Source organism: Chlorocebus sabaeus, chromosome 14, assembly GCF_047675955.1.
Source record: "Chlorocebus sabaeus isolate Y175 chromosome 14, mChlSab1.0.hap1, whole genome shotgun sequence".
NCBI lineage: Eukaryota > Metazoa > Chordata > Mammalia > Primates > Cercopithecidae > Chlorocebus > Chlorocebus sabaeus.
Window position 1 is genome coordinate 26,363,756 of NC_132917.1, and position 71,037 is coordinate 26,434,792.

Consider the following 71,037-nt stretch of genomic DNA (forward strand, 5'->3'; position numbering starts at 1 on the left):
CACTCCCCTTGCCAGACCTCAGTTTCCTCATGGGCACTGGGCATTCTATGCTTTTCTCCAGCTTTAATTACTCTGTGATCCTTGGCCAAATACAGAGAAGACTGGGCGTGGAGGGGAAAATGCAAAGGGCCAGGAGACAGAAGGGAGAAGAGACAAGGACTGAAGCTGAAATTCGCAGACTCACAGCCACACACCACACACAGCCACACACAGCCACATACACAAACACACACACACACACACACACACACACATGCCAGGCTGGAGAACAAAGACTGGTTTCCTCCCAGGACTGGCTCTATATCACCTGCTGGCGCTCCTGAAACCTCAGTGAGGGCTGGGTCTGTCCCAGCCCCTGCCCCAAGTGTGGGGAGGGGAAGGCATTGAAAAGGAAAAGAAAAGGGGGAAGACAGGGAGATAAGTAGAAAATGGGGAGGGAGGCACACAAATGGTAAAGTCAGAAAAGTGAATCATCCCAGTGCCGGTGAGGACAGAGTGGGCAATCTTGTGCACTGCTGGGGAGAATGAAAACCAAGACAGCCATGCCAAGGACAGCCCAGCAGTATTTCGTGACACGCCTGCACCTGCCCAGTGTCAACCTGTCTCTGCCATATGTTTGCTGTGGCACTGGGGGCCAGTTCAGTGGGCATAAGCACTGTGGCCGCTGAACAACTCCCTGCAGATCCATAAGCACGCACACACAAGGATGCTCATCACAGGCTCAGGGAAACGGAGGCCACTTAGGAGGCCGCTCTAGGGGCAGGGGTTCGTCACACATGGGGGATGCGGACAGTGGAATAAGGGCTACGACTTCATGCTGTGGATGTCTGCTGTGAGCAGGAGCAAGCCTGACCCCACAGCAACTCCACAGAGTCCTGCTGTTCCTCATTCTCACTAGTAGGAGAGCCAAGCCAGTCCCAGCCTGGGGCTGACATCACAGATCTTTGAATTTGACTCCTCATTCCCAGGTGAGAACCCTTTCTCCCCATCCCATGGCATGACTGGGCAGGGCTAAGAACAGAGCCAGGTGTCCAGCCTCCCAGCCCTGTGTGCTCTCCGCCACAGCCCACAGAGCCTCTCTTTGTTAACAGTTGCCTTTTGTGTTTGATTTGGGCTTGAGATGTTAAACAAATAGTGTATCTTGACAAACGGAAGCCGGCTGCACTGGGACCAGTTATGCTCTGTAAAGCCAGGCTAATCCCCTGACTTCTCTCCCTACAGAGATACACCAAGAAACACCCCAATCATACCCAAAGCACCCTAAATCTGATCCACCTGCAGTCAGAGGCCATGATCCCTGGTGCAGCGCTCCTTGTCAGCAATGTCTTCCCTGGCTTTCTGCAGCAGCTTCTGGGCTTCTCTCCCCCTTCCCAGGCCTGTCCCTGGCTTGATATCAAGATGGTTCCAGACCCTGCCTCCTACACCAACCATGGGCCCCAGGCCCTACCAACCCCCCTGAGCCCACTAGGCCAACTGGAAAAAATAGAGGGGTGTTTACAAACACCTTCTCTGTGTCAGCTGTTGTGCTAGGAACTATGGGTTACAGACATGAGTAAGGCCCTACCCCTGCCCTACAGGAGCTTATGGTCTGCTCTAAACAGAACAAACTTGAATTTCACGTGAGGATCTGGTCTAGAAACTGATGGAGTCAGGATCTGAACTTCAGCTTGTCTGACTCAGGGTCCTACCTCATTGATCCTGCCCCCATCCTCCAGCCAAACTGCCAATACAGGGGGTGGGAAGGCAATGGACAGGGAGGTCTTTGGGCCTCTCATCCTTCAGGCCACATTATTGGTCATTGTACATTGTACAATGACCACTGCTGGTCAAATGGCCAGGGCTCTCGTCAACATCTCAGAATGTCAGAGCAGGAAGGGACCTTTGGATACAGCCAACGCTTTTGTCTTGTAGAAAAGGAAACTGAGACACATAGAGGCCACATGAGTTTCCTGAGTCCTCCCAACTAGTTGGTGGTAGTTGATGGCAGCTCTGGGACCAAACTCCAGCCTCTGGACTCCTAGTTCAATGCTGTCTCCCACATGCTTCCTTGGGCCTTGGGACACTCACATCTGTCTTTATCCTCCTCTCCTATGCTAGACAAGGCTTGTTCCAGCTTTAGAACGACCTCTCTTCAGAGAGCCACAGAAGCAGATTGCCAGGGTTTTTCTGCCTGCAGACTCAGCCATCTGTGCCCCTCTCCCTCTGATACTGATGGTCTCTAACTCAGGTATAGAGTTCCTTAAAGCCTTCATTTGAGTGAGTCACTCAAGGAAACATGTGGAGCAGCTCTAAGGTGCAAAGCACTTTGGGGAGAGTAGCATGAGTGAGAAGGGTTTCCTCTACCCTGGAGAAGATAATGAGCCAGCGGGGAAGACGGATATGAAAGAACAGCTAATCTTCTAGGCAGGAGGAATACCTGCTGAGTTGATGCTTAGACAGGGTGCTGCTGAAGCACAAAATGAGCCAGTGGTTCTGATCAGAGGAAACTGGGAAATGCTTCATGGAGGGTGTGGTCTTTAAGCTGGGTCTTGGAGCCTGAATAGGAGTTCAACAGACAGAAGATGGGAAAGGCAAGGAGGCACTAGCATCCCAGGCTATGGGAGCCACATGAGCCATGTGAAGCATGGAAGTACTTGGATGTGTTTAGAACTTACAGAGGAATGGACTGGAAGATAAAGCTGGTGAATAATTGTGTATGATATTAGTATATAATAAAATATAGTAACTAATGACACATTCTGTTCAATTCATCCTACCTAACTCTGTGTCCCTTTCCTCACAAACTAGAATCTCAAAAGTAGTGCTATTTCCTCTTTTTGTCTGATTATTGGGAGAACTAGAGAAACAGAGTCCAGAAAGGTCATGGGATGCTGTAAATGAAGGGAGGGTAGACATTTCCTGGTCCAGACCCCTCCATTGACAGGTGTACAACAAGTGCCAAGAAGAAGGAGCAACTGGTCTCCAATGCCAGAGCAAAGAGATGGCAGAGACAAGTTGACACTGGGCAGGCACAGGCAGGTCTGAGGAGCCCAGGACGGGAGGAAGTGGGATAAGCTGATATGTCTTTGGCATAATCTGACCCAGGTTGCCTACAAGTCCCAGGGGCTACTCAGAAACCTAGACTGGTACCAACATGGTTCCTACCCCAAAACCTTTGCCCCAAGAGAAGGAGAGAGGAGGGGCAGGAAGAAGGAAACCCAGACTGCCCTCTGGGTTTCAGGGCCTCCCCACTGACGGGTGCCCTGGTCCCATACATAATAGGTGCAACAAGAAAGTGCCAGCCTTGGGACATGAGTCCTGGTCTCACCCACAACTCACCGTGTGACCTTGGACAACACTCTTCCTACTCTCTGGGCCTCAGTTTCCTCGTATGTAACACGAGAATGTTGGGCTAGATGATCTCTAAAGGTCCTTTCAATATTGAAGTGCTGTGAGAAAAAGCTTCATCATGATTAATAATACATGCCCTGCCCCTAAAGTCAGCTTTTTCCCTTTTCCAAAGCTCTTTCACTCATAATATCACCTTTCATCGGTACAACTGTCTGGCCTGGCAGTCACAAGCAAGCAGAACCTGGACACAGCCTTTTCACCTTGAAAACCTGGTCTAGCAACCCTCTTACTCATCTAGACAGGCTTTGGAGGAACTGGCTTCTGGGGTGATTGTCGCCAGGAGCCAATACATCAGAAATGCATAGAACCTAACTTGTACCTTCACCTCTGAGAAGCTGGGAACGGCAGTACTTTCTTCCAGGGAGCCAGAAGATGCAAAGGGAAAAAGACTGCAATAGGCTGAGTTCCTGGTCAGAGGGCAAGACCAGAAAGTCTGTGCCTGCAAAGAAACAAAGATCTTCCTTTGAAGGGGGAGGGGGAACACAGTTCTGTAAATGTAGGACCCTCCCATCAGGCTCTGAAGTCATTAGAGAGCCTCATATCATCTGATTTGCACACACGTGTTCTTCTTTGATCTCTCAAAACAAATGGTTCAAGATGTGGGTAGAGCTAATATTATTATCTATTCCACTTTAAAAATTGAAAAAAAAAAAAAGACTCAAGGAGTCATAGCAAAGAGCATGGGCTTAAGAGGCAGACAGACTGAAGCCTCTTCCCCGCTGAGTGAACTTTACTGATTCTCTACATTGCCTTTAGCCTCAGTTTCCCCATCTATAAAATAGGCATGACCACACCTACCTTTCAGGATTGTGGTAAGGGCTAGAAATGATGAATGCCTGACACACAACAGATGCTTAATAAATACTTGTTGAAGGAATGAAGGTGTTGGTGGCACTTCTGGGGTGTCATTGGAGGAGTGTAGTGTCCGGCAGTGACAGGTCAGCCCAGCCTGTGGGTAGATAGTGCTCCGGCTTCTGGCTGACTGCCTCCTGAGTCTGCTCTCAGTCAGGGGCCTTGGTGTCTCTACCCCGTCTCTCTGCATGGCCCATGCCAGGGTCCTGTGAAGGACTTTTTAACCCTCCTTGGCACTGAGATTTGCATTCCAATCATTCTGCTCACTCAGCCCATCCAAGTCTGGAGTTGTTTGGAGCTGGGCAAGGCCTATGGGATCATCTGCTACGACACCTCTTTGAAGTGATAAGGAAACAAGGCTCTGAGAGGCTCAGTAATGCCTGAGTTTCCACTGCCCTTCCCACCTCACCACCATAGCCACCATGTTGACAAATGAAGAAACTGAGACATAGGGACTCCCTCTCCTGCCCCAGTTCCCCCAGTCTGCCAGTGAGCCTCCTGCTCTGGGCCCCATCTGCTCAATTCCAGCTAGATCCCGGTTCTGCTGGGATGCCCTAAGGTGGTGGCAGGTGCTATATCCAGTAGCTCAGCCTAAGCCCAGCCTCGTGCACGAGTGCAGGACAGGAACTGTGGGAGCCGGGACAGCCTGGAAGCCCCTAGGAGCAAAGCAGGAGGCCTAGACTCCCAGCCTGTGCCTCGTCAGCCAGTTCCAAGAACTGTGCTGACCTGGGAAGGCACACATTGCCTGAGAACAGGGCTTTCCCTTGGGTGTCAGCTCATGTGTGCCCAGGTCCACAGCTGGGCCCTGCCTTCTTCCAAGACAGCCAGAGTCCGGCCCAAGGGAGGAAGGAGTGTGGCCTGGGAGGAAGGAACGCTTGGCTGAGTCCCAGTGCTGTCACGAAATGACTGCGTGGCCATGCGTGTCACTTGACCTCTCTGGGCCTCTGTTTCCTCATCCATAGGATAAGGGCAGGACAGCGAGGCCCCAAGTGCCTCCTGGCTGCAATATGCTGTGATGAGGGTGGAGGGTGGGGTGGGGAGGGGCTCGCTCTGCTTTCCTTGCCTTCCTGTCTGTTTCTGTGTCATTAGTTTATCTCCAGCAATCCAGGCCTCTCTGTCTCAGTCTGTTGCTCTCTCTGTTTCCATCTTTTGCTCTGTATTTTTCTGCCCGCCTCTCTTCTTTTTCTGTCTGAGTACACCTCTGATTTTATCTCCTCTTCTGTCACACAGCCCCCTTCCCTCAGTCCTACACTGCCTTTCTCCCATTCTCCGTAGTTATCAGCGTTTCGCTGTCTAGTTTTCTGTCTCCCGGGCTCGCTCTCTCTCTCTCTTTCTCTCTCTCTGTCCTGCCCGGGCTCTCCCGCGGCCGCCCCTCCCGTCCCCTCCGCCAGCCCCCCTCCTCCCTCCTCGGCGCGTCTCCCCAGTCCTTATTTGGCTGGGCGGGAGGGCTGGCGGGAGGAGGCGGCCTGCGGGCGGGGGGCGGGGGGCGGGCGCGGGGCCTGGCGGAGGAGGGCGGTGGGTGGTGCTGAAGGGACAGCTCCGCGGCGGCGGCAGCGGCGGCGGCCCCGGGCGCGGAGCGGGTGCCCGGCGCGGAGAGCGGCGAGCGCAGCCATGCCCCAGGCCGCCTCCTGGGCAGCAGCAGCGGCGGCCGGGGCCAGGGCGCGGGTCGGGGGCGCCGGGGGGCCGGCGGCGGCCCGGGCGGGACGATGAAGCGGCAGAACGTGCGCACGCTGGCGCTCATCGTGTGCACCTTCACCTACCTGCTGGTGGGCGCCGCGGTCTTCGACGCGCTGGAGTCGGAGCCGGAGCTGATCGAGCGGCAGCGGCTGGAGCTGCGGCAGCAGGAGCTGCGGGCGCGCTACAACCTCAGCCAGGGAGGCTACGAGGAGCTGGAGCGAGTCGTGCTGCGCCTCAAGCCGCACAAGGCCGGCGTGCAGTGGCGCTTCGCCGGTTCCTTCTACTTCGCCATCACCGTCATCACCACCATCGGTAACGGCTCGCCGGGCGGGGGGCGGGAATCCAGGGCTGGGCGCTGGGCTCCCGGAGTCGTCCGGGGCCGACTGGGGCTGGGGGCAGGGGCTCCCCCGAGAGGGGCTGGGCGCCGAAACCCGCGCTCGCAGCAATCCGAGTTCAGCCTGGCGTGTGTGCTCCGCGGGGACGGGACTCGGGAAGGCGTCGATTCCTGGACCTGACTCTCCAGCCGGGCCAGCCCTAACTTGGCCCTGCCAGGTTGCAGAGGACCCCAGGGACTCCGAAGTGTGTGAGAGGGGCAGGGACGACCGGCGGAGGCTCGGGCAGGAGGGGTGTGGCCGGGCCAGGCCCTGGAACAGGGCGCTGAGTGTGAGCGGCGGGAGCGCGCCACTGCTCCCTGTCCCTGCGGATCGGCTTCCACAGCCTAGCAGGTCTACACCTGCTGGGCTCCGGGGAGGCATGAGGATGCCGGAATGCGGCACTTCGGGGCACTCGGGGCCACCCTATGACGGCGGCTGTGAGTGTACGTGTGTCTGCGTGTTTCAGCTCAGGAGTTTGGTCGCCACCAGTCAGTGCCTGTGATTTTCTTAGAGCGGCAGAACTGGTGTGGGAAGCCAGATCCGGCCTTGTCAGCCTTCTCTGCTGTCCCAGCAAAACAGTCACCTCACAGGAATGGCCCCAGTTCTCCTTTCCAAGCCAGGGCAGATCACCATGTAGGAGGCCACACGTACACCCAGACTGTCCGACAACACAGGCATAGGCACACAGGCACACAGGTACACACAGGCACTCACAGGGTACACACAGGGCAGTCACACACAGGCACACACACAGGCACACACACACAGAATGCACAAACGTCCAGGAAAGGAATCTCTAGCCAGGCCCTTGGTGGTGCTATTCAAAACTGTCCAGATGGGAGTAACACCTTACCTGTCCCCAGCACCCTATGATTCCAGCCCAGCTCCAACACTGCCGTGCTATATGACCTTGGGCAAGTCCTTTCCCCTGCCTGGGTCTCAGGCTCACCTCCAGACAAGGAGGGGTGGCAGAAATGATCTCAAGAGCTCCTCCCCAGCCCTGACATGCTTGGATTCTGAGATGAAACTCACCTTCCCCCAAAGCCCATTGAGATGCCTCCAGAAACAGTTTCCTCCGTCTTTACTGTTCCCTCTCCTCTCCCTAGTCCCCTTCCCTGCTTTGGACCGGCTCCCAGGGGTTCACTGCCATTTAGCGCAGCCCATGAAGATGGTATTGTTTTCCTGAGAGTCAACAGGAGCTGAGGGAGTAAAAGACAGGACTGGATGCTGTTCCTGCTGTCTGTCCACTGCAGGACGCTGTTCCAAGAATCTACTGCTCCCTGGGGACCATGGGGAGCTATGCTATGTCGTTTCTGGATTCTTCTCTTGGAAGAGGGAGGAAAGGGCCCTGGGAGTGGATGTAGCCCAGCTGGGGCACCTCTGGGTCCTACTGATCCTGTAAGTTTAGGGTGGATGATCAGATTTAGGTCTGACCAAAGAGGAGCCCGCCTCCTGAAAAAGACCAGCCCAGGTTTGGTCTGCAGTCTCCTCCACTCTCACACCCCACTACTACTTTCCAGGATTTCAGTAGCTCTTTAGCTGTCTGGAGAATCAGAAGAATCAGACTGAGCATCCTCAGACCCTCTCTCTCCCTCTTTTCCACACATCAAGCCTTCGCGTGTGTCCCTTTTCCTTCTCAGGCCCATGGTCCCCAGCTTCATAGTAACCTCCCAACTGACCTCCCTGCCTACCCCACAACAAGGCATGCTTCCCTGGACAATGCTGCCAGAAAGAAAAACTCAGCTGTCACCAAACCTATTCCCTTCTTGGAATCACTCAGTGGCTCTCCACTGTCCATGGAATCTGGTCTATGCTCCTTATCTCAAATTTTGAGGATCTCCATACCTGGCTCCAACCTCTATGTCTGACTTCACATTTCACTTCTTACTTACGTGATCCCTCTCAACAGTTGCCAACCTGTCTTCTGAGAATACCTTAAGTATGCATGTCTGCCATGCCTTTTTCTCTACCCTTTTTCTTTTCTTTTCTTTTTTCTTTTTTTGAAAGAAAGAGTCTCACTCTGTCTCACCCAGGCTGGAATGCAGTGGTATAATCATAGTTCAGCACAACCTCAAACCCCTGGGCTCAAGTAGTCCTCTCACCTCGGCCTCCCAATGTGCTGGGATTACAGGTGTGAGCCACTGCGCCTGGCTCTACCTTCTATTTATCTTGTCCATACTAACCTTCCAGGTCCAGCTCAAATCCCAGCTCCTCCTCAAAGCCTCCCAGGCCACTGTTCTGGACAACTGCAGGTCTCACTGGCAGGATGATCTGGGTGACACACTGTTGGCTGTTTCGAATGGTTATTTACATTATAGGAGAAGTGTTCTGTCTCTTTGACCACACTGTACTTAATCTCCATGTGGGCAGGACCCTGCAGTTCCTGTCTCTGTTCTCCAAGTACCAGCATAGTACCCAGAGGCTGTGAGCACACACAGAATGCTATTGATGGGTTTAAGGTGTGCAGAAATGAAAGGGCAGCATCCTTCCCTCCACCCCTGCCATTTCCCAAAGTGCTTGCAATCCTCACCAAGAGAGACACTAAAAGCCATGAGGGGAGAGGCAAACAGAGTGCGGTTCCGGTGATTATTTATTTATAAAGTGCTGGGCAAGAGGAAAGACAACATCAGACCACCACCCTGGTTCTGTGGGGGCCCCAGCCTGGCACTGCTGCCTCCCTCCACCACCTGACCATCCTGGCTTTGTGTTGCCTTCCACTGCAGCTATGCCACCTTGCTGGAAGCTGTCCACAGGGTCTCTACTCTAAGAAAAACCTATCTGGGCTGTGATCAGATGGTTGGAAGGGGCCCTAAGTTAGGCTGATTCTGGCCCCAAACCCAAGGGCAGCAGCCTGTGTTCACCAAATCCCTTTGAAAACATGAATGAATCTCATTCTGATACCAGGTGTCCCATTGGGATGGAATAACGACAGCACCTCCCATCATTTGGTACCTTAGTGATCACAATGCACTTGCATCTCATGTCATGATTCTCAGTCTTCACAACTTGGCGAAGTTGCCGGGCAGGTATTGTTAGCTCTGCTGCTTGGATGAAGGTGTGAAGGCTCAGGGAAGGGAAGCAGCTCCCCGAGTCACCCAGCTGGTGAGCAGCAGAGGCAGAGTGGGAAGCTGGGTCTTCTGACTCCAAGCCCAGTGCTCTTTCCCTGCTGGTCTTTTGGCTGCTTCCTTTGCCTCCATATGCTATGAAGCTCAGACCCAGCCAGACCTGAAACAGCCAAGCCATGCTCAGTGATGCCAGTTCACAAGGTGCTCATGCGCAACCCTGATTGGTTGGAGGTTGGCAGGGTCTGACTTAGTCATTCACCTGGTTAGTCACTGTCTCCACTGGCTGGAAGGATTCCTCCAGCTCCCTATCCCTGGCCTTCCAGCCAGGAAACCCTTCCTTAGCTGGTGCCCTAAGTTCACCCAACACTAATAGAAAGTCATTTCTTAGGAAGTCTTAATCTCTTTAGCTGTTGAGTCATTAAACTCCTCCAGGGCCCAAGCCTCATCTATTCATAGCCCAGAGGCTGTCAGAGCAGGAAGGGGCTTCGGAGATCAGCTGGTACCACCCCCTGCTCTTACAGATAAGGAGCCAGATAGGTGACAGAAATCACACAGTCAGAGGGTAGCAAAAACCTGACCCCCAGTCCCCTACTCCTTCTACTTGTTCAAGATACTTATTCATTAATTTTATTAACAACAGCAGCAGCAACAACAATAACAATGGCAACAACTATTTATTATTTACTCTGTGGCAGGCTCTATGCTAGACTCTTCATTTGTACCTCCTTATTTAATTCTCTCACCAACCTCTCTAGATGGGCACTATTACCCCCATTTTTCAACTGAGGAACCTGAGGCTCTGAGGGTAGATGACTTCCCCATGGTCTGAGGCCTTGGAAGCACGGTGCTTGCCCAGATTCTATTGGACCTCTCTGACTCTCCTGCCCTGGATTTTTCACAAATTCTTTCTTCATTTCAAGAGCCCATTCCACACTGGGTGCGGTGGCTCACACCTGTAATCCCAGCACTTTGGGAGGCAAAGGCGGAGGCAGACAGATCACTTGAGGCCAGGAGGTCGAGACCAGCCTGGACAACATGGCAAAACCCAGTCTCTACTAAAAATACAAAAATTAGCTAGGCATGGTGGTCCATGCCTGTAGTCTCAGCTACTCAGGAGGCAGGGGCATGAGAATCACTTGAACCCAGGAAGTGGAGACTGCAGTGAGCTGAGATCGCACCATTGCACTCCAGCCGAGGACACCTAGAAGCCAAGGCTTGCCTTTTCCCCAACAAAGCCCTCCCCAGAAGCAGGGGGCCTCCTGCTCCAGCACACTCCATTCAGGCCTACTGCTTCCCACACCCTGGCCCCTGACCAAACCAGAGGACTTGTCACAGCTATGCCCAGTACCCGCCATGGGCACCTGCCACAGGCTCACAGGTGCCCATTCTCCCACTGCAGGTCCTCGGAATCTTTCTGGCTCTAAGGCAACAACAAAGAGACCAGGTGATTGATACACTGATGGAGCTGGGGCAGAAAACCTGTTCCGCTCTTTCCCCAGCTTCCAGCCTGTGCTCAGTTGAGCACCACCTCCCATCGCCCACTACATGGCCTGAGAACCCTTAGACTGTGAATTCAAGCAGGTGATTCATGAGGAAACCTATACTTTTTACATCTTTTCAAGAAGGAAAGTACAGATGTGGCCTGCCACCCCCAAAATCCCAGAAGTCCTAAAATAAGAGAAGGAGACATTAGCAATCTTCCAAACACCCAGAGAGGTGAGTGGCTTGTCCACCCTCACACAGAGAGTTGAGAGTATGACCCTGATTAGAAGCCAGGCCTTCCGGTGCCCACACTGGCGTTCTCTGCATCCTCCAGCCTGTCCCCCACACCCCACCATCTCTCTTAGCACTCAGGCCTTTGGCAGCTCATCATTCTACTGTTTGAGGCCTCTTTTGACTTTCCAAGGTGAAGGAAGGCCAGCCCAGCCTAGGAAAGTCCCGGCACCCACCTCAGTTGGCATTTCCTTCCTGCCCACAGGCTAGCCTGTGGGCATGCTTCGACCCCACAATTTCTGCAGGGCAGTGGAGGAACATAGGCACTGACTTGGAAGCCGGAGTGCCTGGGTTCATCTCAATCCACCCTACCCCCACTCCCCTACCGCCGCTAGCTGTATGTCCTTGGACACATTATCTAATCTCTCTGAGCTTGTTTTGTCATTTACAATATGGGGATAATAATATCTGCCTGCCAGGATTAAATGGGATTATGAAAAGAAAGTGCCTGGTACAGAGAAGGTACTTAATAATCTGCCATTATTATTGTTATTAATACTATTGTTTGTGTATTATTACTTGCCTTACCAAGGAACTGCTCTGTCTCCCAAGGGTTACCATGACCACGGCTACCTCTGCTGCTTCCTAATGAGTGGGAACAGTGGGGTTGGGGGCCAGGAGACTGCCACACCCCTTCCCCTTATCTTCCCAATCCCACTCACCACCCCCATCTCCCCACTCCTCAGCCATGCCTGGTGTCTCCCTAACTGTTCAGGCTCCTGCTCCTCCTCAGAGCAGAAAGCTAGCCAGGGGCTGAGTGTGGTGGCTCACACCTGTAATCCCAGCACTTTGGGAGGCTGAGGTGGGCAGACCTTGCAGAAAGCTATCCAGGGGCTGGGTGTGGTGGCTCACACCTGTAATCCCAGCACTTTGGGAAGCCGAGATGGGCAGATCGCCTGAGGTCAAGAGTTTGAGACCAGCCTGGCCAACATGGTGAAACTCTGCCTCTACTAAAAATACAAAAATTAGCTGGGCATGGTAGTGCACACCTGTGATCACGGCTATGCAGGAGGCTGAGGCAGGAGAATCATTTGAACCTGGGAGGCAGAAGTTGCAGCGAGCCAAGACTGTGCCACTGCACCGCAGCCTGGGCAACACAGCAAGACTCTGAGAAGGAAAGAAAGGAAAGGAAAGGAAAGGAAAGGAAAGGAAAGGAAAGGAAAGGAAAGGAAAGGAAAGGAAAGGAAAGGAAAGGAAAGGAAAGAAAGGAAAGGAAAGGAAAGGAGGAAGGAAAGGAGCAAGGAAAGAAAGAAGGAAAGACAGAAGGAAAGAAAGAAGAAAAGCAAGCAAGCTAGCCAGGGAGAGAGGTACATGGTGGTAGGAGAAACTATGGAGTGTGTTTGGCCAGAGATCTTTCTGACTCTGCCATGCCTCCTGTCTGCAGGCCCCATTTCCATACATCACCATTAGGGGCTGGAGGCACAGAGAGAGTGGGGGTGAGAACAGGACAAGAATAGAAGACACACGCCTGGCCACAGTGGGGACAGGACAAACACAATAAGTATTTTCAAAGCAAACATAAACAAGCACAGATGAATGTAGTGCAAATCACCACTATAAACAGCTTTCAGCTGGCTGCACAAACGGTGAATCTGTGAGTTGATTTTGTAATTAAAAAAAAAAATGTAGAAATGATTTCCCTGCAGTCAGCCAGCAGCAAGTGGAGACCAGGCTCTAACTGAGACCACTGTGGGTCTAGGCCAAGCTCAGTGGAGACCCAGGACAGGCACTCCCTCTTTCACTCCCTCTCCACCTTGGACACAGGGAATGGATAACTGTCTGTAACAGGCCAGGCGCTGTCCACAACATTTCCTGTCACCAGAATCCCCACACTGCTCCAGGACCGCAGGTGGCATCATCCTGCACAGTCAAGAAAAGGATGCTCAGAGAGGTTCAGAAATCTGCGCAGGACCCTACAAATATAAAATGACAGCCCCAGGACTTGCACCCAGGTCTGTAGGGAGTATTTCTTCATGGAGTCATGCAACTCCCATTCCCCATGGAGCCTCTGCAATTCCTTCTATGTGAACGCAGCTAGCAGTGGTGGATGGGTACCAGGGTCTATGCAGGGTGCTTAGTTGCGGGCTCAGTTTCAGGGTCTCTTGCCCTCAGAACTATGGATAGAGCATTTAGCCCAAAGACAGAACAGAATTTTAGCTCCAATCCTCTCAGTTCACAGTGTGGAGACTAAAATCCAGGCTGGAGAAGGGGCTTGCTAAAGGTCACGCTTACAGTTATCAACAGAGCTGGGCATAGAGCCCTGTTTCCTGACCCCTCCGCCAGCCTCTGGTCCTCAGAGAGCCACATGATAAATGTCTTTCATGGCAGCACAAAGAGCAGTCAATCGCCCAGCTGGTGCCACTGCCTCCCTGTCTGTCCACATTCTCTCATTGTCCAGAAACTGCCCATGCTACAGCAGCTCCCAGGTGGCTCCCAGAGACCTTCCCCTCAGCTAGAGCCATCATCCCCAAGCTACTGCCATAAGTCACACCTTCACTTTCCCATTTGCTAGAGCCAACCTCAACTGCGGCCTGGAGCCACAGATCCAGTTGTCCTGGGCTGGTGGCCTTTCTGACTGGGCCTGACATCCCATCCTCACCCTTCACAAAAGCAAGTTCCTTACTACCCCCGCTTCCTCCAGTGACACAGCAAAGATCCTGTAGTGAAGGGGCCATGTGGCTGCCAGGAATGTGGGGCAGGAGGCTGCCCTTGGTGCTAGAGAGGTCTTAGACAAATTGTTTGCTGCTGCTGCTTCTGCTTCTCCATCATCATCATCATCATATCATCATCATCATATCATCATCATCACCTCTCTCTCTCTCTCTCTCTCTCTCTCTCTCTCTCTGTCTTTGCTGGCTCTGTGATCATGGAAGGAGCAGATACTTCCCTGGTGTACCTGAGTCATCCCATCTGTATAGAGGAGGCAGTCCACAAGGAACTGAGGCGGCCAGCTCAGCAATGCAGAGTTCTCTAAGTCAATACTTCTCAAACTGTAATCCACAGGGAATAACCTGGTTGATCTGGTGTAAATGCAGATTCTGAATCAGCAGGTCTAGGGCAGAGCCTGAGATTCTACATTTCTAAAAAGCCCCCAGGGGACACTGATACTGTGGATTGGATCCATGGTCCACATTTTGAATAGCAAGGATCTAAAGAACCTGGAGACCTGACATCTGGGAATAGCCATGAAGTGTGTGGACCACGGTTTTAAGAAAAGGAACTTATGGAGCTGGAAAAGCCCTTGGGAATCTGGTGGTAAAATGTCAGAGCTGAGGTCCCAGGAGCTGTGGCCCCTTCCCTGAGGCTGGAGCAATGCTGTGTCTTGCCCCATAGGAGCCAGCTACAGGGCCTGGGTGGAGTCACGTGCTGTGGCTGGTACCATGAGGTAGAAGAAAGGGAAGTGGAGAGAGTGGATGGAAAGGGAGGGGAGAAGTGGAGAAGGGCTTGCCTCATGAGGAAGCTGGGGAGCAGGGGACCACTGGTCCTCATTTGTTGCTATTTCCTCCCCTGTCTGCCAGGAAGGCATCTTAGATCAATGGAGAACAGGTACCCCAGAGATTAAACATTAGGGCGGGAAACTGGCTCCTCCCTCATGGCATCAGCCTGTCTTAGTCTGGGCTGTAATCATAAATTACTGTAGACTGGGGGCTTGAACAATACACATTTTTTAAAAACTTTTATTTTGCTGGGCGTGGTTGCTCACGCCTGTGATCCCAACACTTTGGAGGCCAAGGAGGGCAGATCACTTGAGGTCAAAAGTCTGAGACCAGCCTGGCCAACATGGTGAAACCCTGTCTCTACTAAAAATACAAAAATTAGTGAGGCGTGGTGGCACATGCCTGTAGTCCTAGCTATTCAGGGGGCTGAGACAGGAGAATCACTTGAACCCGGGAGCTGGAGGTTGCAGTGAGCCAAGAAAGCGCCACTGCACTCCAGCCTGGGCAACAGAGAGAGACCCTGTCTCAATCAATCAATCGATCAACAAAAATGTTTATTTTAAGTTCAGGGATACACGTGCAGGTTTGTTATATAGGTAAACCTGTGACATGGGGGTTTGTTGTACAGATTATTTCATCACCGAGGTACTAAGCCTAGTACCCATTAGTTTTTTTTCCCAAACCTCTCCCTCCTCCTACCTTCCACCGTCTAGGAGGCCCCAGGGTGTGGGGATCCAGTGTCTGTGAGAGTTGGCTTCCTGGTTTACAGATAGCCATCTTCTTGCTGTGTCCTCACATCCTCACATGACAGACAGAGAAAGAGAGTGAGAGAGAGTGCTACCAGACACTCACCCTGCTGCAGGCTACAGTGTGGAATGCAGATAGTAGCACAAGACCTGTTTTCTTTGGGCCATGTGTGTATCAAACGGTAAGAGGGACATCAACAACCTGGGGGACTGTCAGAGGAGGGGAGCAGCGGGTCAAATGAGGGACACTTGGTGGGGCGGGCATGGACAGCGTGAATACCAGCTTCAAATATCTGCTGGGCTATTGCGAGGTGAAAGGACCAATCTTGTTCTGAGTGTGTCCAAGGGATTGAACCAGCAGCAGTGGGTAAAGTTCATAGAAAGTCTTGATTTAGTTCACTGTAAAGCAGAACTTGTTAAAATTGAAGCTGACCAAAGATGAATTGAACTGCCTCAAGAGGTAGTGAGCTTCCCATTACAGGAAGTATGCAAGCAGACTCTGGATGGATGTACTGCAAGAGCCACTTGTATCAGCCAGGGTTCCACCAGAGAAGCAGAACTAGTAGGAGACACATATTAAGAGATGTATTGCAAGGAATTGGCGTACAGGCTGGTAGGGGCTGGCTTGGCAAATTTGAGATCCATAGGGCAGGCCATCAAGAAGGAAAGGTTAGGCTGGGCGCGGTGGCTCATGTCTGTAGTCCCAGCACTTTGGGTGTCAAAGGTGGGTGGATCACTTGAGGTTGGGAGTTCGAGACCAGCCTGGCCAACATGGTGAAACCCTGTCTCTACTAAAAATACAAAAATTAGCCGGGCGTAGAGGTGGGTGCCCGTAATCCCAGCTACTCAGGAGGCTGAGGCAGAAGAATTGCTTGAACCTGGGAGGCGGAGGTTGTAGTGAGCCAAGATTGCACCACTACACTCCAGCCTGGGTGACAGAGTGAGACTCTTGTCTCAAAAAAAAGAAGGGCAGGCTGGAGCTCTCTTCAGTGTGTGGTAAAACTGCTGTCCACAGGCAGAATTTCTTCTTCGAGGGAGCTTCAGCTCTGCTCTTAAGGCTTTCAACTGATTATATTAGGCCACCCAGATTATCTAGGATAATCTCCCAAACTTAAAGACAACCGATTATGGACTTTAATCACATCTGCAGAATGTCTTCACAGCAATCCTAGATTGGTGTTGGACTGAACAACTAGGGGCTTTAGCTTAACCAAGATGACACATCAAAAAGACCATCACACCACCCATATATCCCACTAAGGGTCACAATAAATGGCTCTTAAGATTCTTCCCAACCCTGAGATGCTTTGATTTCTTGATCTTCAAAGGGGCAGCATGGAGAGTTAGAGCACCCAGAGTGGGACTCAGGAGCGTCTTGGGGCCCTCAGGCCCCCTAGGTCCCCTTCCAAATCGAATTGGCTTTAGCCTTCCTCTCAGTTCAGTTAACCAAAGATCATTTGACATGTCCCGAGATCTCCTGCGTGCCAGGCACTATGTGAAGCATCAAGAGAACAAAAAACTCCCAGCACTTTGGGAGGCCAAGACGGGCGGATCACAAGGTCAGGAGATCGAGACCATCCTGGCTAACATGGTGAAACCCCGTCTCCACTAAAAAATATGAAAAACTAGCCAGGCGAGGTGGCGGGTGCCTGTAGTCCCAGCTACTCGGGAGGCTGAGGCAGGAGAATGGCGTAAACCCGGGAGGCGGAGCTTGCAGTGAGCCAAGATTGCGCCACTGCACTCCAGGTTGGGTGACAGAGTGAGACTCCGTCTCAAAAAAAAAAAAAAAAAAAGAGAGAACAAAAAACTAAGACCTAGAGCCTTCCCCAAGGAGACTTGGGTCTAGTGGAATCCTGAAAAGCACAAGTTGCATGGTGCACATGCTAAATCCAAGTAGAGTGACCCGAAGAGGGGTCTGAGAAGGTGTCCAGGGACAGGCTTGAACGATGAGTGAGGGCTTCAGGAGGTGAAGATCAGCAGCCAGAGCTTTCTGGGGTGAGCATGACACAAGCCAGGGCATGAGCGTGCCCAAGGAAAGGCACTCGTGAGCAGACCCTGGAGGGCTCTGGACTCTGGTGGGTGGACTTGAGTGGACAAGCACTGGAAGGCAGAGGATGGGCCCGATCTGTGCGCCCCTGCCTGAGTCCTGACCAGTGAATGCCCCCATGACCCCAGTTAAAGCAGTGGATGCCCTGTGATTCCAGTTGAACCCAAGGGTAATGGTGACCTGAATCCTGATTGCCTCACTTCCCGCCCACCCTGCTCACCCAGCAGCCCACAGTCAGCCCCCAGGGAGTTTTTGGCTACCCTACCCCATTTCCTTTTCTGGGCCAGAGGTCCACTCTGAAGCTCACACCAAGCACAGTTTTATTGACGGCTTGCAGGAGCACAGGGACAGCGCTGAGCTGAAGAGGATGCTGTCATCCAACACTGAGTGCATAGCTTCTGCATGGACAACCCCAGGCCCTGCTCTCAGACCCCTTTTCTCTCCCACACACCCCCCCTAACAAGTCCTAATTTCTGGATCCCAAGTGTACCCTCCTTGATTTCTGCTCTGGGCTCCGAAGCTTGGCATGGACTCAGTGTCCCTCATCAGGAATGCACAGGGCCTCTCCTAACCACAACTCCGATTCAGAAATAACCATCTTGGAAACATCCTGAGAGTCACATTCCAGCCCGCCAGCCATAGGACCATCCGGGGCTTTCTCCAGGGAACTGAATTGTCAGGCCCCAGTGGGGCAGCCTGGGGAGATCTACACAGGCACTCAGACAGGGGCAGGCCCGCTCCTCCAGGACGAGGTCTAGGCCCCCTGCCTGTGCAGAGGAGATTCCCTGGGGCTTTAGGGACAGACAAGGTACAGACAGTTTCAGGCAGAGCGAGCCTCCGATCAGCGCAACAGATGGATCTGCCCTGGGCTGTTCCACACAGATCTTACACCCAACGTGGAGCAGCCACTCCTCAGGCAGCCTGCCTCTGTTACCAGCGTCATGAACTAAGGTTGGCATTCATCAGGAGGTTACTCTGGACTGAGCCCTTTACAGGCATTACCTCGTCCAATCCTCATGGCTGCTCTAAGAGGGAGGCATTGTTTTCTTTCTTTCTTTTCTTTTCTTTTCTTTCTTTTCTTTTCTTTTCTTTTCTTTTTTCTTTCTCTTTCTCTCTCTCTCTCTCTCTCTTTCTTTCTTTCTTTCTTTCTTTTTTTGGAGGCAGGGTCTCACTGTGTCTCCCAGGCTGGAGGAGTGCAGCCACCATTATGACTCACTGCAGCCTCGACCTCCCTGGCTCAAATGATCCTCCCACCTCAGCCTCCCAAGTAGCTAGAATCACAGGTATGTGCCACCACGCCCAGCTAATTTTTAAAATTTAAGTAGAGACAGGGTCTTTCTATGTTGCCCCGGCTTGTCTCAAACTCCTGGGCTCAAGTGATCCTCCCATCTCGGCCTCCCAAAGTTCTGGGATTACAGGTGTGAGCCACTGTGTGTGACCTGGAGGCAGTATTATAATCCCCATTTTACAGATGAGAACACTGAGCCTCAGGGGGGTTGGGGGATGTATCCAAAGTCATGCAGCTGGCAAATGGCAGAACAGGGATATGTTAAACACTCGGTCATCGAGTGTCTCTTCTAAGCCTCATATCAACCCCAAGGTGTAGGCATCATTATTCCTACTTTGCCAACAAAGAAATTGGACTTGAGAGATAAAGTCACTTCCTGCGATTGAGGGTCAGTGAATGTAGGAGCCAGAGTCCAGTCCAGACTTCCCAACCTTAACAATGAGCTTCTCCCCCTCCCACCCCAACCATGAGTGCCCTTGCCCCCTTGACAGTGGCAGAAAATAGGTCATTCCCATAGTAAGGATGTTAGAGATGTCACAGAGGGTTGTGTCGGCCTATGAGGGGCAAAAAGGCAGTGTCGGGGGCAGGGGCAGTTGTCACAGAATGGCTTTGGTTCCCAGCCTTTGTCCATACCATCCCCCAGATGGGAATCTGAGACTAGAATGGGGACAGAGTGACAGTTCTTAACAGTGGCCACTGAGTGGAGAGGGGGCCTTGCTGAGGGTGACTTGTGCAACTCACCTGCTCCCTGGTATGGAGGTGGGGGGTGGGGGACAGGTCAGACAGCCCTTGTGTGCTGAGTAGGAAGGTTGTCCCTGTAGCAGCAGTTGCTGGAGCCAGAGTCATGAGTATGAGGACCCTGCCCACGGGATTTAATTCATTAGGGCTGAGGTGAGCCCAGGAGGCTTCAAGTCCAAAGGACCCCCCAGGCGATTGGAATCTGCAGCCTGGATGGGGATGATGGAGAAGAGAGCTTGTTGGGATCTGCATTCCATACTTGGGAGGCTGGGCCACTCACCAGCTGCTAGAATTTTCTTTCTGGCTGTCCTTGGTGTCTCAGAAACATGAAAAGGTGGCTGAGGAAGATCTTTGCTCATTCTCAAGCCAAAGCTCCCAAGGTGAGCCAGGTGACCAAGACATCAGGAGTCAGTGGGTGGCCCCAGGAGAAGGTTGTTTCCCCTGCCCCAAGAGGAGGGGCCAGAGAGGGCCTCAGTAGGGTCCCTGGGGTCCTGGGGACAGGCTGTGTCTTTCACTTCATGGCTTTAGTTCTCACTGCCTGCTCTCAAACAACCCCAGGGAAGGGGGTCAGACCGGGGAGGCCCCCTCCACTGGGAACAAATCTGGGGTTGGGGCCAGGCTGAGCCAGGGTGCACCCCTCTTCAGCGTGAGTCTGAGTCATGGGTTTTCCACCGTGAGGGTCAGGCAATGTAAGACCCTCCAGGGCTTCCCAGGGCTCTGGAGCAGGGGCCCCTCTTGTCCTTGGTCCACCTTCAGGAGGGGCCAGAGAGAGAAAACCTGGAACCAAACTCAGTGGCAGCCCTCCTCGCATGCCGTGCCCAGCTCAGTGCCCTGGAGTCCCAAGCACTCATCTGCCCAGGCTCCAAAGAGGCCCTGCTGTCTCCTGCCTGCTTCCAGGGTATGGGCCAGCGAACTAGTAGAGGCAGGCATCGTGTCCTTTCTTGGAGCTGTGACTGGGCCAAGGAAAGAGGGGATCCAGCCCCCTCCACTCCTCCTCTGCTCCCACCTGGCTATGAAACCTGCCCCTGGCCTTGTCTGTGAGGGACTGGGCTGGTGGCATCTAAAGCCCTTCCAGTTGGGGCCATCTCTGTTGCACCTGCCCTGGCCTCCCCTCCATTCCTCCTGAGCGGCACGCTACCCAGGATTACGCTCTTGTCCCCGCTTCACCCCATGCTGTCCGAGCCCTGGAGGGACTTCCTCTGTGTCCAGTCCCAAGAATAGAGCTCTGTCGAGGACCTCCAAGTCACCCCTTTCTGGAAAGAGAGCATTTTTGAGTGTGGCTGAGGTCCTGCTTATCAACACAGCGAGTCCACTGCCCCAGCCCCTGGGGCTACTGGAATGCAGGAGCCTCCCACCCGGACAGGGTCAGCTGCTCATGGCTCCCACAGTAGTCCCTGGAATGGAGTGCGGGAGGGAACACTGGTGCTGAGGGCAGGCTGATCCCAGCCACTGCCTTTTGACAGGGAGTGGCCAGGAGTGAGGCTGCAGACACAGCTTTGTTGCACCCCAGCCGGCCCAGGATGAGTGAACCAGCAACCAGTCCTGCCATCCAGGCCCTGGGCTTGCTCCAAGGCTGCCAGGACCGGGAGCTGTGTTCTGCTCATGCACCAGCCTTCAACATCTCACCTTGACTAGCAACCCGCTGGATCTTCTCAGGATCAAGGCTTAGCCCTGGGGCTCCCCACTGTGGTTTGATCACTCAGAATGTTTTGGGGCGTGGTATGATTCCCTGCTGCAGAGCCTACACAGACATGTATTCAACCTTTGGCCAGGATGGGGTGAGTTCACGGTGCTGCTGTTGGTCCGCACCTGCAGAGTAGAGGCTCAGGCAGACAGCAGAGAGCATTCTAGCAATTCCTAGAGTCCTGCAGATGCTTCAGATTCTTTGAGAACCACTGATGCAGCCCAACCCTTCTCTCTTCCAGATGAGGGGATGAGACCCAAGGCAGGGTGCAGGGGAGATGGGCAGTGGCGTGCCCCCACTACACAGCAGTCCAGTGACAAAGCAGTCCTCAAACTCAGGCCCGCGACTCTCCACTCCCCTCAGGCACCCACATAGTCACTTCTCCACTCACTCGGCCTCTCTGAACATCTTCCCTGTGTCAGGCCCCATTCTAGGCCCCAGGGACTCAGCAGGGAAAAAGAGCAGCCCCTGTTCTCATGGGGCCATTTTAAAGGAAGTAGAGAGTCAACAAACTAAATTATGTTGTAAAAAATAAACAACATCATCTCAATGGTAATAAGTGCCAGCAAGACAAGAAAGCCAGGGGATGAGAGAGAGAGGGAGAGTTGCCTTCCAGGAGGGGCCTGTAGAAGGCAGAGGTGGGGGAACGGACTTCTGGGCAGGGGAAGAGCAGATGCAAAGGCTCAAGCAGCCCAGTGCTGGGTGGGTTGAGGAACAGGAGCAGTGTGGCTGTGGCATGCTGAGTCAAGTGGGGAGAAGAGGCAGAAATCTGTAAGGGCTGGACCTTGCAGGGCCATGGAGACCGGGGTCAAGAGTTTGGATTTTTGGCTGGGTGCAGTGGCTCATATCTGTAATCCCAGCACTTTGAGAGGCTGAGGCAGGAGAATCACCTGAGATCAGGAGTTCGAGACCAGCCTGGCCAACATGGTGAAACCCTGCCTCTACTAAAAGAAATAAAAAAAATTAGCCAGGCATGGGGGCATGTGCCTGTAATCCCAGCTACTCAAGAGGCTGAGGCACAAGAATCTCTTGAACCTGGGAGGTGGAGGTTGCAGTGAGCCGAGATCGCACCATTGCACTTCAGCCTGGGCAACAAGAGCAAAAATTCCATCTCAAAAATAAAAAATAAAAATAAAAGAATTTGGACTTTTAAGAATGATAGAAGTCACTGGAAGGTTCTAAGTGGATTGTGATGTGACATGACTTAAATTTTTACAAGAGGACTCTAGTTGCTCTGCAAAGATCGGATGGTGGCAGTGCAAAGCAAAAGCAGGGAGATTGCCAGGCCACAAGTCACCAGGCCACCCGTAGGTCAACCCTTCCAAAGAGAGGATGGTGGTGGACTGGAGCAGGGTGGTGGCAGTGGAAGCAGAGCTCGTGGGTGGATTGAGTTATGTTTGAGAGGCAGAGGAGACAGGACTTGCTGATGGTAGGATCCGTATGTTGGAGCGCGGGCTGCAGGAGTCGGGGGAAGAGAACAATCGAGAATGGTCCTCAGTTTTTGACCTGAGCAACGAGGTGGAGGATGTGCATTTACTAGATGGAAAAGAACACCCAGAGAGTAGCAGGTTTGGTAGAGACTCAAGACTTCTGTTTTGGATACCCAGCTTAATTTCGAGATGCTCATTTCAAATCCATGAAGGCAGTTAGACAGATAAGTCTGCAGCTCGAGGGAGAAGTCAAAGCTGAGATATCAACTCAGGAGTTATCAGACAGAAATAATATTGAAAGTCATGCGCCAGATGAGATCAGCTGGGAAGGGGGTAGAGCTGGCAAGAAGAGCAGAGTGCCCAGCCCTTCCTCCAGTGCTGGGAGGTCAAGCAAGGAAAGGAGGTTGCCAGGAGACAGGAAGGAGACCTGGGCACTGTGGCAGCCCCGAGGCCACGGGGAGTGTTTCCAGAGAGAGAACAGTCACCCAAGCTGGCCACTGCTGGGAGATCAAATAGGATGGAAGCCACCAGTAGATCTGCAGCATGGCGGCCACTGGAGACACTGGCCGTGAAAGCAGTGCAATGTTCAACAGCTTGCTCCAGGAGTGAGGCAAGGGGAGGGTGGTGGGAGTCGGCCTGAGATGGAACAGAGAGGCCAGATTGCAGGAGAGGCAGGGAAAGAGCAACTATACCGCCGCTCGCCCTATTTTCAGGCCTTTCTGTAAATGCTTCACACCCTCCCCCTGCAGAGACCCACGAGGGAGTCAGCCTTATATCCCTCAAGCAAATGAGGCCTGAGGCCCAGCAGGGCGATGGGCCCAGGGCTACTGCCAGGAAGCCGAGTCCGGGCCTGTCTGACTCCAAAGCCCCCACTCTTCCTCAGCAGCTCCTCGCCCCAGCCCCACGAACTCCGCCTGCCTTACCCTGCCACCGCCTTCCACATTCTCTCCCACCTCATCCATCCTTGTCCTTTGATCATTTCTGTCAGCTTCCAACAGTCTTGGCCTCTGCCTCCCTCCTCTGGGAAAGCTCTGCTTTTTCTCTTTGATCCTGCACGTCTGTCCTCTGCTGCGTCCTCAGCTGGGCCCCACGTCCCTCCCACCCTGTCCTTGCAAGATGTTCCTGCACCCTCTGCCAAGGGTGGAGGGCTGAAGAGTAACCAAGAGCTTTGTGGGGAACCCAGGCCTGCGAGACAGGAGTGTGGCCCCTGTCCCCCAACTGCTCTTTGAGAAAGAGTTTGGGGCTCTTTGGGCCTGGCTGGGCTCAGCACAGAGGCCTAGAGATGAGATGCAAGCGCACAGTCCATCGATGCCTCCGGAGGCAGCCAGGAGCGAGCCCACAGGGCCGTGCCTCCTAACCCTGATGGGTCAAGAAGGGCCTCGGTGCTTCTCAAGAAGGGGGCAGAAGAAGAGCAGTGGGCCAGAGTCCTAAATAGGGAGAGGTAGCCGGCGACACCCACCGGTGCCTGCGACCACTACCACACAAGCTTCAGAGAAGAGGGGATGGGCTTGGGAACTCAAAGTCCCTTTTGGAGCCAGGTGACTCCAGAGGGAAGTCATGTGCAAGGCTCAGAGACAGTGTAGGGGGAAAGAGGGAAGCCCTGGCAGGAGCTGGGGGCCTGCCCAGCCTGACTCCCCTTCCCGACTCTGGTCTCTGGGATAAAGGAGGCTGTCTGGGATGCCTTTAGCAGCCTTTAGCAGCCTCCAGCTCTGACCCTTGGGATTCTGACGCCTTGGGATTCTGAGGCCCTGCTGCTCCCTGCTTCTCTGGGAGGGCCTGGCACCCAATTCTCAACTGGAAGAGATGAATAGAGCAGACCTAACACCCAGACACCACGGAAGTCCAGCCGCTCTCCCGAAAGCCTGACAGGGGGCTGCAATAGTAATTAGCTCCCCACATATCCCCAGGGTTATTTTTGTCTCATTCTCCCCTGGTTTATTTTTAAAGTAACACTGGCACGTGGCTGGCCGGCTGCCCTTCCCAGGTGCCTGTGCCAATTTGGGCCAGGAATGTAGCAGGGCAAGATGCGCCCCCTCCCTCACGGTCCCGCCCTGAGTGCCGGAGCTAACTGGCCCCTCACTGGCTCCGGGGGGTTCTTGCTGCACTGAAGCTCAGAGTTCAGCCTGTGGCGAACAGGTGGGCTGGCAGCAGAAGACCACTGGGGAAGACCCCTGGGAAATTCCCACGTCTCCATCATGACACTGATACACGTGTTGCATGACCTTGACCAAGTCGCCTCACCTGTCCCAGCATCGCCTCCTCATTTCTCAGTGGGATGAGTGAAAGTGACATTGCCTTACTCACCGTGAAAACACTCTGAAGTGTGTAGTAAACTGAACTGGTGCATAGACATCAAGGAACAGCGTGATTAACCCCGGTACAAACATGCTGCCCCGCACTCTCCCACTAAGTCCCCTCCAAGGCACATCTTTCTCCCTAGAGGAGTGACTTCCAGTCTGGAAGGCTCCTCTCCCATTTCTCCCTCTCCCACCAGCCCTGAGACCTGCCCTCCACATTTTCTGTTTGTTTGAACCCTAATCCAGGCTGCCTGGGGTGAACGGAGATAGTACAGGGAAGACAGTATGAGAGAGAACCTAGCTCTGCATTTACTTGCTGTGTGATCTTGAGCAACTACTTGACCTCTCTGTGGCTCAATTCCTGCATCTTTAAATGGGGATAATAACAACATGTACTGATAGGGTCGTTTGAAGATTATGCAACGTACATATATGAGCTTGCTTAGAGCAGTGCCTGGCACGTAGTAAGCGCTCTATAAATGTTAGCTAGTATTGTTTTGAATTGGAGAGGAGGATCAGTGACAGAGGCATTTAATCATTCGAATAAAGTCAAGTGCAGGGAAAGCCAGCTTGCCCAGATTCCATATCGGGGCTGGGGGGAGGGAGCAGGGTAGCACTGTAAGCAGCAGCTGGAGGAGCTGGGTCCTGGGGAGACTGCCTGGGTCCTGGGGAGGCTGCCCAGCTTGGAACTCTTGGCACCATAAAAAGCAAGCTCAGGACACCAGTGCATAAACAGGCAGCCTCTACAGATCACAGAAGCCAGGAAATCACTCTCCTCTTATACCCTGGCCTGGCTGATCTCTTGCCGATGTTGCAGTGTGAACAGTGGGTGCAAACAGAGAAGCTGGAGGGCTTCAGGGTGGTCGAGGCCACTGGAAAAGCTGGAAAATCAGAGGTCAGAAGAGAGCAGCAAGCCCAGGGCGAATCAGGTCTCAGAAACAGGCTGGGGCAGGCAGTTGCCTCCCTGTCTCCATGTAAAGGGCAGTGTCCCCAAGGATGGGGACAGCTGTTTGCTGTCTCCACAGAGGACAGACTGAGTCAAGCGGCCGAAGCCTCATTCGCTTCATTCTGCAGAAAGAGCATCTCCTATAGGGTGCAGGGTTGAGTGAGTATATTTCTATGGAGAGTGGTGGAATCTTAGCCTCCTAGAAAAGTCTGTGTCCCCTTGGCTGGAGAGAAGGGGAGGCTGAATTCAGTGGCTTCTTTAGATCCCTGAGGACCTGGAGCTTGTGAGAACAATGGGAGGAGTGGGAGGCCCAGAGGCCAGGTCCTGTGAGGCGCTCCCTCTCCCTTTGTGCAGACGTCCCCCTTCCCTGGGTCTGTCCACCCTGTAACCTATTGGGATGGTGGGCAGAGGTGTGCCCAGAGGCCACGGTGGGGGAGAGGCTGGGTGTTGGAGTGTGTGTGTGGCGGGGTGGGGGTGGAGTGCACACACACATGTGAATGTTGGGGGTGGGGACCCCATGTCTGCAGGCTGGCTCCGAGGGAGAGAAGGTCCCAGCAGCTGCCTCCAGGCTGAAGTCCCTGTTGCCTGGAGTCCCTCTCTCCCTGGGCACTATGCCAGCCTACACCATCTGAGCTCCTGAGCCCTGGGGAGGGTGCTGAGCCTAAGAAAAGCCTCCTTTCACATCTCCTGGCATCTGCTTCCAAATTCTCTGCCAGCCCAGAGCTGTCTGGGCCATGACCAGAAACGAGAGTGAGGAGCAGAAGATGGAGATGGGGCCACACACGCCCCAAACTCCCCCCACCACACCCAACCCATTCATCAAGACTAGCTTCGTGGATCTGCTAGTTTTCCACTGTGGGCACTGGGCAAGCAGGCCAGTAAGACAGGGGCCATCTCCATGCAAAACCTAATACCCTGGCAGACAGTGGTAAGGGCAGCAGATGCCATTCTCCAGGGAGACAGTGGAAGGAGGCAGCCCTGGGCCTTTCACTGGAGACCAGAAGAGATGCGGGAGGGAAGTCAGGGCAGCAGCGACTCCAGTGACTCTGCAGCAGCAGAAGTGCTCAGAGGGGAAGCATGGGACAGATGGGACCAGAAATGGTGAGGGAATCAGGACAGGGCAGGCAAGTAGGGCGGGATCAGGTGGTGGATGGAGAGTCCACTTACTGGCCAGGAAACCCCCAGACTGTATTGTGTGGACTCAGGGAACTAAGGAAGGTTTCTGAGTGGTGAATGGCAACACAGAGCTGGTCTTAGAAACACATATGTGGGCTGGACACGGTGGTCCATGGCTGTAATCCCAGCACTTTGGGAAGCCAAGGTGAGCGGATCCCTTAAGGTCAGGAGTTCAAGACCAGCCTGGCCAACATGGTGAAACCCATCTCTACTAAAAAAAAAAAAAATACAAAAAATTAGCTGCGTGTGTAATCCCAACTGCTTGGGAGGCTGAGGCAGGAGAATTGCTTGAACCCAGGAGGCAGAGGTTGCAGTGAGCTGGAGGTTGCAGTGAGCCAAGATCGTACCACCAGCCTGGGTAAGAATCCATCTTAAAAAAAAAAAAAAAAAAGGGCAGGGTGCTGTGACTCACACTTGTAATCCCAGCACTTTGGGAGACCAAGGTGGGTGGATCACTTGAGGTCAGGAGTTTGCGACCAGCCTGGCCCACATGGTGAAACCCTGTCTCTACTAAAAATACAAAAATTAGCCGGGCGTGGTAGTGGGCACCTGTAATCCCAGCTGCTCTGGAGGCTGAGGCAGGAGAATCGCTTGAATCCAAGAGGCAGAGGTTGCACTGAGCCGAGATCATGCCATTGCACTCCAGCCTGGGCAACAGTGCAAAAACTGTCTCAAAGAAAGAAAAAGAAAAAGAAAGAAACATGCATTTGTTAATAACAGCTCCTACTTTGTGAGACCCTCCACATGCCAAGCTTGTACTGGACATGTTATTTTACATGCTGTCTTCTAATCCCAAGCTCACCCAGCCGCCTAGCAAGAGATGGGCTCAGAGAGGCAGTGTAGGTGGAGGGGAAGCAGCAGGCCTGGAATCAAGAGGCTGGGGTCCCAGGTCCAGCTCAGGAGCAGCAACTGCGGGTGACACGCCCAATCTTTCCAGGCTTTGGTGCCCCCAACTGTTGAATGGACACCACCCCTCCCAGTGAGCCACAGGGATTCAACAGGAATGGCCCTGCACTGCTCGCTATGCTGGGGACCCCTGGGACGCAGTGCTTGGGGACTGGGGCCCTCCGTCTGGAGTGGCTGGGGCATAGAGAGAGCACGGTGCCCCTTTGGACCACAGCAAGTATAGGGAACTTCTGAAAGGAAACAGTGCCACACAGCCAATGTCAAAGGCCAGCAGGCAGAAGCCCAGGCCTCTCCATCCCATCCCTCAGCTGCATTGTTCCTGTCTCTGCCTTGCTCTGCCATTCTCGGACTTCTCTTCCCCTGTAACTGACCTGCATGTGGCTTTGGCTCACCCTGGTCCCTGCTAGGACTCACCTCTTTCTAACCCTGCAGCTCAGCCCCTCACAGCTGACCCAGCCCCTCGGCCCCGCATCACAATTCCTGGAAGAGAGAATGTGAATTGCTAAGCCCAGCCAAGTCCTCTCAGCCCAGGTGTCCAATCCTGGTCCAATCTGCTCTGGTGCCAGGGTGACACGGTACAAAGGGGCTGCCTAGGTACACCCTTGACTAGGGTTCTTGTAGGACAGACAATTCCAAAGAGGTAGAAGCGGGCAGGCCCTGCAACTATGCCTGCCACAGACAGCCTGGAGCCCTGACCCCTGCACTCCAGCATCCCCCCTCACCTCCTGCTCTGTCTAGCTCAGGGCCACACTGACGCATCCCTAGGACAGAAAGGTCTGGCTACCCAACCTCAGGGTGCATCTGCCTGGCAGAAAGCAGGGTGGGGCTGGCTCAGGAGAGAGGGGCTTTGGCTAGGAAGGCCTCTTCCATCCTCATATAGTTTGAGCACCTGCTGTATGCAGGGCACCAAGACTGCAAGGCCAGGTTCTGCCTTGAGCGGAGTACAGCGATCTTGGGATGCTGGCCTGTTGGACGTACTTTCTATGTGCTTTGACAAAGGGAGTGGTCCTGGGGACATCTAAGGGAGTCAGACAAGGTTGAATCCTACCTTTGCCAATTTTTATCTGTGTGACCTTGGGCCAGCAGTGCCTAACCTTCCTGAACCTTAGTTTCTCCATCAAAAAGGAGCACATCATAGCCACCTTCAGGTCACGGGGAACATTAGGGATAGCAAATGTGAGGGCATCCAGGTTCCCTGCCACCATTGCCACTGTTCGCAGAGGCTCCCATAGCACGGGCTCCACTCCGGCGCATGAATGCCTCACTTTCCCGCCCTTACTTTCTACACTCCATCCTCTGCATTCCTCCCCTGCAGCCCAGACTCAGCTGCACACGGGGGAGGCCAGCAGGAGAGCACCCCCCAGGGGTCCAGGCCTGAGCCCTGATCACCTCCCAAAAGGCTTGTCCGGTGCCCAGCACCCCTCCGTGTGAGCCAGCCCTCATCCCCCGTGCTGTGTAGGCAGACTCAACTAAAAGGAGCTTTGCTCATAGAGGCACCGCTGTGCATAAGGAGATGGGTAAATAGGCCAGCCAGTGCCTGCCAAGAGAGGCCCACCGAGTGGCAGAGATGGATGTCACGTGGGGAGAGCAGAGGAGGCTCCTGGGGCCACAGCAGGAAGGAGGCTTCCTGGGGGAAGGCAAGGTGCAGGGGGAGGAACAGCAGCTAGCACTGCATCAACGTAGGAGAGGTGCTGAGTGTTGAGAAAGGAAGGGAGGTCTCTGCACTGCACTAACTCTATAAATCTGACACTGTTCTAAAATTTAAAAGTTGGTTTTAAAAAATAGTAAGTGGCAAACAAACCAGAAAATAAAGAAAGAAGGAGGAAAAGAGAGAGTGTAGCCTCAGACATTGACCATGTTCCAATCTGTAGTGACAAGCAGTGCCAAGCAGCTCTGCACACCAGCCAGGTGTTCACACCAACCCTGAACAATGTTTTCAGGTGTCCAGGGTCATCTTCCGAGGCTGTGAGAAGTGGAAAATGCCATGCTTCCAGCCACAGGAACACTGGCAAGATGCCCAGGCCTTCTGGCTCCCTTTCCAGGTTCCTGGGTCCCGCCTTCACCGAAGGGGCCCCTCTGGCATAGACGTAGTATATCCTGGGGCCAATCGTTGCTCAGAGCCATTTCTCACCTGTCTGCTGGCAATTGTTTTAGAACAGTTTCAGATTTCTAGAGTTAGTGCAAAGACCTCCCTGCCTTTCTCAACAAGTCTCTGTTCCCAGAGGGCAAGATCCAGCTGGCCTGTCTCTGCATCCTCTCCCGCACTTAGTCTAGTGCCTGGCACAGAGTAGTAGGTGCTTAAGAAATGTTTGCTCAATTAATTAATTAAGACAAGCTAAGAGGGAATAAAGTCATTTTCGCCTTGCTGATTTTCCAGATGATATTCTTGAGACGAGCCAAGTGCTGCAGCCTCCCTGGGGACCCTGCTTCCCGCTCAGCCTCCCCAGGTGCCACAGCTGCCTCTGCCAGAGGCGGGGTGTCTTCTTCCAGGGCTGGCCATGAGCCCCCAACAACCTGTGGCCAGCCTCAGCCTGCAGCCTCCTGCCATTTGGCTCAGGCCAGTGGATGGGTCCTCTGTGGAGACCCAGTACACTCTCAGGCCCAACTGCTGTGGGGAGGGGTTGGGCAGGAAGGAAGAGGAAGCAGAGATGGAGAGAGCACCCGCCTGCCTGCCCTCCCCAGGCCATCACTTTGCAGAACAACCTTAAGAGAAGGGATGTAGGCAGGATGCAGTGGCTCCGGTCTGTAATCCCAGCACTTTAGGAGTCGAGGCGGGTAGATCACTTGAGGCTGAGGCAGGTGGATCACAGGAGTTGGAGACAAGCCTGGCCAACATGGCGAAACCCTGCCTCTACTAAAAATACAAAAATCAGCCAGGAGTGGTGGCACACACCTGTAATTCCAGCTACTCAGGAGGATAAGGCAGGAGAACTGCCTGAACCCAGGAGGCAGAGGTTGCAGTGAGCTGAGATCATGCCACTGCACTCCAGCCTGGGTGACAGAGTGAGACTCCCTCTCAAAAAAAAAAAAAAAAAAAAAAGGAGGGATGCATCAAGGTCCCCTAAGATGGGCCATGGACCCTGATCCCTGGGCCCTAGCCCAGAGGCCCTGAAGGCCACATACCTGTGTGGCCTTGTCCAAATCACCAGCCACTCACTCAGCCCAGTCTCCTTGGCTGAAAAGCCAGGGCACTTACCTTCCAGAATTCAGCATCCATTCAACTAACATTAGTTAGACTAGACAAGGTGACAGGCCTGAACTTGTCCCCTGGCTCAGACATTCACTAACTGTGTGGGCTTGAATGAGTCATGGAAACTTTCTGTGTCTCAGTTTTCTTATCTGCAAAGTGGACATAACACTCATCTAAAATTTTTGTGGAAACTAAATAATGAGCAGAAAGCACTTAGTACAGTGTACAGTGTCTGGAATACAAGTGCTTAATAAATGTGAGTTTTATTATTACTACTGCTGCTGTTGTTGTTACCACCACCATTAGCTGCTGTGTGCCAGGCACTGAGCCACTAAGAAGTACAAGGCAGTACCCCTGCCCTCCACAGCCTCTGCATCCAGACTTACAGGACAAAATGAGACCCAAAATAAAAAGCAACAGCAGCTAAATAAATGAAAGAAAGCAAAGGTTCAAGACCCCTGGATCCTGGTCTCCAGCATGAGATGAGTGGCAGGGAGCAGGGGATAAGCTGGGTACCAACATGATTCCCAAATGCTCTGGCTTGTCTCAGCATGAGAGACTCAGGCAGAGACACATAGCCATCTCCTCCCTGACTCCACGTGCCCCTGAGGGCTGGGAGGGTGTATGGGGCCGGGTCAGGGATTTTCCACCTAGCTCTGTCTGCCCCTCCGCTTCAGCTGGGGAATGTTACAATCAGAGCTGGGCTGGCCAGGCCGGCCCTAGGTCCCTCACCCTCTCCACAGCATCTGATCAGTGCCCACCAGGACTGTCAGTCTGGCACACACCCAAATGCCCAGTGTCATTGCTTTGGGCAGCTGACATTCCCAGTGGCCTTTGTTTGACTGAAACTACTGCAGTCTCCACTGTTTGGGGGAGAGAACGTGGCCCTCTGAAAGCCCACAGTCCTAGAATGCTGAAGGGCCTCATGAACATCTTCTAATTTCTTCAAGTCCCAGAGGAAGCGCTCAAGGCCTAGAGAGGGGCAGCGTCTTGCCTAGGATCACGCAGCGGCACAACTGAACCACACATTCCAGGTCTTCTGACTTCCATCTTGGTGTGAAGAGTCCCGGGGCAGCTAAGTGCAGCAGAAAAAAACTGCCTCTGAATTTCAAGTTTGATTCTAGCACTTACGGCCTGAGATAAAACACTGTCTCTCTGAGCCTCAGGTTCCACATCTGTAAAATAGGAATAATAGCACCTCCTCTAAAGGATAGCAATGCAAGCGCAAATAGTAGAATGTATAGAGATTACTTTGTAAATGATAAGGTCCTGCACAAATGAAATACAAGGGATTATTATTCTAGAACTCGGAGCACAGCACATATTAAGAACTCAAAAACACCTGCTGGTTGGAGTGGAGGAATGTTTGAAGGATGATGAGTAATGAACAAAGGGCCCCTGGAGCACTGATTTGTTTAGGTGAGTGAGATCAGGGAAAGCTTCAGAGAGGGGTGACTTTTGAAATGGGCTTTGATAGAGGAGTAGAAGCCCAACAGGCAGAACAAACAGCACGAGCAGTGTCCAGAAATGTGGAAAGGGGCCCTCCCAAGAGGTGCTGACACCATGTCCACAGCCAGGTTTAGGCACCAGACCCTGCTCAAAATGTGCCCCTCTCCTCGGGGCCTCTGCATGGTACATGGAATAGGAGGAACTAGAAATTTATTCAATGCTAAAATACAACTTTTCAGGGAAGAAGAGATATTAGGGATCTTCTAATCTAACTTCTCTTTTGAAGGTAGGAAAATTAAGATAAGAAAACTGATTCAGATATAAGTCTCAGGGAGCTGACGTGGCTTCATACACACTGCAGTAGGCTTAGCAAACTAGGGCCTATGGACTGAATCTGGTCCACCACCTGTTGCTGTCAATAAAGTTTTATTGGAACGCTACATTTGCCATGCCCATCATCACATAGTATCCATGGCTGCTTTCTTGGTTCTATGGCAGAGTTGAGTAGTTGCAAGAGACCATAGACTCATAAAGCCTAAAGTATTTACTATCTGGCCCTTTACAGGAAACAGTTTGCTGACCCCTGTCATACAGCAAGGTAACAGCAGAACTAGGATGGTAGCCAGGCCTCCTGACTCCTAGTGCTTTGTAATTCCTGGGCACCATCACCCTCTGGGCCCCGCCCTGCCCCCATAACACTGCCCACAGGGTGAGATTTCAGGCAGCCAGACTCTGGGCCCACACCTAGGTTGGCCTCTGCTGCTCCTCAGACCCAACAGGGCTTCCAGTAGGGAGTAGCTCATTCCCTTTTGGGGATTGTGGCAAGGAGATGCCAACACACCCCTGTTTCTCCTCAATGGGCTCAACAGGAAAGGCCGGGCGTGTAAATGTGTAAGACTCGGGCCAGCCAGATGCCAGCGTCATGGACAGGGCCTTGAAAAAAGCATGTGGGGGGAGAACTGGCACCTCAGCCATCCGCGAAGAGGGCCAAGTCCACTTTAAATTGTGCTGTGGAATTCCTTTCTCAATGCCAGGCTGTTCCTGGTGGATTCATTTAATTAAAACCCCACCAGATCCAATCTGTTAGAAGCTCTGAGCTCACAGATGCCCTGTCCAGCTGGTCATGAGGATGCAGACAGGCCACAGGCCCAGGCCATGGCACCTGGCTCGGTGGCTGGCTTAGAACAGGCCCCACCAGCCCCAGGTCAGGGCCCTGCCCAGGACCCCCAGGATAACTGGTTGGTGGTGTGGCATTGCCCCCTTTAGGCCTCACTGCTTATCCTCTCTGTCTCCATTCTGTTCAAACCTCAGGCTCATCTCTGATGCCTCCCTCTCCCTCAGTCACTCATTCAACAGAAATTGATGAAGCGGCAGCTCTGTGCCAAGCCCCCTATCGGGTGTGGGGGATCGAGTAGCAAACAAAAGAGATGAGAACCCCTGTCCTCGTGGGGCTTACAGTTTCACCCATGAATGCAGGGCATCCCACACCCTGCGCATCCACTCTCCTCCCCTCGCCCCTTCCTCGCCTCTCTTTTCTCAGCCCCTTGCCCCTACCTCCTCCGCTCATCCCAAACTCTTGGATCCTCCGCTTCCCTCTAGCTCAGGCCTGAGCACTTGACAACTAGACCATGCAGAGGCCCCCAGTGGATCCTCCTGCTGCCATCTCCCACAGCCATGCCCCTGCCCAGGGATGCCAGGCATTCAGCTTAATATCTCTCTGAGCACAGCCCTCTCCTGCTCAGGAGCCATCCATGGCTCCTCATTGCCTTAAAATGAAGACTCCATTCCTGAACCTACCCTTGAAAGCTTCTCAAATGTTGGCCCCTTCCCACCCTGACAGTCTTCACTTTTCAACCGTACTTCCTGCTCCGAGAACGCCGGAAGAACTTGTGCTGGTTTTAGGTTTATAATATTCATCGTTTTCTACTTACAAAAGTAATGGGTTTTTTGTAGTGTAGAATTTATAAGAGGAAAATTAAAATTAATCGTGATCCCATTATTCAGAGATAAGCTATGTGAGCTTTAGAATATTTCCTTACAGCTGTATATGTGTGTGTACACATACAAAATGTATATGTGTATATACTTTTTTTTTTGGAAAGAGGGTCTCCCTCTGTCACCCAGGCTGGAGTGTAGTGGTGTGATAATAGCTCACCACAGCTTCAACCTCCCAGGCTCAAGTGATCCTCCCACCTCAGACTCTCGAGTAGCTGGGACCACAAGCACACACCACCATGCCTAGCTAATTTTTTGATTTTTCTAGAGATGAGTCTCACTGTGTTGCCCAGGTTGGTCTCGGATTCCTGGGTTCAAGTGATCCTCCCACCTCAACCTCCCCAAGTGCTGGGTTTACAGGCATGAATGAGTGTGCCCAGCCACATTTTTCATATTTTCCTATTAGTGTGGGATCCCATAATACAGAAAGCATTGTCTCCTACCCTTTTAATTTAACATGCTGTGGTAGTTTTCTATGTGATCAAGAGACTTCTCAAGAACTGCACTGTAATGGTCGCACAATATTCCATCACATAAATATACCTTAATATGTTTAACCAAACCCTATTGGTGGATATTTGGACTGTTTACAATTTTTCACAATGAAAATGCTGCTATAAACACGCTTGTTCATAAATCTTTGTTCTGATCTCTGGTTATTTTCCGAGCAGAGATTCCTAGAAGTGGCAACACAGGGCCACCGGGTAGACACATTTCTAAGCTTTTTGATGCGTATCATGCAGCTGCCTGTCTGAGAGAGTCCGCTGGCCCCCACCCCATTCCCATGTGTGAGCACACCCACCAGTCCCATGCAGGTCTATTTTCTCTGACCTTAGCACATCACGTGTCATCCTAACATTGTATCCTTGCCTCAGTAGCTCCCCTCATCGGAACCCTGCCTTTCCTATCCACCCTTCAGAGCTCAGAGCAAATGTCACCTCCTCCATGAAGCCCACCCTGACACCCCAACCAAAGTCTCTATCTCCAGCCCTCCTTCAGCCTGTCTTAAATCCCTCCTAAAATGTTTCCCACCTTTGCCATGCATTTTAATAATTTGTGTAATAATAACCTCTGTTTTATACAGGGCACTGAAGTTTTCAAAGTGCTTCAGCTGAGGGGTTTCATTTGATTCAATCCCAAATGGAAAGTGTTTTGAGGTCAGGGACCTCATCAATAGATCGTCTAGGTCTATTTCTGCTGGCTACATCACCAATTCAAGTCCAGCACAACCTCAAGCTAGCCCTTGTGTAACAGAAGTGTTTAGCCAGCCTTTGTTATTCCGTGGCCTATCAGAACAGACTTCAGGATGCTCCCTTCTGTAGCATGGGGCAGTAAAAGACGACATGAGGGCCCTGGATTCCAGTCCTAGCTGTGTCACTGAGTTTCTGTGACCTTGAGCTAGTCCCTGCTCCTCTCTCAGCCTCAGTTTACCCATCTATAAAACGGGTGGAGGGAAGGGCGCTGTGGCTCATGCCTGTAATCCCAACACTTTGGGAGGCCGAGGCGGATGGATCATTTGAGATCAGGAGTTCAAGACCACCCTGGCCAATATGGTGCAACCCTGTCTCTACCAAAGATACAAAAATTAGCTGGGCATGGTGGTACACGCCTGTAGTCCCAGTTACTTGGGAGGCTGAGACAGAAGAATCACTTGAACCCAGGAGGTGGAGGTTGCAGTGAGCTGAGATCGTGCCACTGCATTCCAGCCTGGGCAACAGAGCGAGATTCTGTCTCAAAAACAAAACAAAACACAACAAAAAAGAGTGGGTTGAACTACGTTGTCACAGCAGTACTGATAGCTCCTAAGGTCCCTATCCCCAGGCACCCAGAGCAGCCCTGGGGTGCCTCTGAGGGCCTCTGCACAAAGCCGGCCTCTGGGATGGGCCAGAAGGAGCTGGCCAGGGAAGCAGGCCTGGCTCTAAGCCAGGCTGTGTCTGCAAACACTGACCTTGGCTGCCGCAGGGATTTTCCATGACACCAGCACCCTCCCTCTGAGCTCCCTGCATCACACATGGGCCTGAGGAGGGTGGGGGATGGGGGCTTTGGGGGTTTGTCCTACATCAAAGGCCCCCAAATCAGTACTAGGGCCACCTGTGGATGGGAGACCGCTCAAGGCAAGAGAGGAGAGAGCAGTGGGCCCAAGAGTGGGGAGTCCAGGAGGAAGTATGGGGCAGGGAGAGAAGCTGCTGGGGGTAGTTGGGGGGAAGAGCTGGGACGGGAGATGGGACGAAGGGAAGAGAGGCCTCAGGAAGAGGCAGGGCAGAGGAAGCAGATAGCAGATAGGTGCTGTGCTTCAAAACTGTCCTTCCCAGGAGCTCTGGCCTGAAGAGGGACAAACTCCAGACCCCGTTCTGTACACTGGTCCCACCCCACCCCAGCTCCATGAGACCCGGTGGTTCCCAGGCCTAGCTAGGGGCTTGCGCAGACCCAGTGCAGGGGGATTCCTTCTGAACCTTGAAGCTGACCTCATTTTGAAGGGGCTAGAGGCCACGGTGAAGGCAGGAGCTATGAGTCACCCGAGGCCCCCCTGCCAAGGGCCACCTCTGGTCCCCGTCCTGGGTGTCTAAGGGGTGGTTTCTTGTCACCATCTCAGACCTCAGAGTCCTCCAGAACTGGAGCTTCTGGGTTCTGTAGCCCTCTCACCCCAGACCTGTGCTGGACACTGACGGGACAAGCCAGTCCTGTAGGACTCCTCTGTAGACATGAGTGCCCAAATACAGAGTGGGGGCCTGAGAAGGGCAGAGGGAGGAGAGGCCCCTCCATTGCCCACAGAAGGTTCCCAGAAGGTTCTCAGGAAAGGCAGTGCCTGAGCTGCATCTCACAGGAGGAGGGAGAGCACCTGCGCCCTCCTCCTGTCTACACCAAGCTGCAGCCCCTCCGTCCTCTCCTCCCCCAGGACCTGGGCACAGAAGCTGGGCTCCTTCCACCTCATCTCCTTTAACATGCCAATTAGGCTCCCTCAGAGCCTGCAGTCCCACTTCCTGGCTCCACGCTGCTGCCATCCCCACTCTGAGGGGCGGCTCCCTGTCTGTGCCTCAGGCCCCTGAGCTGGTTCCTCCTGGGCCCTCCCCTAGGTGCCCTCTGAGCCCAGCTGCCCTCTGCCATCCAGCAGGGGAGCCCAGCCTTCCTCTGAGGGCCCTGCCTGTGTCTTGCAGCCCCCAGAGCTGCCTCTGTCTCCCCTAAGTCCACACTCCTCTCTGGCTGCCGCACCAGGCCCAAGCCACACTGAGGTCACCCATGCACCCATGCACTTCAGCATCAGCCCAGAGTTCACGGCCTTTGGGCGCCTCAGGCCACAGGTCCCTCATCCATCTTCCCTCAGGACAAACATTAGCCCAGCCATTGCCTATTTACATTAGATAACTAGGTCAGCCTAGAGACAGGCACAGCCGGCATTGCCAAGGGCTGCGCTTTTTAATCTACAGAAGGGCTGGGCCACCCAGAGAAGGAGATCAAAGAATCATAACGTCAGAGACCTGGGGGAAGGACCTTAGAGGTTCTTGATGCTGCACGGGAGTGTTTCCCAAACTGTGCTCCCAGGAACTCTTGCTCGGTAATGTGCACTATGAGAAAAGTGCTCCACAGTCAAGGAAGTGGGAAGACAGGCACCTTTTCCCGGCCTTGATCGACCCTGCACATAAACACATACATAGCCCTGAGAAAGCCTAGGCTCAAATCAAATGATGGTGAATCCTGTTAAATTCAGCATTTCCCCAATTTAATTGAACCAAGCAACTCTTTTCTCATCTAACAGTTGCTAACATTCCATGGAACTGGTATTTCAGAAAAATGACTTGAGTAAACACTGATCATAGAATGTTGGCACAGAAAGGAACTTTAAAGATCATTAAATCTTGGTGCTCCCCAAAACATTCATATTAATAATTCATATTTATTGATCTCAATGTCCTAAGCATGTTAAGTCTATGAACTCAAACAAGTCCCCACACCAAGTCTATGAAGTCAGTACTTCATTATTCCCATTTTACAGATGAGAAAACTGAGGCACAGTGGATTAAGCAGTGTAGCTAAAGATAAAGTTGTTTGGTTTCAGAGCCTGTGATCTTCTCTACTCCACTAAACCTCAGAGATCCTCTCTCTGTGTTCAGTATTTCAAACATACAACAATAACTGAACTCTGTCTCCAAGAGTCAATTATCTCAGGCTAATCAGACGTTCTGACTGACAGATGTGTTCTTAATTAATTTTGATAGAGAAAGAAATTAATTATGGCTCTAACAATGATTTATTCCGTGCCTGCTCTGCAGAGTATCCACACTGCACTGATCACCACATCGAACTCCATAAACAAAATCTTCCAAAATTTTGACTCTATGAATGGGTGAGTGAACAGAGAAAATAATAAAAGGCAGTGGGAAAAGGTGGGAACCTCATCTCTTGCCCTATCTTCCATGTCACAGATGAGGAAACCTGAGGCCCAGAAGGAACTTGCCAAGACACAAAGCTGTCTTTGATCAGGGTCAGGTCAGACCCCAGAGCTCCTGCCTCCCAGCCCCATGCTCTTTCCTCTGCCCAAGGCTGTGGCCAGCTAGGCCAAGGGTAGGAGGTCAGGCAAGCAAGCTAGCAGGCATAGGAGACCAGTGAGGAACAAGCAACCAAGCCCAGTCCAGCCAAGGCCATGAACAAGGGCTCAGAGTGGCAACTTGTGCTTTAAATAGAAGGAAATAAGCCACAGGGAGAGAAAGACCAGTAAAAGGGAGGACCAGACCCAATCCCATGCCCATACCACCATCCCCACCCTACATCTCCCTGGAAGATAGCTTCAGACAGTTTCTGACCTCCTTGGCGATTCTGGGAGGAAAACAGAGGAACTGAGGTGGCCCAGGGTTTGCCTCCAATCTCTCGGTTTTCCTGCTGCCCTAAAATATTTACACTAATAATTAATTTTTATATCCAGTCACCTGGCTTCCTTAAGTGGATTCTGTGCCTCCAGCCAGGTTCCCAGGCCATCTCTTAGCTGAGTTGCTCCCAAGTAGGAGCTGCTGGGCCATGATCGAATGAAGAGGCACAACTCTGGTCATACCTGAGCTGGAAGGCAGTGGACAGAGCATTGGTTTTAGAACCAAGTGTCCTGGGGTTATAGTCCTGATTCTGGCATTCACAAGCTGTGTGACCTTGAACAGATTGCTTTCCTCTCTGGGCCTCCACTTCCTCATCTGTACAACATAAAGACTGAACCAAATGATGGCTAAGGGTATTTCTGGCTCTGAGAACCTTAAAACCTATGTTGGATTCAGGGAAAGGAGGCTGGGAGAGGAGGCAGTATGGATGGTCTTGGTCGTTTTCTGAGAGACAGTGGCTAGAGTCTCCTGGTCAGAACATGTGCTCTGGCTGATCAGCCCAGCAGGTACTGCGAGAGAGGGTCCTCAGAGAGTGAGCCCCAGAGAGAAGCCTGTGTGTGCATGGGTGCCACAGAAGGACAGAGGCAGCCCCTCACCCAGAGACTCAAAGGGCTGGACAGAGAAGAGAAGATAGAGAACACCTTTTGCCCCCTGCCTCATAAAGCCAAGCCCGATGTGGGCAAAGACCAGGCAGTCAGCGGGCCTACTGGCAGGCAGACGGGTCTTGCCAAACTCCCACTTACTTCCCAGAAGCTCCAGGGCCCCTTGGGAGTGGCTCCACCCAGCTGGCACCCCTCCAAGTTGGGCGCCCACGTCAGCAGGTCCTCACACTCCCTTGCCCTTTCACCCAGTGACAATAGGACAGGCGATGGGGAGGGGGGCACCCTGAGCCGGGTACTTGGAGAAGCGTTTGTCTGCCTGAGCATGGCCCTCCTGTTACCACCTCTGCTGCGTCCGGCTCAGAGCAACGCCTGAGGCTGATGCCCAAGTGAAATGCTCTCCTCCCAAGGCCTCCCGGCCTGGTCGCCCTTCCTGGGTGATGCATTGGCTCCCATGTACCGGAATGAATGCTGAGTCAGAAAGGCCCAGTGGCCTTGGCCGACACCCAAGGCCTCTCTGGACTTCATGACCCCAACTGTAATATGGAGATAGTCATAATAGTGACCTTGTAAGAAGTTTTTGAGGATTAAGTTAAAAATATATCTGAAGGGTAAGAACTTATTATTCTTAAGCCTCAGCCTGCAGTAGGAAGTAAGATTGAGCCCTGGGGGCATCTGACCCCAAAGAGGAGGCACATCTAGGCCAGGGCTGCCTGGCCAGGGCAGTGGCTGTGGTGGGGCGTAAGGTGCTGCCTGGGATAAGAGCCTCTGGTTAAGCCTGGATGTGTCATTTGCTTTGAAAGTCACTAAGTTCAACAGGATGAAGGGCAGAGGAAGGGGTTGTCACTTGCGGCTGAAGCTGGGTCCTGAGGAGCTGGGTCCTTGCAGGCTGGGGTAGGAGAGGCAGAGGAGGGCCACGAGGCAGTGTGGGAAGCACTGTGGAGAGGAGGGGCCAGCTTGGCTGGGTGTGGGATGAGGACGGGTCTCCGGGGTGGCTGCAGGGTATAGCAAAAGAAGGGCAAGGAAGGGATGTGTAGCTCCTTGAAGCTGGGGGTTTTGTGAGCATAGTCACACTGGGCAGTGAGGCTGCCAGACAGGCGGGCACTGGCTTCTACTAACAGACGGTGGGCCCAGGGAAGTCACAGCCTATGACAAACACAGGACAAGGGAGCAGTGGTGGCAGAGAGGGAGTGAGGGTCCCTGATGGTGGTACATGTCTGCCTGACCCCACAGATGGCCCTGCCCCCAGGCCCATGCTCTCAGGTCACCCTTCCCCTGTGAGATCCCACCACCGCCGCTTCCATCTTGCAAGCCACAGGTTCCAAAGAGCTCTAATGCCTAGTCTCTCCTGTGCTCCTGCAGATGACTCTGGCAGGCAGCGAGGGTGGGGGGTGATAGCTCTAGCTCAATCCTGCAGAGTGCAGGAAAGGCAAGTGAGCCCAGAGAGGGGTAGGGATTTGCCCAAGGCCACACAGCTATCACATGGCCAAGCTGGGGCTATGTTCACGCTCCCTACTCCCTGTCGAGCCCCATCCATGGTGCCATGCCCTCCCCTCTCCACAAAGTAGTGCCGGCCTGGGGGACAGGGAAGGACGGGATGAGAAGCAGCTCTGGCTCAGGGCCTGCCCAGTTGTCGAGGTGAGTTGTGGTCTGGCTGCCATGGCCGAGCTGGCGGGCACAATCTGTTCTCACCCTGCTGGAGCACAGACGTCCCACACACAGTGGCTCTACAGCTCAGCTGTCTGGGTCCCTGGCAAACAGTGACACAGTTACTGGCCCGACGCTGTGGAGGGGGGCAGGGGAGCTGGTTCTAAGGGCAGCCCCAAGCAGCTGTCCCCAGAGCTCCCTGAGCTTTAAGATCCAAAAGGCCCTGGGTTGACAGAGGTGCCAGTCTTCCTGGAACTGAGTGGCCCTCGAGCCTGGCTGCTCTCTTGGAAACATGAGAGTAATCTGGCACTTCACTCATTGTTAATCACAGGGAGCCACTATTGAGTGCTTGATAATGCACCAGGCTCTGAGCTAAGTGCATTACACACAATATCTTACATATTCCTCCCCAAAGTCCTGTGAGGCAAGTGTATTATTAACCCCATTTTATAGATGTGGAAACTAAGGCTCAGAGAAATCATACACATACACACACACACACACACACACACAAAGAGAGAGAGAGAGAGAGAGAGAGAGAGAGCGCAAGTCCAGGACAGAGTCACACAGTATCCTGCCCTACAATTTAGTTATCAAACATATTCTGGGCCTCCACAGGTATGGCTGGCAACGTGGAGGTGGAAGCGAGAGAGGAATGTGACAAGGTCCATCAGTGCTACCCCTTACCCCCAAAGCTAGTGTTTAGCTCTATGTCATTGGGGATCCTGGAGGACACGGGGTGGTGGTAATATTGGCCCTGGAATTACAAGCTGAACATTTTCAGTGCCACTCAAATAAGGCAGAGATCACTTTTAGCTGTGAGGAATCCAGGAGGACTGCATGGAAGAAGTTAAGATTTGATAAGATTTGATAAGTTAAGATTTGGTTAAGATTTGATAAGACTTAGAAGGGAAGAAAATGCCAGCATCATGTTATTATCATAATTCTATTAATAAAAGTAGTAAATATCTCAACAGCGAAAGAAGCAGGCCAGCACCAGTAAATACACTTTACAAATGAAGAAACATGCTCAGAGAGGGGGAGTAATTTGCCCAGGGTCACACAGCCACTAGGGCCCTGTCACTAGGGATGAGTTCCCATCCAGGTTCATTTTCCCTCCAGGTAGCCAGAAGAATTCTTGACTTAGGCCTTTGAATGGCTGGTGCAGAGGGAACCTTTGCCTCTGCCCTGATCCTGGCTCAGGGTGGGCCGGGGTGGGGGCGGGGTACAGAGAGGTTATCTGGCTGATGATAGTAACACACCTGGAAGGACCCCCAGGGCTCCTGCTTTGCCAAGGGTCACACCACTTCCCCATGAGGACAGACCCTACATCAGGCCAAGCACAGAGGATGACCCCAGGGCCTCCAAGTGGAGGCTGATGAGGACCCCGGAACACTCATTCATCCAGCTGTTGCGGGCAGGGGCAGGCAGTCTCCTTTCTCCTCCGGCACAGTGGGCAGCTGCCCCAGGGAGACTGAAGGGCCCTCGTTGCCAACCAACCCCACATAAGCTTTGGCTGGCAGCAAGGAATTCACCAAGAAGCCAGCCCTGCCTCAGTCTCCCTTCCTGTACACTGGATCACAGGATGTCAGAACCCATTCAGGGCAACCACTTCACCTTGTAGTCAAGGAAACTGAGGCATGGAGAGGACAAGGAGCACGCCCGCAGCCCAGGACACTGAGCTAGAATCCAGCTATCCCAGATGACCTGTGCCCTCACACTCTCCCTGTGCCTCTGGACGAGTTCTCAGCAGCACTCAGGCCACCCCTTCTCTAGGCATACAAAACAGTCCAGTCATTGAGGTCAAACGGACTCGAGTTCAAATACGGTTGCTCTGCTCCCAAGCAGCCCTCCCTATTTCTTCCTTCCTACATACTTTCTGCAGGTGTCACAGAGTACAATAGAAAGCATGAGCAAGGGCCTAGCCCAGTGAGTGGAGACAAGGAGCGCCCGTCACTGTAGGCCCAGACCCGCAAGGTGGGGAAGGTGGCGGGGTGAGGGGGAGGGAGAAGAGGGTTTCTGGAAGGGCAGCCCCATAGCGTGTGCTTTCTCTCCTCTCCCCTGCTTTCCCCCAGGCTACGGGCATGCAGCGCCCAGCACGGATGGCGGCAAAGTGTTCTGCATGTTCTACGCGCTGCTGGGCATCCCACTCACGCTCGTCATGTTCCAGAGCCTGGGCGAGCGCATCAACACCTTGGTAAGGTACCTGCTGCACCGCGCCAAGAAGGGGCTGGGCATGCGGCGAGCCGACGTGTCCATGGCCAACATGGTGCTCATCGGCTTCTTCTCATGCATCAGCACGCTGTGCATCGGCGCTGCTGCCTTCTCCCACTACGAGCACTGGACCTTCTTCCAGGCTTACTACTACTGCTTCATCACGCTCACCACCATCGGCTTCGGCGACTACGTGGCGCTGCAGAAGGACCAGGCCCTGCAGACGCAGCCGCAGTACGTGGCCTTCAGCTTCGTCTACATCCTTACAGGCCTCACGGTCATCGGCGCCTTCCTCAACCTCGTGGTGCTGCGCTTCATGACCATGAACGCCGAGGACGAGAAGCGCGACGCCGAGCACCGCGCGCTGCTCACACGCAACGGGCAGGCGGGGGGCGGCGGAGGCGGTGGCAGCGCGCACACCACAGACACCGCCTCGTCCACCGCGGCAGCGGGCGGCGGCGGCTTCCGCAACGTCTACGCGGAGGTGCTGCACTTCCAGTCCATGTGCTCGTGCCTGTGGTACAAGAGCCGCGAGAAGCTGCAGTACTCCATCCCTATGATCATCCCGCGGGACCTCTCCACGTCCGACACGTGCGTGGAGCAGAGCCACTCGTCGCCGGGAGCGGGCGGCCGCTACAGCGACACGCCCTCGCGACGCTGCCTGTGCAGCGGGGCGCCACGCTCCGCCATCAGCTCGGTGTCCACGGGCCTGCACAGCCTCTCCACCTTCCGCGGCCTCATGAAGCGCAGGAGCTCCGTGTGACTGCCCCGAGGGGCCTGGAGCACCTGGGGGTGCGGGCGGGGGACCCCTGCTGGGAGGCCAGGAGACTGCCCCTGCCGCCTTCTGCCCAGTGGGACACCCCACAACATCCCTCACCACTCTCCCCCAGCACCCCCATCTCCGACTGTGCCTGCTTGCACCAGCCGGCAGGAGGCGGGGCTCTGAGGACCCCTGGGGCCCCCATCGGAGCCCTGCAAATTCCGAGAAATGTGAAACTTGGTGGGGTCAGGGAGGGAAGGCAGAAGCTGGGAGCCTCCCTTCCCTTTGAAAATCTAAGAAGCTCCCAGTCCTCAGAGACCCTGCTGGTACCCAGACCCCCACCTCCAGAGGGGACTTCATGTTCCGTGTACGTTTGCATCTCTATTTATACCTCTGTCCTGCTAGGTCTCCCACCTTCCCTTGGTTCCAAAAGCCAGGGTGTCTTTGTCCAAGTCACCCCCACTCAGTCCCACTCCCCTTCCCCATCCCCATCCCCAGCTGTGTCTCTCAACCTCCCTTCGTGTTGTTTTGCATGGCTTTGCAGTTATGGAGAAAGTGGAAACCCAGCAGTCCCTAAAGCTGGTCCCCAAAAAGCAGGACAGAAAGAAGGAGGGACAGGCAGGCAGCAGGAGGGGCCAGCCGGGAGGCAGGAGGCAGTGGCCTGGCAGTCTGCAGAATGGTCACACTGGAGGTTCAAACTAACTGGCCTGTAGCCACATTCTCATAGCAGGTAGGACTTCAGCCTTCCAGACACTGCCCTTAGAATCTGGAACAGAAAACTTCAGACTCACCATCCCCAGCCGCTGCTGACAATTCCCAACTCTTAAATTTGTCGAGTGATTTTTAGCCTGTGAAAACTCTATACTGGCCACTGATTCCTTTGAGTCTCACAACAGCCTACGTAGGTCACCAGGGCAGGAGTTCTCACCCCCATTTTACAGATGAGAACACTGAGGCCTGGACAGGTGAAATGACCAGAAAGTAAAAGGCAAAGGGGTGGGGGCTGGGTGCAGTGGCTTACACCTGTATTCCCAACACTTTTGGAGGTTGAGGTGGGAGGATTGCTTGAGCCCAGGAATTTGAGACCAGCCCAGGCAACACAGCGAGATCCCATCTCTACAAAAAATAAAAAATTAACCAGGTGTGGTGGCACGTGCCTGGGAGTCCCAGCTACTTGGGAGACAGGTGAGAGGATTTGCTTGAACCTGGGAAGTCGAGGCTGTAGTGAGCCCTGATTGCACCACTGTACTCCAGCCTGGGTGACAGGGCAAGACCCTGTCTCAAAAAAGAAAAAAAAAAAAAAAAAAAATGGCAAAGGGAGACAAGAGCCCAGCCTACTTGTTCCTAGCTGAAGTGTTATTTTCTTCCAGCTTGGCCTGCTCTTGAAAGCAAAGCTCCTGCAGTGTACATCCTGGCATTGTGTGGCTACCTGGGTTTTAAACCAGAATCAGAAGTCCCGGGTCAGAGGGCACTGCTGAGGCTCAGCCTCTTCTCTTCTTGGTCAGGAGGCAGCGGCTCTGAATGCGCTCCTGAGGCAGCCCAGGGGCCTTTGTCACCAGGGTGCATACTTACAAACAGTGCAGTTCTTGGGACCGAGGTAAGCAGGGCTTACCTGCCATGGCAGAAAGGCCAGGATCTGGGGCTCTAGGAGTTTGGGAATTGGGCAGAGAGGCCAAGAAAGCTGGCAGGCGTATCCTATGGGACATCATCCCTGGCACCATTGTCATTGTTGGTGCCTGTGTCCCAAGTAACTAGTGAGAAGCTGAGGCTGCAGCAAGAAACACCGTTCCCAGGTGGCAGGGTATGGACCAGAGATGCCCTCTGCCCACCACACCTGCAACCCAGAAGCCCAGATGGAATGCAGCTGGCGAAGGTGATGCTCGAGGCTCACTTTTGGGGCCCCACAACTGGAGCCGGTATAGTGACTGGGACAACATCAAGGGGTGGATGAGGGACCTGTCCTCCCGCAACACTGCCTTCCCATGCTGTTCCCCTGCCAGCTCCTTAACACTGCTGACCAATATGGCATTCAGGGAAGTTGGAGGACAGCACCCACAGGGTGGCCAGCCTCAGGCCCCCACCTGCATCCTCTAGTCTCTGGGGACCCCTAGGGGGAAGAAGTCTACCCTGCTTGTGAGTCCCGTCTCGGTGTGGAGGAAATGGCTGCCCACGTGCCAGGAAAGCAGGGCCCGGGACCTGGAGGTGCCCACTGTGTTTATGTTGGGGGTAGGGGGGCAGTGCTGGCTACCTCTGTCCTGTGTGTGACCCTGCCCTCGAAGGGTCCTGTCCTGTCAGTCCCGAGGGAGCCACAACCAAAGCTGCGGAGAGAAGGTGGGGAAGGGTGCAGAATGGCCGTGGGGCACAGCATGGCGGACTGTTCAGTCTCTGCTGGGTCTTTCCTAGGGACCTGGAAGGCCAGTGTTGCTTCCCCCACTCCCTTTCACTGCAGGCAGCCTCTCTGCTTCCCCAATGCCTTATGCCTGGGCACACTGCCACAGAATATGCAATATGTGTGGGTGACCATGTCCTCACGCCTACACCCCCACCCCGGGCAGCCCCTGGACTCCAAAGGCCGTGGCTGCCACAGCCTCCCCTCAGCTCTTCCTGCCTATCTGTCTTCACACTGAGAATGGCGCCCAATAAATGCTATCCACGGAGACCAGGCTCAGGCTCCAGCTGCCTCTGTCATCGTATGCCCTTGCTGCTGCCAGGGAGGAGCCATCTCCCACCCCCTCCCCTGCCGGGGTCTTCAAACATACCTAGCTGCTGGGCTCAGTGCCTCACACCTGTAATCACAGCACTAGGCAGGCAGATCACCTGAGGTCAGGAGTTCAAGACCAGCCTGGGCAACATGGTAAAATCCCGTCTCTACGAAAAATACAAAAATTAGCTGAGCATGGTGGCACGTGTCTGCAGTCCCCGCTACTCGGCTACTCAGGAGGCTGATGCATGAGAATCGCTTGAACCCGGGAGGCAGAGGTTGCATTGAGCTGAGATCACAACACTGCACTCCAGCCTGAGTGACAGAGTGAGACCCTGTCTAAAAATAATAATAATAATAATAATAATAATAATAATAATAATAATAATAAAATAACATACCTAGCTGACTCGCCATGGTCTCGCTGGCCTGTGGGCGACACTGGTTTCCCTTCTGGGATTTCACAGAAGATCCAGATTTTCTTAATGTCCTCCTGGAACAGATTAAGTAAGAAGCACCTTAGAAATCACCTGGTCCTATTGTCCCCCTGTACACGAATAACTGAGGCCCACAGAGAGCAAATCACCTGCCTGAGTCACACAGCAGTGAGTAGCAGACCTAGGCTAGGAACTAGAACTGGGGATTCCTATTCCAGTGCTGTCCATCCTCACACAGCCTGCAGAGTCCACCTGGACACACCGCAGCTGACAGTGGTACCTCCCAGTCAGCCAGGAGTATGGATTCCTTCTCCTGCAATAGGGGCCCCTGGCTGAGTGGCCTGATTGACTAAAACATATGTCTTTGAAGGAGAGTGCATCACAAGCACCTTTCTTTGGGGTACATTTTTCTCTGGGTCTAGAAGGACACCTCAGGCTTGGGACTGGGCCTCAGAGCCCAGGACAGACCCTGAGAGCAGACCCACCTTACCCATCTGGTGCCAGCTCCCCAGGTCAGCTACAGCAACGCCCGAACTTCATATAGTATAATCCACAGTAATAGCACACAGCTCCATACCTATCTAGCTCCATGCCTATCTATCTGCCTACCTTTCACAAAAGGTAGCCCCCTCTCAATCCCACAGCTGGATTCTTAGCAACCCTGCTACAGCCAGTGACTCTAATACATTCTGTTCCATTACATGTTATAAAATGCTGGTCACAATCCACTAAACTGATGTCTCTACCTGCTATTGGTTTAATACCGGCAGATTGAAATATACTGGAGAAATAAAGGGAGTGGGAGAATGGACACTTTCTCCCAGTTCCCCCGCCCCCCGCCTTATCCGCGTAGGTCAACTGAAAGATACAGAGAGGGAACCTTTGATGAGGGGTTCAGAGTTAAAAGGAAGAAATGATGGCACCTGCACTCCCTGCCTCTGGAAGCAGGACACAGCCAGCCCTCCTGTGATGGCACTCCTGGCAGCTCCTTGTTGGCCTGCAGCCCTCAGGGGGCTTAGATGCCATTGGCTCACCCACTCCTAAGGCCACTACATCAAAATCTGAGGCTTACTGCCCTGGCTCACCTGCCTCTGTCTTTCTTAAAACACCTAAATGCAACAATAGCAGAAATTAGCTTGTTTTTGAGGTTGGCAATGACCAGTTAAAGGTGACTCTTATTTTCTTAAGCAGTGCTTACAGGACACAAACGTGGTGACACTTGCGCTCCTTTCTTCATCGCCTGGGATATACTTTACAAACAGACCTGGGAGGAGTCTCCTAAGGGGCTGCATTTATCCCCATCTCCCTAGGGGTGATCAGCATTGTGGCAGCTGGGCAGAGCAGTGGTGAACCGCACCCATGTCCCTGCTCACATCTTCTAAGATCTCAGAATTGCCTGAGGTTCTAGCGTGGGCTCCTTCTCTCCAGATGATGCCATCCCCACCCCCCTCATTTCCACACAGCATCTGAGGCATCCTGCACTAAAAGATATATGTACAGCAAAACAAAAATAGAAAACCAGCACAGCAGAGTGGAGGTGGGGTATAAATATACCCAGCTCCCCGCTGATTTGGTTACTCGGGGTGAGCATCAGATGGAAATAGAAGTTTCCGGGGGCCAAGACAGAAAGAGGGATGGAACGACAATTCTTTTCAAAACGTGTCTCGTGGAAAAAAGGGTTCATTGGTCAAATGAATTTGGGAAAATGCTGTCAATATCACCACTCATGGAGCTTCACAAGGCATCTTAGCTTAATAAAGGTTATGAAAAGTCTTGCAGCAAAGATGCTGTTTACCCCTGCTTAACCCAGCACTGCCCAAACTCATTCCAAATACCAGAGCCTCTGTTTGCATGACATCTCTCCAAGCCCTGTATGTCACAGCACTCGCTTTGGGAAATGCTGATCTATCGAAATCTCACTGATGAAGAGAGAAGGCTGATCCTTCCTCCTCACCCCACACTAAACTATAAAAGAAGTTTAGCTTGCAAGTCCTTCTATAAGTGAAGACCACAACAATATAAAATACATATGTTATTCTCAATTACATGCCAGATTCAACCAAGGCTTAAAGCAGCCCACTTGCTCAATATCAGGCAGTGAATTGCTGGCAAAGCAGGGATTTGAACACAGGCCAATGGCTGCAAGGCATATGCTCTTACCCACCTGCTGTGTACTGTCCCATGATGATCCACATCTTCAACAAAGGTTTGGCAGAAGTTCAGACCTATTTATGATGTGGTCATTTCTTATTCAGAACCTCAGTGAGAGAGGACGCTGTAATCTAATGATGTCATCCTTCAAAGATGACAGATTCCACTGGAGCTAAGAAATCCTATTCCAGCCGGGCACAGTGGCTCATACCTACAATCCCAGCACTTTGGGAGGTAGAGGTGGGCAGATCACCTGAGGTCAGGAGTTTGAGATCATCCTGGCCAACATGGAGAAATCCTGTCTCTACTAAAAATATAAAAATTAACTGGGTGTGGTGGCGTGCACCTGTAATCCCAGTTACTCAGGAGGCTGAGGCAGGAGAATCACTTGAACCTGGGAGGTGAAGGTTGCAGGAAGCCAAAATCGTGCCACTGCACTCCAGCCTGGGTGACACAGTGAGACTCCGTCTCAAAAAAATTAAAAAAATAAAAAAATAAAAAAGAAATCCTATTCCACCTCAGGCCCTCACATTCCCACATTTAGGACCATTTAGCTCCTTCTGCAGGCTCAGCATTTCTCCCTACCCGCAAGCCCAGTAGCCTTCCCATAATTTATCGCAGGAAGCTAGAGGCAGGAGAGGGCTGTCCAGGGCCAGGGAAGGATGTGTTTAGGACAGACATGTTGGCAGAAGAAAGAGGCACTGCCGACAGTGACCAAGCCAAGCTCCCTCCCTTGCAGCTCACATCACCATCTCCACTGAGCAGCACAAAGCTGTGGCCCCCTCTCAATCCCAAAGCTGGATTCAGGTAAGAAGTTTGAATGACTCTGTTTCTCAGGTAACCTCTGAAAAGTTCAATCTGTCATGGACTCAGTACCTTCCTCTTGCCCAGCGAGGCAGGAGCCTTGATGCTGGAACAACAGCATCTTTATTATTATTATTATTATTATTATTATTATTATTATTATTGAGATGGAGTCTTGCTATGTTGCCTAGGCTGGAGTGCAGTGGTGTGATCTTGGCTCACTGAAAACTCCACCTCCCGGGTTCAAGCAATTCTCCTGCCTCAGCCTCCCAAGTAGGTGGGATTACAGGTGCCCACCACCACACCCAGCTAATATTTGTATTTTTAGTAGAGACAGGGTTTCACCATGTTGGCCAGGCTGATCTTGAACTCCTGACCTCAAGTAATCTGCCTGCCTCAGCCTCTTAAAGTACTGGGATTACAGGCATGAGCCACTGCGCCTGGCAGCCATTATCTTTTCTCAAATGTTGCAAAGATACACACACACATACACACACACTCAGTTAATTGTTCCAGCTCCTCTGTTTCAGAGGAAGGGATTTTGGTTCAGAGTGGAAGTGACATATTCAAGGTCATGAAGTGAGATAATGGTGTAGCCAGAATTAGTATCCACATAGCCTAACTTTCCAACACACACACACACACCCCAGTAAGGGCCCAGCCTTCTCTGACTCTGATTTCAGATGAAAACTGCTAATCTCTGAGGTTGAGTCACTCTGATGCTGGAAATTTACCACATCCACATCTGTACAAACAGAGAGACTCACACTCCTGCCCCTCAGTCTCCCAGCTGCAGGGGAGGGCCTTGTGGGTGGTGCCAGCCCCTTAGGGCAAGGACTGTGATGGAATTGACCTCCATGACCTTCTCTGGCCAGTGAACAGCACCCCCTCAAGAATCCATTTTAACAGCATTTTGCATTTACAGAGCTCTCACATCACTTTCTCATTTGGTCATCAGAACAACACTGTGGAGCTGGGTGCAGTGACTCATGCCTGTAATCCCAGCACTTTGGGAGGCTGAGGTAGGCAGATCACCTGAGGTCAGGAGTTCAAGACCAGCCTGGTCAAGATGGTGAAACCCCATCTCTACTAAAAATACAAAAATTAACTGGGCGTGGTGGCGGGCACCTATAATCCCAGCTACTCAGAAGGCTGAGGCAGGAGAATTGCTTGAACCCAGGAGGCGGAGGTTGCAGTGAGCCGAAATAGCGCCATTGCACTCCAGCCTGGGTGACAACCGCAAAACTCTGTCTCAAAAACAAAAACAAAAAAAGAACAACACTGTGATTTAAGTCAGGATTAATACCCCTGTTTTACAGATTACAAAACTACAGTTTAGAAAGACCTGATGTCCTGCAAGCAGGGACTGTTGCACATTCACCCTGTATGTGAAGCACTGGGCAGAGCCACAGGCATTACATTTCCGCGGTGACAGATGTGCTGGGCCAGGGCTGCAGCCTAGTCACAATAGCTCTGGGCCAGCAGTGTCCTGCTATTCACCGGCCTCCCAGCTTGCTGGGCAGGTTCCCATGGGTTGAGGAGCCCCAGGTGGACATGGTTCACAGAACCCATTATCCAAAGGAGACAGGAGTTAGGAACACTTCACCCACTTCACCACATCTCCTGAGCAAACCCTGCCCAGAGCCTAGACTCGGGACCAAGGGCAGCAAAATGTTCAGCCAATGCCCTCTGCCCTTTGGCTGGAGGAGACCAAGGTTCCTGGGGAAAAGGTCATGCCTTTGACCAGGCTGACTCTCCAAATCAACACTCTCCCACAGCTGTTGTTTCCTGGAAGAGGAAACACATAACCAGGTCACCACTGGCTATGGAATACATGAAGGACAATGGGAGTGAGATGGCCCCCAGGGACCCTCGCCACCTCTCCCCATGCTCTTTGCCCTTGTTCAAATAGGCACTGGGAGCAGAGCAGTGAGCTCATTTCAAAGTAGACATCCAACCTGAGAAGAAGATGCCATCTCCCCTTCCTGCAGTTTCTATGAGTGATCCCTGGGAGCCTGCAGCTCCAACTCTGCCAGGTTTCCTCTCCGAGGCTGACAACCCACAACTAGAGGGATCCTCCTTCTCTTCTTTTAGTTATCCAGGCTGGGGAGAACTGAGAGCATCTCTTCGTCGTTGGCTGTGCATTCTGGTGGCAAATTCCAAGACAAGAGAAAAAATCAGTGCCTGTTACCTTCTTTTTTTTTTTTTTTTTTTTTTTTTTTGAGACGGAATCTCACTCTGTGGCCCAGGCTGGAATGCAGTGGTGCAATCTCAGCTCACTGCAACCTCCGCCTCCCAGGTTCAAGCAATTCTCTTGCCTCAGCCCGCTGAATAGGTGAGATCACAAGCACCTGCCACTACACCTGGCTAATTTTTGTTTTTTTAGTAGAGATGGGGTTTTGCCATGTTGGCCAGGCTGGTCTTGAACTCCTGACTTCAGGTGATCCGCCCGCCTCCACCTCCCAAAGTGCTGGGATTGCAGGCGTAAGACATCATGCCTGGCCTGTTACCTTTTGAGCCAGGCCTTTCCTGTGCTGAAGCTGAGCAGTTTCCCTTTTTAGTATCAGCGCCAGACTGTACTTTAGTGCCACTGCGTAGCTCCAGGCTTTTGATGATGCTTCAGGTGTTGAAGTCTGGTTCCACATTAAATCTCTTCCTGCTCTCTCCTGGCCCCACATCACCCACTAATTTGGTAATACAGCCTTCTGTGCCATTACTCAAGCCTTTGATGAAAATATCAGAGGACAGAATCAGATAAGGGACCCTTAATTCAGGGTACATTTATTCTAGCGTGTTCTTGGTGAACCGTTGCTGGCTCTGGCTACTCATCACTCCTTTTATCTGTTCTTGAAAATTATCTGTTTAATCAAAGCCAGCCGGTGGCTGGGCTCCAGTCACATCAGTACAGCTCCCTAGTCCCTAGATGTCAGTGACCTGGGCTGGAGATTTGAACTTGGTAAAGATAGAAGGTGCTTCCTGGCCAGGCACAGTGGCTCAGGCCTCTAATCCTGAGCACTTTGGGAGGCCAAGGCAGGCAGATCACGAGGTCAGCAGTTCGAGGCCAGCCTGACCAACATGGTAAAACCCCGTCTCTACTAAAAATACAAAAATTAGCAGGGAGTGCTGGTGCACGCCTGTAATCCCAGCTACTCAGGAGGCTGAGACAGGAGAATCGCTTGAACCCGGGAGGCGGAGGTTGCAATGAGCCAAGATTGCGCCACTGCACTTCAGCCTGAGCAACAGAGCGAAACCCTATCTCAAAATAAAAATTAAAAAAAAAAAAAAAAGGTGCTTCCGTGCCTGACTAAGCTTTCCCCCTTTCTCCCCCAGCCACCACCACTTTATCTGGGCTTCTTCATTTAGCCAAGCTTTGCCCAGCCCAAATCCCACCCCTAGCTCCTGACCTCGGCATGGCCCTTCCCAGCCCCTTCCCAGCTCAGACTTGAGCCCCTTCCTCTCTCAGGTAACTGTTCTGTCCTTGAAGAGTGGGAGCAGGAGGGCTGTCTCTTAGCACTCAGGACAGCCTCCAAGAGCTGAGATCTGCCACAGGAAACTTGATGGCCAGGGCCCTTAGATCAGTTGGGGCTGAGGTGTGTGGAGCAAACAATAGATATGAAGCATGTGCCAGGAGCTGGGCTAGGAGTGCTACTCAATTCTCCCAACACCCCTGCAGAGGGAGGCACCTCATCCCTGCCCCTGAGCAAATGGGGATCCCAGATGCTGCTTCAGCAGCTTCTGGAAGGCAGAGTAAGCCAGAGCCCACCCCTTCCTGATCCTCCCTTCCCAGAGGGAGCAGCAGGTTGGTGGGGTGACATCAGGCTACAGGGAAGCCACTTCGTTGTTCCTGAGACAGAAGTGATTTGGAGTTAATCTCCAAATCTGGCACCACAGACACAATAGGAACCCACTGCCACCACCCCCTCCAGCCTCATCATGGTGAACAGATGGGCAGACCCCTCTCCAGGGTCTAAGTAGGGCACTGCTGAGGTTGCTGGGAGGCAGGGAGAGAGGCCATGGCGGGGGAGAGGGGGCAGTAGAGACAGTAGGGGTGGGGACAAACCCAGCTCTACCCCACCCTTCCCTAGCCCCCCAGGATGGATGGGATTCAAGCATCAGCACTCTGCTGCCACAGTAGGCTGGCTCTAGCAGATCCACAACACGCATTTCAGGGGACCCATGCACCCAGTCGGGTGACCATACAGACAATGCTTCAGGTCCTTTCTAGCTCCAAATTCTGTAGCCTAAGCTCACCAGAGCTGAGAGCTACAAACTTATCACTTGAATTCCAGAATGAGGCTTGGGCAGTGCAGAGCCCAGGACGCCCAGGTCCTGAGCAGGCCCAGCCTCTGCCATTGGCCCTCACTGTCACAGGAGCACATCACTAACAGAGAAAAACGAAGGAAGACCACTGTTAAAGCCAAGGGGCCCCTAGGAACTGTGAGTCCAATGCTTCATATTTCAGAAGAGAACAGTAAGACAAAGAGGGGATGGAGGACGGGCGTGGTGGTTCACGCCTGTAATCCTAGCACTCTGGGAGGCCAAGGCAGGCAGATCACCTGAGGTCAGAAGTTCGAGACCAGCCTGGCCAACATGGTGAAACCCCGTCTCTACTAAAAATACAAAAAAATTAGCTGGGCATGGGGGCAGGCACCTGTAATCCCAGCCACTAGGGAGGCTGAGGCAGAACAATCACTTGAACCCAAGAGGCAGAGGTTGCAGTGAGCCAAAAATGTGCCATTGCACTCCAGCCTGGGCGACAAGAGTGAAACTCCATCTCAAAAAAAAAGAGGGAGGGAATGGGCCTCTGGGTTCCCTGGCTAGTACTCTCCCCCATCTGCACCAACTTCAAAACTCTATCTGTAACAGGCCAAAACTGGAAACAGCCTGTGTGTCCATCCACAGGGAAATGGATACATTAGCTGGGTATATGCTTGGCAAGGCATACAACACAGCTATGAAAAGGAAGAAGCTACTGAAACACACAAAAAGTGGAAGGAGTCAGACAAACAGGGGCACATATGGGAGGATTCCATTACTCTAAAGTTCTGGAAAACAGAGGCTAATCTAGAGGGGCAGAAAGCAGATGAACAGTTGCCCTGGCCCAGGGAAGGAGGCAGGGATTAAAAAGGGGAGCAGGCCAGGTGCAGTGGCTCACACCTGTAATCTCAGCAACTTGGGAGGCCAAGGCGGGTGGATTCCTTGAGCCCAGGAGTTCAAGACCAGCTAGGCAACATAGTGAGACCTGATCTCTACTAAATAATAAAAAAAATTAGCCAGGTGTGGTGGCACGTGCCTACAGTCCCAGCTACTCAGGAGGCTGAGATAGGAGGATCACCCAAGCCCGGGAAGTCTAGGCTGCAGTGAGCTGTGATTGTGCCACTGTACTCCAGCCTGAGTGATAGAGTGAGACACTGTCTCAAAAAAAAAAAAAAAAAAAAAAAAAGCGGGGACGCGGGGGGCAGGAGGGGAGCAAGGGAAGGTTTGGGGCAAAGGATGCATTTGCTCTCTGTGATGGCTTCACAGGTATATACATCTGTCAACTTACCAAATTCTTCATTTTAAATACATGTAGTTTATTGTACATCAGTTTCATCTCAAAGAAGCTATTCAGGAAAAAACAAACCATAGAGGCTTTGCACACGGCCCAGCAGATGAACTAAGCACTCCCACCCACACCCGTTTTGTTCTGATGGCCACGGTAGGGGGTGTAAGTCCCCCATGCCTCTTTATAAGAGGGTCAGCGGGGAGACCACCAATGTTTCTGGTCAACTTCTGCCCACCCTAGACCAGGCCAGCTGTCACCACAGGTGTCACTAGTGTCACTTGAAGCTGGACACATATCGGTATATGGATGTAACAAGCAACCATGAGGTCCCCATGGGGTGTTGCTGGCACAAGCCAGACATCAAGCAAAGGTCACTGGGGCAGGAGCTAATCTAAAACCTTATGCCTCTGCCTAGGGAAACAGGGTCTCTCAGGTCCTACCAGGCTGAGGGTAAATGGAAAATCCCCAGAGCCCATGACACAGCATTTCTTTGACTGTTTCTTCACCTATTAAAATTACTCTCCCATCTTTTTCCAGGAGTCCCAAAGGGTCTCATATCTAAACCACTATGGGGTAACCTCCGCATAGGCTGGCATGCACATCAAGGTGAGGGACAAGGCACCATGTGGCCCAATCATTCTGCTACCTGCCGCTTGGGGCTGGAGCTGCTCAAGGAGACAGGCTTCTCCTCACCTACAGCAGTCAAGACAGGTGGGCCATCCTGCTGCTCAGGCTGCAGAGTCTGCCCCAATGAGCACAGTCCTCAAACTCCACCCACCTACTGTGACACTCCATTCTGCAACTTCAGAGCATGTTGTCTGGTGCTCCAAACTCTCGTGGTGGGTTTAGTGAAAATGCTGTGGATTTTTACTTACAGACCCCTCTCTGTGACTTAGCCCTCTCTCCTGAATGCATGAGGACTGGGCTGTGTGCCAGGAACCGTACAAACCTCAGTGCTATGCTCTGCTATGCTCTTATTTCCCTTGCGAGCTGCCTGCTTCCCTTCAGATGAGGCTGGCCAAGATGCACCACAGATCCTAATGCAAAATTGCCCCTAAAGCCCTTCGGCCCGGCCAGTCAGGTCTGCATTCCTGGATGAGTCCAATTCTGACCCCATGGGGACCCCTACACCCTCCTCCAGTACTAGGAACTGGGCCCCAGGGAGGGACCTGGATAAGACCCGCTCCTGCCTGCCACCATGAGTGTGAGCCCAGGGCTGATGGAGCTTTACAGAGAGAAATGAAGGTCAGGGTAAAGATGTGTGGGCTGAGTGCCAAGTGAGACAGAGAGGGCTCCAAGGCTGGGGAGGTGACACAGGGCGGGGCTGGCCCTGACTGAGCCTGGAAGGAATGGTGGGATCTAGCACATGGCAACAGCATTTCAGGTGCAGGAAATTGAGCAAAGGCCCCACAGGGAAATGTTCCCAGAGAGCTGGAGAACAATGAGAAGAGCCCAGGGGTCTCCTTAGGAAGGGGAGGGAGTGAGGCTCCACGAGTCCCGGGCTGTGTCCATCTCTTTTGTGGTTTTATCTCTGGAGCTTCATGCCATACCTACACTTACCAGGTATCAAAGATGGTTGTGAGCGTGGGGAGGAGGGAAGGAGTAAGGAAAGGCAGGGGAGAATGGAAGAGACATTGGAGGCATCCACCAGACAGGATGTTCAGCTCTTAGCTGTGTTACTCACAGGCAACAAGGAGCCAGCAAAAGTTTCAGAGTGGAGGAAAAATGCATGGAATGTAAAGTTTCTAGAAGATTCACCTGGCATCACTCACTCCTGACTGATATTCGCAGCCCAACGCCTGCTCTCTGTAAGATCACTCTCTCTACACCAGCCTAGGCAGGGGAACGGCAGGAGGGCACATAGCAGGCCCTTCTCTGTGGGCTGGAAGGGACCAGGATGCCCCAGCTGCTGCTTCCAGAGCTGAGAACAAGCTACTCCTCTGCCTGGCAGGGAGGCCAAGGAGAGCCTGTGGCACAGCCAAGGGCGAAGATTGTCAAAACACTGTAATGGAATCTTACGGGCTCTCCTTGGCCTCACATTTGCACAGCAGCCTCCAGCTCAAGAATCAGATGTCCTGATAGTCATGCCAGTGGCCTTGGTGGCCCCAGCAGCCTTGCCTTCAGGGCAGGGAGCAGGAGCCGTGACGGGCAGGAGTGTGCTGAGGCTGGGGATGGGCCCGTAGCACCTGTCCACCTGGCTCCCTCACCACTTAACAGCTCAGGAGCCATGGAAGGCCCAAGACCCTCCCCTAGGATGCCACCTCCTGTGGGGTCAACTCTTAGCTGGGAGTGGTGGGGGGCACACAGAAGGCTCCAGGATGCTGAGGGCAGATTGCTAAAATGCTTAGGGAGAGGGAGCTTCGGCTCCCCAGCCAGCCTCAAAAAGGGTCCTCAAAGCATGAGGAATGGATCTTCAGTGGAAATGTATAGTCTCACAGTGGGACCAAGTATGTCTGCCTTTACAGAAAGGCCCTACAGGGACCACCTCTTCCTCCACTCCATTTGCTAATGAGGAGACTCGATACAGAAAGCTCAGATAAGCTCAGAGTCACACCAGAAAAGTAGCAGAGCCAGATTAAAGCCAAAAAGCCACTCTGATTTGGCCAGTCATGGAGAGGACTTCTCCCTTTCCTTCTGGTTGGTTCACAGTGAAAAATCTGACCATTGCATTCAGACAAAGCCTCATGTCTATGAGGATGCCCTGAGAGCAGTCAGGAAGTCAGCCAAGGTCCCCAGGGGACACCTGCAGCAGGGCCATGAAGGATGACATGGCACCCCTTCCCTGCCTCTGTCAGCACAGAGCAGAACAAATCCTCATGCAAGATTTGGCCAGAGCTGGAAGGAACCCCAAAGGCATCTCAGCCTGCCTCATTTCACCCCTAGGGAAACTGAGGCCTGATAAGGACCCAGGAGGCAGTCACGACCATCTGTACTTTCAGTTGCTATAAGACACGAAGAATCAGGGAGCGATCGGGACAGGTGAGCCAAGGAGGTCCGCAGCAGGGGAAGGCGTATGTGTGGGTACTGCTACAAAGGGCATAGGCCTAGTTTACTCCCTCCCCTATTCTCACAGCACAAGAGACACTCTGAGGCCTGTTCCCTGAGGGGCCTATGGGCCAAGTTCAGATGATCTAATGTAAGGAAGAAAACCACTACCTCTGCTGAGTTTGTATCAGATACCAGGCAGGAATCACCATGCTCAACCTACAGGTGAGGCCCACGTGGCTGAGTGTCCTGCCTGAGGTCACCCAGGTGGTAAGGAGCAGAGCTTAGACTGCAGATGCAATGTTCTCCCACTCCACCTTCTTCCCCTCAGACCTAGCCGCTGCCCTGCTATTTGCTTTGGGGTAGTGTTGCCCTACCTGCCTGCTCAGCCTGCACCCCTGAGGTTGGGCCCTGTGGCCCCTGAGCCAGCTCCCTCCCATCCATGCTCTGGGGTCTCTCCATGTCCGTGTCATCCCCCAGCCCCTGCTGGAGGGCTGAGGCAGCTGGAACAGCTTCCTCCCACCAGAACTGTCAGGACCAAGTCACCAGACCTACCCTCTCGAGAATCACTGTATAATGGCCACTGGGAATCTGCATGTTAACAGGAAGGTTCTGGGAGCACTGTTTTGGAGAAATAAAGATTGGGATCTGCTGCTCTCAGATTGGGATCTGTTTTTGAGGAAGGAAAACCAATTTCCACTCTATTCCACCAGGGCCAAAGCCAGCTGATATGCCCCCTTGGTGGAATTAACAAGGAGCCTCTTCCAGGAGGTACAATCTCACGTGGTGAACAAAGAGCCCCTTTCCGTGGTGTGGGGATGGAAAAAAGATTTCCCTTCCTGTAAGCACATAGTTCCAAGATTCCTTCAGCGGAGAAAGAAAGGAAGAAGTGCAGAGACCTGAGGCAGACGCTCCTCCCACTTGGTCACTTTCACTCTGGAGAAGAGTGTCCCACTGCAGCATTTATCCTGCCGGCACCCCTCCCCACTAACGCCAATCTCTGCTCCGGAGAAAAGGTCACTTCGCCCGGAGTCGCTAAAAATTACACGTTAACAGCCCTAGTGGTTTCCAGCAGTTTCAAATGCTGGCTTCAGCCAGAAATGTCTTAAAAAGGCCACCCGCTCTTTTTAATCCATAGCATTTATATTTTATAACATTTAAACAGAACCATTTTAAGGCAAAGATACATAGGACTTTCCTCACATGTCCACATAAAAAGGAAAAACTGGGAGATATCTATCAGGCTGGTGCAAAAGTAATTGCGGTGTTTGCCATACATTAGACAACTAGGAAATTCCTTCTGAGCCCAGCAATGATCAGCCCCCACAGAGTACCGCTGCCTCACACAGGGATCTCCCTCCTGCAAGAAGCCCTCACACCTACCCTCCGGGCTAGGAGCCTGGACATCAAGCCCCAAGAAAACGTGTCCTCTGTAGAGGCAGCTTCCCCGTTATGTATAGACCTAACAGTTACATTTACTGAGCGTTCTAATGTTTCAAGAACAAACACTATTAAAAGAATGACAATCAGTATCACAGTTGACAGAATTACCCCATTTTACAAATGGGAACAAGCTCAGAGAGGTCAATAGACCTGCCCGCCCCTGATTCCACAGCCCATGCCCTTCATGGTTCTGTGGCCCAGCCAAGGCCTCCCCAGTTCACAGGGAGGCTGAAACCTCCTGAGAGCCTGCAGTCTCGCCAGTCTCTTACACTAGACCACCCTGCCCTCCTGGTTGAGGACACTTGATTGTGTCCTCCACCATCTGACTCCTGGAGAAACTCAGCCCTCAGCACCTGTTTTTGTTTTTCTACAGCTCCCTGAATCACACCCTTTTTGATGTTTTCTCTCTCTCTCTCTTTTTTTTTTTTTTTTTTAATAGAGATAGGGGTGCCGGGTGGGGTGGCTCACACCTGTAATCCCGGAACTTTGGGAGGCTGAGGCAGGTGGATCACTTGAGGTCAGGAGTTCGAGACCAGCCTGGCCAACATGGTGAAACCCCGTCTCTACTAAAAATACAAAAAAAAAAAAAAAAAAGTTAGCCAGGTGTGGTGGCACACGCCTGTAATTCCAGGTACTCGGGAGGCTTAGACAGGAGAATCCTTTGAACCCCAAGAGCAGAGGTTGCAGTGAGCCGAGATCGCGCCCCTGCACTCCAACCTGGGCAACAGAGCGACACTTTGTCTCTAAATAAATAGAGATAAGGGTCTTACTATATCGCCCACGCTGGTCTCGAACTCCTGGACTCAAGCAATCCTCCTACCTTGGCCTCCCAAAGTGCTGGGATTACAGAAGTGACCTTTTTGATACTTTCAATATTAAAATTCCCTCCAGTGACACCCATCATTTGTGAAAGCTGGATGGGTCCAAGCTCATCTCCCTTTAGAAGCAGGGTCAGCGCGCCATCTGGTGGCTGTCTAGTAAGCCTTGTATTGGCCCAGCGGCAGAAGCAGAGCGTGAGATCTGGAAGGCCCCTAGGAGTCAGGTGGTCCAGCAGAGGTTCAGAGATGGGAAGTAACTCACCTAAAGGCACATGGCAAATTAGAATCCATCTCCAGGACCGTAACCCAGCTTTTGGTCAACAAGACTGTGCTTCTCGAATTTCCCTGGTGTTTTGTAGAAGCTGCATATCTGGAGCCATATCCGATAGTAGTGAAGTGAAGGTTGAGAGAGTCCTATTCTCACTCAGGGTGCACCATCTTCCTGGTGCGGCATCCTTTATTCTGTTTACCATTTTGAATAGGTCAATTTACACATGGTATAAAATTCAAAAGGCACCAAAAGAATATGCAGCAAAAAGTGAGTCTCTCTTACCCTGGCCCTCCACCACACAATTATCACTTTCCGCATCTCCACCCAGGGCTTTTCTCTATATTTACAAGTATAATATATACATATATTTTAGCTTTTTACATACACAGTAGCATATCATACACAGGGCTTTTTCTTTTTTTCTTTTCTTTTCTTTTTTTTTTATAGACAGGATCTCACTCTGTCACCCAGGCTGGAGGGCAGTGTAGTGGTGTGATCTTGGCTTACTGCAACCTCGTCCTCCCAGGCTCAAGCAATCCTCCCACTTCAGCCTCCCAAGTAGCTGGGACTAAAGGTGCATGCCAGTACATCTGGCTAAATTTTGTGTATTTTTTGTAGAGACAGGATCTTGCCATATTGCCCAGGCTGGTCTCGAACTCCTGAATTCAAGCAATCTGCCCACCTTGACTTCCCAAAGTGCTAGGATTACTGGCGTGAGCCACTGTGCCCGACCATACATGGGGCTCTTAACAACACATCTTGGAGATCATTGTCCATCGCACACGAAGAGCATCATCATTCCTTTGTAAAGCAGTATTGTATTCCCTGCATGGCAGTACATGGAGGCGTCATTATGTATTTAACTACTCTCCTTTAGATGGAAATTTGGGTGGTTCCCAATTCATTGCTATGAAAAACACATAGGGAAAACATGTTAGAATAAATTCCTGGAAGTGGAATTGCTACAATTACCAGTCTTCATTTTGGTCTCATAGACCAGAAAACCCAACATAATAAGAGTTTAATTATGTAAGGCCTCATTATCTCACAGCAAACAAGCCTAGAAGAAGACAGTTCCTGGGCACATGGTAGCTCCGGGCTGGGACAAAGGGTATGAATGTGTTAATTGTATAGATATTACCAAATTGCCCTTCTCAGAGGCTGAACTGTCTTGATTTCCACCATCAGTGTACAGTTTCCTTACAGTCAGACCAACAGTACATTATCATACTCGGTTTGAAATTTCCCAGCTGAACAGGTGAAAATGATACTCATTGTACTTTTGTATCACTTTTGCAGGTTCAAACTCCCGGACTCAAGCAACCTCCCACCTCAGCCTCCCAAGTAGCTGGGACTACAGATAGGTGCCACCACACCCAGCTAATTTTGTTGATTTTTTTTGTAGAGATACCCTTCTCACTTTGTTGCCTAAACCGGTCTCCTGGGCTCAAGTAACACTCCCATCTAAGCCTCCCAAAGTACTAGGATTACAGGCATGAGCCACCAAGCTCAGTCTTATATTTCTCTCTCTCTCTCTCTCTCTCTCTTTTTTTTCCACAGGGTCTCACTTAGTCACCCCAACTGGAGTGCAGTGGCACAATCTTAGCTCACTGCAGCCTCTGCCTCCCAGGTTCAAGTGATTCTCCTGCCTCAGCCTCCCTAGTAGCTGGCACTACAGGTGCGTGCCACCACACCCGGCTAATGTATTTCTCTTTTATGAGCACTATTGAGCATTTTTCATGGGCCTAAGAGGTACTTCTTTTCCCAGGGATTATCTGGTTATATTCATTGTCTATTTTGCTTTTGTGTTTTTGACCTTGTTTGTATTGATTTTTTGTTAACAGCTTTATAAAGATACAGTCCACATACCATAAAATTCACCCATATGAAATGTACAATTCAGTGGTTTTAGCATGTTTACAGGGCTGTGCAACTGTCATCACAATCTAATTTTACGACATTTTGTCTCCCTGTCAAAAGAAACCCAGTACCCATTAGCAATCACCCCCACCATGCATACACCATACACCTCCATGCCTCCCCCACCAAACACCCCCACACCTAAGCAACCACTAATCTACTCTCTGTCTCCATAGTTTTGCCTATTCTGGACATTTCATATATAAATGGAATTATACAATATGTGGTCATTTGTGGCTGGCTTCTTTCACTTCACATAATGGTTTCAAGGTTCATCTGGCTGGGCAAGGCAGCTCATGCCTATAATCCTAGCACTTTGGGAGGTTGAGGCAGGCAGGGCCTGAGCTCAGGAGTTACCAGCATGGGCAACACGGTGCAACCCCATCTCTACTAAAATGCAAAAAATTAGCCAGGCGTGGTGGCATGCGCCTGTAGTCCCAGCTACTCAGGAGGCTGAGGGAGGAGAAATGCCTAAACCCGGGAGGTGGAGGTGGCGGTGAGCCGAGATCACGCCACTGCACTCCAGCCTGGGCAACAGACCAAGACACCGTCTCCAGATAAATAAATAAATAAATAAATGTTCACCTATGTTGTACCATGTATCAGTACTTCCTTTCTTTTTATTGTTACATGATGCTCCATTGTATGGATATGCCATACACACCTCTTTATATGTCAAGAAAATTCGACCTGTGTCTGTGGTGTGAACTGCAAATATTTTTCACAGATTGTCATATATCTTTTATTTTATTTATGCTTTTCTCCCCATGCAAGGTTTTTTATGACATGCAGAAGAACTACTCCAGAACTATTATAATGTCTTCAAAATCGCTCTTCCACGTTCCTTTCTAGAGCTTTTACAATTTAATTTTTTTCTTCCAGTCACATCTTTTATCCAGCTGGAATTATTTTGGTGTAAGGTAAAAGGTGGGAATCTAAACTTTTTTTTTTTTTTGAGACAAAGTCTTGCTCTGTCACCCAAGCTGGAGTATAGTGGCATGAACTCAGCTCACTGCAACTTCCACCTCCCAGGTTCAAGCATTTCTCCTGCCTCAGTCTCCTGAGTAGCTGGGACTACAGGCGCACGACACCATGCCCAGCTAATTTTTGTATTTTAGTAGAGATGGGGTTTCACTATGTTGTCCAGGCTGGTCTCGAACTCCTGACCTCAGGCCGTCTGGCCTCCTTGGCCTCCCAAAGTGCTAGGATTACAGGCATGAGCCACCGCACCAGCCTCTAAACTTATTTTTCACAGATATCTACCCAGTTGTTCCAATAATATTTAAATAATCCCTACTGATTTGAAATGCCACATTTGTATTGTACTTACTAAATTTCTGCATGTGTTAGGGTGCATTTCTGGACTTCCTGTTCTTTCACAGTTACTTATCTGTCCTTGGACCAGTACCACAACATAAAGATCTATAATGCTTAACTTTATATAATGGAAAATTTCAAATATGCAAAAAATTGGAGGAAATAGTACAAAGAGCCTCCATGTACATATAACTCAGCTTTAACAATCACTGGTTGGGCACGGTGGTTCATGCCTGTAATCCCAGCACTTTGGGAGGCCGAGGCAGGCAGATCATCTGAGGTGGGGAGTTTGAGATCAACCTGGTCAACATGGTAAAACCCTGTCTCTACTAAAAATACAAAATTAGCTGAGTGTGGTGGCACGCGCCTGTAATCCCACCTACTTGGGAGGCTGAGTCAGAAGAATTGCTTGAACCCGGGAGGTAGAGGTTGCAGTGAGCCAAGATCATGCCACTGCACTCCAGTCTGGGCATCAGATCAAGACTCCATCTAAAACAAACAAACAAACAAACAAAAAACAGAAAAACAACAACAACAAAAAGAACAATAATCAACTTTCTGCCATTTATGTCTTCTAAGGGTTTTTCCCCTCTCTCTATTTTCTTCTTCTTTCATTCTTACTTTTTTTTTTTTTTTTTTGGAGACATGCTCTCACTTTGTTGCCCAGGCTGGAGTGCCAGGGTCTCACTCTGTCACCTAGGATCACGCTTAACTGAGGCCTCAACCTCCCCAGACTCTGGTGATTCTCCCACCTCAGCCTCCCAAGCACCTGGGACTATGGATCCGTGCCACCATGCCTGGCTAATCTTTGTTTTGCTTTTGTAAAGATGGGGTTTTGCCATGTTGCCCAGGCTGGTCTGGAACTCCTGGACTCAAGCTATCTTCCCAGTGAAGCCTCCTGAAGTGCTAGGATTTCAGATGTGACCTCTGTGCCTTGGCCTAGAGGATTTTAAAGCAAATAATTTCACCTATAATCAGTTCACTCTCTAACAGTTAAGGACTTTTTTTAAAAAATGTAATCACGATACCTCTTATCACAACTGTGGTAGGAAGAACAATGGCCTCCCAAAGATGCCCCTGCCTTAATTCCCAAAGCCCAGGAATAAGTTGCCTAATGTGATGAAAGGGACTTTTCAGATATAGATCTTAAGATGGGCAGAGTATTCTGGATAACCCAGGTAGTGCCAGTGTAATCACATAGGTTCTGTGGAGGCAAGAAGGTCAGAGTCAGAGATGTGAATAGAGAGCAAAGGTCAGAGTGATGTGGGGCCAGCAGCCAAGGAATGCAGGCAACCTCTTGAAGCTGGAAAAGGCAGGGAAATGGATGCTCCCCTAGGGCCTCCAGAAGAAGCACAGTTCAGCCAATACATTGATGTTAGTCCAGTGACTGAATTTCAGACTTCTCCCCACCAGAACTGTCTGATAATAAGTTTCTGTTGTTGGAAGCCACACACTCTGTTTGTGGTAATTATAGCAGCAACAGGAAGCTAATACAACCAATAAAACTAGTGAGAACTCGTTCTATAGATCATTTTTACTTTCTCCCAAAAGTTCCAAAAGTATCTTCTTTTTTTTTTTTTTTTTTTTTTTTTTTTTTTTTTTTTTTTTTTGAGTTGGGGGTCTCACTCTACTGCCTAGGCTGGAGTGCAGTGGCACAATCGTAGCTCATAGCTCACTGCAGCCTCAACCTCTCCGGGCTCAGGTGATCCTCCCACCTCAGCCTGGGATTACAGGCACGTGAAACCACACCCGGCTAATTTTTTATTTTTTGTAGAGATGGGGTTTCACCATGTTGCCCAGGCTGGTTTGGAACTCCTGGACTCAAGTGATCCTCCTGCCTCGGCCTCCCAAAGGGCTAGGATGACAGACGTGAGCCATTGCGCCCAGCCAAAAATATCTTTTTACAGTTCTTTTGTTCATAGGTTGTATTACTTTAAATGTAATTAAGCATTTGTAGGGCCAGTGAATTTTTTTTATTACTATCAGGTTTAAACTAGTTCATATAAATCAAAGCCAAATAAATAAATACATGGAGTTGACCAGCTCACAGTCATTTGCTATTGACCTGAGCAAGTCACCTTCTTTCTGGGCCTGGGTTTTCTATTCTGAAAAGCAAGGAGTTGGATAAGAATTTATCTCAGGGGCAATCCACGCCTGGGCTTTATGAGATCTGGGAATACCCTAAAACTGTATGCAAAAGAAGAAAGTGTTCTCAATCTGTCTGTGCTCAGAATTTTTAGATGCCCAGCCCCAGACTGCTGGAGTTGATGATCTGTGTCAGAAGGGTGTTAAATACAGGGCTGAGTGCAGTGGCTCACTCCTGTGATCCCAGCATTTTGTGAGGCCAAAGGACGAGGATCATTTGAGCTCAGGAGTTCAAGAGCAGCCTGGCCAACATCGCAAGACCCTGTCTCTACTTTTTAAAAAATAACACATTTTTTAAAAATGAAAAAAAAAGAGAAGGGTGTTAAATACAGGAACCTAGACTTCCCTAGGGTGAAGGCCATGTCCAAGGGGGCTGGCATCCATTTAGAGATGTAACTGAGTCAGAGGGAGAAAATGTCATAAGCTTAGTCAACAGCATATTAGGAAGGAAAACGTGCCTGAGATGCATTAAATCAATTAGCCGCTGTCATAGTCACTATCTCTGAGCAAGGGCACTGAGCTGGATGCCAGACCAGCAGGGTGCCAGACTGAGAAATGAAATGCAGGATGCATATCTAATTTGAATTTTAGATAAATAATGAATCATTTTTTACTGTAAGTGTAACTAATAGGTTCATTGCCCAACACTACTGCCAAATCAATACACCCAGACACGGGGTTGCAGCAGAGAAAGAGGTTTAATACAGGGCCACTGAATGAGAAGACAGGGAGGAAACCTCACATCTATCGCCCCAAGGAGTCAGGGGCTAGGGGTTTTTTGTTGTTTGTTGTTTGTTTTTTTGAGACAGGGTCTTTCTCTGTTACCCAGGCTAGAGCGCAGTGGCGCAAAAATGGCTCACTGGAGCTCGACATCCTGGGTTCAAACAATCCTCTGCCTCAGCCTCCCATACAGCTAGTATCACAGGCATGTAACCATGCCTGGCTAAATTTTTTACTTTTTATAGAGACAGGATCTCACTTTGTTGCCTAGACTGGTCTCCTGGGCTCAAGCAATCCCTCACCTTGGCCTCCCAAAGTGCTAGGATTTCAGGTGTAAGCCACCTCGCCTGGCCTGGAGCTAGGGTTTTTAAGGGTTTTGGAGAGGGCTGAAGTGTGGAGACCATTGATTAGGCAAAGAGTGCATGAAGTCACGGGACAAGAAGATGAAGACACTATTCTTATGTTGCTTTCATTCCTCTGTGGGGTCTTCAAACTGGTTGGCATCAGCTGTTTCACTGGAATTCAGGGACCTGAAAAACATCTTAAGCAAATCTTAAAACCTTTATGATTCTTTTTTTTTTTTTTTTTTTTTTTTTTGAGACAGGGTCTCACTCTGTTGCCCAGGCTGGAGTGCAGTGGCACACTCGTGGCTCACTGCAGCCTCAACCTCCCCAGGCTCAGGTGATGTTCCCATCTTAGCCTCTGGAGTAGCTAGGACTACAGTCACAAATCCACCACACCTGGCTATTTTTTGTATTTTTTGTAGAGACAGGGTTTTGTCATGTTAGCCAGGCTGGTCACTGAGTTCAAGCGATCCACCTGCCTCAGCCTCCCAAAATGCTGGGATCACATGCCCAGCCCAACCTTATGATTCTAATGTCAGAGATCCAATCTATAGGAACAATGGGTATGAAGGTGGTCAGTATCTAGTGCTATGTGACTGTCCCCTACAAGGAAGTGGGTGAAAGTGCAGCCTCATTAATGCTTAATTATAACTATATTTCTGTCCAGGATTCTTGTTAACCCTGTGAGGACAGCTTCATAAGTATGTCCTAAACACTAGGGACATACTCATACTACAAAGTGGCTCATTGCTTATCTGAAATCAAATTTAACTGGGAGTTTCTGTTTTATCTGAATCTGACTTGAACCTGCTCTTAGAGGACCAAGCTTCTAGAATCCAATGACCACCTCAAGATTAGTGATTAGGGCTGGGCGTGGTGGCTCACACCTGTAATCTCAACACTTTGGGAGGCCGAGGTGGGTGGATCACTTGAGGTCAGGAGTTCAAGACCAGCCTGGCTAACATGGTGAAACTGCATCTCTACTAAAAATAGAAAAATTAGCTGGGTGTGGTGGCAGGCACCTGTAGTCCCAGCTACTCAGGAGGCTGAGACAGGAGAATTGCTTGAACCCAGGAGGCGGAGGTTGCAGTGAACCGAGATGGCATCACTGTACTCCAGTCTGGGTAACAGAGTGAGACCTTGTCTCAAAAAAAAAAAAAAAAAAAAGGATTAGTGATCAGCACTGATGGGGGTGAGAGATGGGAGCAAGGAGGTGGGTAGAGACCAAAGGAGATGATACGAAAGAAAAGAGAGGCCAGGTGTGGTGGCTCATGCCTATAATACTACCACTTTGAGAGGCCAAGGCAGGTGAATCACTTGAGGTCAGGAGTTTGAGACCAGCATGGCCAACTACAAATCCAAAAGTTAGCCAGGCTTGGTGGTTACACCTGTAATTCCAGCTACTTGGGAGGCTGAGGCAGGAGAATTGCTTGAACCCAGGAGGTGGAGGTTGCAGTGAGTCGAGATCATGCCACTGTACTGTGGCCTGGGTGACAGAGAAAGACTCCATCTTCAAAAAAATAAAAATTAAAAAAGAAAGAAGAAAGAGAAGGTTTGAGAATGACTGTAGGAAGGCCTGCAGCTAGAAGGAGCAGGTGGGTTATAATCTGATCATCTCTGGTCACCATAGAAACCAGCTGTGAGTTCAACCAGAATGAGCTGATGAGCTCCAATATCTACGCCTCTCTGCCAGTGTAAACAGTCCACACTCCCTTCCCCCAAGACCTACTGTTATCAGACCTACTGATCTACCCCAGTCCTCTTCTTCTCAAGCCTTTTGTTCCTCTTTCTAGCCACAGTTTCAGGTGGCTGCCCATCAATACTGACCCCGCTGGGAGAGACAGGCAGCAAGATACCCAGTCCTTGCCCAGGAAGAAGTCACATTCTAGCCAGGGAGTAGACTACACAGGAGGGGAACGGCCCACGGATACGTAGCGAAAGCTTGCTTAAAGAAAAAACAAAAGCAGGTGTGACCTGGCTTGTCTGCCCGCATCTTTCTGTCCTTTCCAGGGTAAAGCGACTCTCTCTTAATCCAGAATGTGATTACATTGATTGGGAAAACATTCAGTCATTCAGACAAGCCACAGGCTGGCAGTAAGCACTGAATACAAATGCAGGGTTTGCAGTGACTGGAAATTAGAGCCTGCTTGCAGGTAGCATGCAAATATGTTCAAAATGTCCCCAACTTTGGGAGAAAAGGCGGGAAGTCTGGATCAAACTCGTATGCAAACCGTGAGGAGTGCTTTTGAAGGCACAGCGGGCTAAGGGCTTTCTCCATACCCCCTATTGGGTGGGCTCTGGTCTTACAGCAGATGTAGTAATTCTCCCCAGGGGGGCTTGCACTGCACTTCCACATCTGTCCTCTCTCTACACAAGCTATGAATGTCATTTCCATTTTATAGATAGGAAAGTGGGGCTCTGAGTGATTCAGCGACCCAAACATGGTCACCTTGCTTAAAGTGGAAAACCCAGCCAGAGCCCTCCTCTCGCTTTTCCCTAGTTAGGCACAACTTGCGTAGGTGTTCTTGCATGTCTGAAGATTCTGCATTCTCAGGGATACATGAAGAAACTCCCATGTCCTCCCACCACCCCATCCACACTTGAGGATTCTGTGGCAGGGGGGCCCTTAACAGTAAAATTCCTTCCTTTGCTAAAAATGTGCTGAATTCGCTCCTTTTCATGATCTGTAATGTTACATAAGCTGTTATCTTTTATCAGCTTTAACAAATCAGATATGAGCCATTAGGAGACAATTGTTCTTCTGATGGCCGAGGTCACCATACAACTAAGGCTGACTGACGTTTCACTTTCTAAAGACTCAGAAAAGGAAGGAGAACCCTGTCCCACCTCACCCTAGCCCTTGTCTTCACTGACTGCAGGCCACAGCCACCAAT

The 71,037-nt window shown here is 51.7% G+C and overlaps 1 protein-coding gene across 1 annotated transcript; it reads left to right on the plus strand.

The window, feature by feature from the left end:
• The first annotated feature begins 5,785 nt into the window (after positions 1–5,785).
• KCNK3 (potassium two pore domain channel subfamily K member 3) lies at positions 5,786–49,453 on the plus strand. The gene is made up of 2 exons (XM_007971201.3): positions 5,786–6,231; positions 43,644–49,453. The coding sequence occupies exons 1-2, from the start codon at positions 5,949–5,951 to the stop codon at positions 44,543–44,545; spliced, it is 1,185 nt and encodes a 394-aa protein (XP_007969392.3). The 5' UTR covers positions 5,786–5,948; the 3' UTR covers positions 44,546–49,453.
• Positions 49,454–71,037: the final 21,584 nt, after the last annotated feature.

Excerpts from the sequence above, each read along its gene's own strand:
- KCNK3 (XM_007971201.3), top strand. The coding sequence starts at position 5,949 with ATGAAGCGGCAGAACGTGCGCACGCTGGCGCTCATCGTGTGCACCTTC. Across the intron at positions 6,232-43,643 it reads CACCGTCATCACCACCATCG|GCTACGGGCATGCAGCGCCC; the intron begins GTAACGGCTCGC and ends GCTTTCCCCCAG.